General features: G+C 43.8%; 1 pseudogene; it reads right to left on the minus strand.

Moving 5' to 3' along the window:
* Positions 1-20,127: 20,127 nt before the first annotated feature.
* Positions 20,128-24,339, minus strand: LOC141108918 (uncharacterized; annotated as a pseudogene).
* Between the last annotated feature and the right edge of the window lie 47,750 nt (positions 24,340-72,089).

The following is a 72,089-nucleotide window of genomic DNA, read 5'->3' on the forward strand; positions in this document are numbered from 1 at the left end:
ATTTGGTTAAATTAGGGATTAAGAGTTGGTGGAATTGTTTATAATAAAAAGAAGAAAATCCATCAGGGCCAGGTGCAGAACCTCTTTTAAGGGATTTAATGATTTGGAGGATTTCTTCGTCTGTGCATGGAGCATTCAAAAGGTCAGTCTGTGAAGGGGTTAATGAGGGGAAATGAATATTGTCTAGCCATGATAATGCTGAGGGTGGGATTGATGAAGATGGTTTGGATAGGAGCTCTGAGTAAAATTTGGAAAAAATTGATAGAATGCCTTGCGGATGGGTGACTAATTGGTTCGTGTTATTTTTAAGTTTGTAGACATGAGTGGGTTTAATAGATTGATTTAATTTACGAGCAAACATTGTTGAATAGGAATTACTTGAGAGGAAAAATTTGGCTTTTGACCAGCGGAGGGCCTTTTCTGCTTTTAAAGTTAGTATGGAGTCTAGTTCATTGCGTTTTTGAGAGATCATGTTAAAGATATCTGGGTCATGAGAGTTTGTGTGTTCCCTGTATAGTTTTTGGAGATCCATTGTGAGGGAGTGAATCTGCCCATTTTTCTTTATTAGCTTGAGCTGCCATCTTGATAAGTCGACCTCTCAAGACTGCTTTGTGTGCTAGCCACAAAGTAGTAGGGGATATATCTGGTGTATTGTTTAATGTAAAATAATCTTTGATAGCTGAGGCTATTTCTTGTTGGTGAATGGGTTCAGTTAATAAAGACTCCTTGAGTCTCCAAGAGTAAGGTGTTGAGGAAAGACCAATAAAATGTGTGTTGAGCGTAGTTATCTGATGGTCTAACCAAGTGCATGGATGAATTGATGCTTCCCGAGAGTTGGCTAAGATTATGGGAGTACATAAAATATAGTCCAAGCGTGAATAGGAATCATGTGGGTGTGAGTAAAAAGTATATTCAGGTGCCCCTACGTTCATTTATGTGTTTAGACGTTGTTTTAGAGAATGTTTTTGAGTTTATATTGAATCTACTACGATCTAAATTTGGTTGTGCAACTGAATTAATATCTCCACCCAGTGTAATATGTGGTGAATGATAGCGTTGCAGGGTGTTAAAGAATGTGTAAAGAATGTGGTTTGTGTATCATTTGGTGCATAAACATTAGCTATTGTTAGTTCTCTAGCAGACAAGATACCTTTGATTATAATAAATCTGCTGTCTTGATCTTTATACACCAGCTGAACCTCAAGTGGGAGAGATTGGTGAATAAAAGATGGCTACACCTTTAGTTTTGGAGGATGATGAGGTATAGAAGGATTGATTGTAAGCTTTATGAAATAAATTTGGATGATTGTCCTTCAAGTGAGTTTCCTGCAAAAGGATAATTTGTGCGTTTAATTTCTTATACTGTAAAAAGGCTTTTTTTCTTTTATTTGGGGAGTTAAATCCTTGTACATTATGTGAAATAATTTTAATGGTCATGGTGGTAGGTTTTTTTGGGGTTTCTAGCAGGAAGTGATATTATGTACTGAAAAAAGTTGTAAGCTGTATTATAGGTACAACCTTGATTTATTATTTCTGAGGCTGAACAGGTGCACAGGAAGTTGGTGAGAAAAGCATCTCTCTTAATACTGTTGAGGAAAATAAAGATCTCCAGGAGCTGTACCATATCTCTTTTTACATGTAGAAATAACGATATCTCTGCTAAACAATGTGGATTGTACCTTAGAACTATTATAGGAATAGAATATGGGGTTGGAAAAGACATGGGTCTCCAACCAACTGAGAATACATATGAGACCACACTGTCCCAAACTCAGTCTGATCATGTCTTGAATCGAAAAATTAGTAATGACTAAAATAAAAAATAGAATGTAGAAAGCTGGTTGAAAAGATGTAACTCAATACATCTAAATAACTTGTAGTTTCTCCATAATAATGGAGGATGGGAAGCGACTGAGAGGGGGTGATTCATGTCGACATGTGGGCAAACAGCCATCATTAATAGGTGTTATAATAATAATTGTGCAAATAAAAAAACAAAAAGAACTTGTCTTAAAGAACTGTTATAACTTATGCAACTTAACTGGCATAATTTTTAGAAAGATACAACAGTGTGCACCTTGAAAAATAACAATACTTGGTCCTCTAGCTGCTAATATAGAAGTATTAATATCCACTATGTGTACACATTCAGGAAAGATAATGTGGAGTAGATTTTACTGACAGGTTTGTAGCGATAATTGGTTATGTGTCTCATGCGTATTCCGGACTAATGAAAATTTTGAGACCTAGTACATTGCAAAAAACTCAGAATCACATCTCAAATTCGAAGTTATAATATTGAGTTTACGTGAATCACAATTTCAGCTGTGAATTGTTTGAATTAAATAAGGTTTATGGAAGATAGAATATATTTTCTTGTTGATTTGAAGAATATCTGTAATACCATACATGGTCACAAGATGTCAGCGTTGCAGTTTTTATAGGTTCTGTTGTGTAAGTTAGATAGAGGTGAGTGAAGTATACTCACAGTTCCAGTTTAAGGCTGAAGGTGTCAGCGTGGGAATCCTTTTTGGGATAATGACAACATTTTTAGCTACTAAAGGAAGAAGAGGAAATTTAACATATAAGAACAATAAAGTAATCTGTGTTAGATTCCGCCTGCAATAATAAAGTATGTATAACTTGTGGAACAAGAAAACAAGTGTATCAGCTCTTGAAAAAAAAAGAAATAGTAGAAAGAACCAATAGGGACTCATATATCAAGAGTGACTGTCATTACTAAAGGCTCATCATGAAAGTGTAAAGTTAATTAGGACTCCATTGGCCCACTTCATGTCTGGGTCTGCGTCTTTCTCCCCTGTGTGAGGGGTTGTTCCATATCGGGGCTTGTCTAGGAGTAGATGGGGTGCGTGGAAGATTGTTGGGGTTCCATAGACCTAGTTTAACAAGCATATGCTGGCCTTCAGGAATAGAGGAGGGGATGTTTGTTGTGCTATTATGTGGGATAATCAGCTTAAATGGAAAACCCCATCTGTATCTGATTCTGGCTGTGGAAAGAATTGTAGTGATTTCTTTCATCTTCCTGCGTCTGTTCAGAGTGGCTTGAAAGATATCCGGGTATAACTGTAGTTGTACTCCATCTAGAGTAATATTTCTGAGACCCCGTGCTGCCCTCATTATTTCCTCCTTCACTAAAAAAAATTTCATGCAGAGGATTATATCACGAGGGGGTTTGTCTGGAGGGGGTTTAGCTCTTAAAGCATGGTGTATGCGATTGCATGTGAAGGACTGGGGATTTTGTTCTGGTAACAGCATCAGGAATAGTTTAGTGGTATACGCTGGTAAATCCATAGTAGATTCTAATCCTGATATTATTCCTTCTATTCCTATTGTCCAAATCCTCCACGTGCACTTGTAATTGTGTAAAAGCTGATGAGAGAATAATGTTATTGTTTTTAATGTATGTAATGCATAAATGATAAAAATAATCATCCTTTTAAACTCCATGAATTAATTGCTTGTAGTCCCTAAAATGGCCTGATTTTTGCAAATTTTACAGTACAGTGGGGGTTATTTACTAAAGTCAAATACACTTTGCACTACAAGTTGAAAGTGCACTTGTAGTGTAAAGTGGATTTGCCTTTAGTAAATGACACACATTGCCACTGTAACTACACCAGCTTAAAAAATAAACTTGTATTGAGCATTGAAATAAGAAGCCACACATTGCTGAGTAAAAAACATTTTACTCCAAGCACATTCACGTGTGCTTGGAACAAACCAACATCTTGGTGTATAACATGTATGTTTGACATAAATTTGCCTTTTTTGGGGCTAAACAGGCATGTTTAAAAACATAACATACACATCCCCAACTCAGGAACTTACAAAGTTCAACTTTGATAAAGTGAAGGCCATATGAGACATTAGTATGTCAAAACTGTGTTGATCTTGCCTTCACCAGATGGGGTGATCTCACCCCTCTAAAACCCAAATTTTGAAGATGCACATAAATTGGGACTCAAAATTTGGATTTAGCTCATGTTCCCATGCCTAAATTATGTGTCTTTTCCCTACATCTATTTTACTCAAGCCACAAAACACACAGTGTGTCAACATGTGCTATATCCCATCATGAGATATCAATGTACGCGTTTTGTGAGTGCAACCCCTTCCTCCAAACTAAAGTAGGTGAGAGGAAGGGGTTGCACCCCCGAAACACGTCCATCGATCCCCCATGATGGGAGCTAGCACATGTTGACACACTGGGGCTTATTTCATAAAGGCCAATCCACTTTGCCCTACAAGTGCACTTGCATTGCACTTGTAGGGCAAAGTGGTTTTGCCTTTTTGAAGCTAATTCATTGTGGTGGACAGTCATTAAGGTAAAAAAAAAAACTTGTGCCTTTAGAAGCTTTAAGAAAAATGAACTTTAAAATAAATCCCATTTTCCTTTTTGCACTTATTTCAGTTATTTTCTGATAGGAATGTCAGTGTGCATCCAATCGTAGGTCTCGTTTTCCTCCTTACAACAAACAACCAATCAGCTTTCAAATGCCAATTCCTAATACAAATTTAGAAAAGTTCATTGGTGACTATAAACAAGGGAGAGAGCTCTTATTTCTAACACTAATTATGTCACCCCGGTTATACTGAAACATAGATTGGGAAATATCATCTTGCCCCACTATATGTCCCCATTTTAGTTGCTGTCATACATACAGTATATAAGTCATGGCAAAGAATTGGAAAGCAGCTTACAGTGGTTTATAATGAGCAGTCAAATGTAAGTGGATTTTGCAATGGAATTCTACTTAGCATTGTTTCTACACTTTGTTTTTTAAACCTTCAAGGTTATTTCAAAGAGATTGGTGTAAAAAAAGGAACACCCTCCAGTTGAACTTTATTGTTTATCTTTTACACATATTTTAGCAAACTTGAGCACAGCTTCTTGTTTGTTTTTCTGTTCTGTAGAAACTGGTATATCTCTCTGTCCTATTCAAACTGACTGTTGGACAGGTGAAAGGGTTTGTCTTTGTTGTCTAAGCAGCCTCAGTGCATTCCATCCAAGGCTACAACAAATATAAAATCCCTTTTGAATGGGGTGGCGTATGTAATTTATTATCACCTGAGTAGTCTCAGTGCATTCCATCAAGTGTGTACATGTCTTAGTAAATATTTCACCAAACACAATCATCCTGTTCCAGGGAGTGCCCATAATTTGACTTCATACTTTGTGTAGACAAAAAAAAGCAGAGAACCCAGATAGCAAGGATAACTTGCCACAAATTTGTGGAAGTGTTGAATTGTAAGCCTATTAACTTGCTGCACATTTTTACTGACAAGTTGTTCACTTGCAGAGCACTGGAGGCACAAGGCCTAGTTGACACTTTTCTAATTTGTAGCAAATTTGTGTGGCAAGATCAAAATTGCAATAATGAGTCTACAGCAAAAGCTCTACTAGTCTACAGCATGGACATTCAGCCACAGTGACCCCTGTGGTGGCATAACTTCTACACAATGTAGCACCCTGCAGATACTAGCATCTGTAAAAAATGAATTATTTTTTGGTAGGCAGGACAGACCCAGGTGGGCTGGATTTGCTGAGTCCCCCTCAGCAGCCTGGGTAGAAATCTGAAGGGTTTCCTCCAGGGACTGATGGACAGGGAAGAGAGCCAATGCCTGGCAGTATTGTGGGAGCCCTGGCCAATCCTGAGCTTGATGAGGCGGGCACCACATAAATACTGCTGGGGCCTGCCATGTGGGGAGTAATGTGGAGAGATGGAGATGAAGTGATGGAGTTCTGATCCAGGAGTAGGCCCCCAGGTGGAAGGGGGGTGCTGCCTCTACCTGAATGTGTGGCTGAGGTGACCACCGCTGTTTCCTGTGCCACAGTCAGGGCTGGCTGCTGGAATTCCTAAGGCTGGTGAAAAGCAGGCACTCCAGAGAGCTGTACTGTGAATAACCATCCCCTTAGAAACAAGGATCAGAGGAAGTAGGGCATCTGTTCATTTTTAACCCCTATAGCCAGGAAATGGGATAGAAGCAGCCAGGCTTAGGGCCCACCTAGTTTCCAGAGATCCCAGGAGGGATCATACCCCTTACTATAGGAGGACTGTAATATACTGCATTTAGAGATTGTGGGGTAAGAAGAGTAGAAATGCAGTATACAGCCTATGTGAAGATTTGCTGTTAAAGAGACTGCACCACATAAGTGAGGTTTCTCTTGGGCAGTCTGAAGTTTACTTAAAGAGACAGTGTCCTCAATGTATAAAGTTAATAGATATATGGTGTCTTGTACCTTTCCAATATCCCATCCAAGTTAAAATCCCCCAATAAATATAAAAACAAAAATTCCATTGACTATTTTCTGACTGCAAGTGACTGTTACAAATACTGGTTGCTTGGCTGCTGGGCTGAAATGTCTCCCGCCTGGCTGCACACACAACATGAACATTTTTAAATCCAGCAGCCCTCAAGGGGGCATCGCTACAACAACATAACAGCAGCAGACTTGCAGAATGTTTGCAAAGAAAGTTTATCTGGAGTCATGCAATGCGGACTTGCTGTAATTGTGCAACAAACTTGTGAAGCCTGGCAAGTCTAGCAAGAGCTTAGCAAGTAATTTTCAAACTTGCAGGACAATTGTTTGCTATCTGGGAAATGATCACACAAGCAAAAAATTGGATTTATGGGGGCGGTTTGTACAGAGTACCCAAGTTTGACATTTTTATACTATTTTGACAATGTTAGAAATCCATGGATCTACAGAATAAAATGTAAAGTTACAGCGCCTTGCAAAACTATTCACCCCTCTTGGCATTTTTCGTGTTTTGTTGCCTCACAACCTGGAATCAACATGAATTGTTTGAGGATTTGCATCATTTAATTTACAGAACATGCCCACAACTTTGAAGATTTTTTTTTTATTGTGAAGCAAACAACAAATAGGACAAAATATCAGAAAAAGTCAATGTGCATAACTATTCACCCCCCTAAAGTCAATACTTTGTAGAGCCACCTTTTGCAGCTATCACAGCTCCAAGCTTTGTATAAGTCTCTATGAGCTTGCCACATCTTACCACTGGGATTTTTGCCCTTTCCTCCTTGCAAAACTGCTCCGGCTCCTTCAAGTTGGATGGTTTGCGCTTGTGAACAGCAATCTTTAAGTCTGACCACAGATTTTCTATTGGATTGAGGTCTGGGCTTTGACTAGGCCATTCCAACATATTTACATGTTTCCCCTTAAACCACTCAAGTGTTGCTTTAGCAATGTGTTTGTGGTCATTGCCCTGCTGGAAGGTGAACCTCCATTCTAGCCTCAAATCACACACAGAGTGGTACAGGTTTTGCTCAAGAATATCCCTGTATTTATCACCATCCATCTTTCCCTCAACTCTGACCAGTTTCCCAGTCCCAACTGCTGAAAAACATCCCCACAGCATGATGCTGCCACCACCATGTTTCACGATGTTCCTTGCCCGGTCTGTGAGTTTTGGTGTGCGGCTGTCTCTTGGCAGGTTTGCTGTTGTGCCATGTTCTTTCCATTTGGTTATGATAGATTTGATGGTGCTCCTAGGGATCATCAAAGATTTGTATATTTTTTTATAACCTAACCCTGACTTGTACTTCTCAACAACATTGTCCCTTACTTGTTTGGAGAGTTCCTTGGTCTTCATGGCAGTGTTTGGTTAGTGGTGCCTCTTGCTTAGGTGTTGCAGCCTCTGGGGCCTTACAAAAGGTGTGTATATGTAATGAAGAAAAACAACAGCATGGGTCCTTAAGCGCTAAAAACTGCTATCATTGTAAAACCATTGTCTTGTCTTGCTATAGTTCATCATAAGGCTGGATCCCAGTGCAGCTGCCAACTCCTGGAGGGAAGTGAAAAGCAAATGGACAAACGCGTAGCGCTCAATGGGGGCCAGTAATAAGAGATTGTTATAAGGAGTGTAAACAATCATGTTAATTTATTGGGCGCATATAAAAGTAAAAAGTCTGACATTGTAGACAAACATTAAAATTAAAATCATCCTTGGTTGAAAGTCAATGTACACAATGAAAATTAAGAATGAAGTACTCTGAAATGATAGTGACAGCGATCCACCATGACTCCAGTAAGCAAGGGGTTAATGTCAGCAAGTAGCTGTGTGTGCCTCAAACTTCAACGGCAGACTCTGTGGCTATGATGCAAGTGAATGATGGAATAAGAGGGTGACGGTTTGCTGGAATGCAATGGAGGGGGCAGCTAAGACTGCCAGACTCACTGTGACCAGAGGTGTAGTGTGGGCTGCATTGAAAGATGACACTTGTCACTAGGGATGAGCTTCGAGTTCGAGTCGAACTCATGTTCGACGCGAACATCGGCTGTTCGCCAGTTCACAGAACAGCGAACAATTTGGGGTGATCGCGGCAAATTCGAAAGCCGTGGAACACCCTTTAAAAGTCTATGGGAGAAATCAAAAGTGCTAATTTTAAAGGCTTATATGCATGGTATTGTCATAAAAAGTGTTTGGGGACCTGGGTACTGCCCCAGGGGACATGGATCAATGCAAAAAAGTTTTAAAAACAGACTTTTTTTCGGGAGCAGTGATTTTAATAATGCTTAAAGTGAAACAATAAAAGTGTAATATTCCTTTAAATATCGTACCTGGGGGGTGTCTACAGTATGCCTGTAAAGGGGCGCATGTTTCCCGTGTTTAGAACAGTCTGACAGCAAAATGACATTTCAAAGGAAAAAAAGTCATTTAAAACTACTCACGGCTATTAATGAATTGCCGGTCCGACAATACACATAAAAGTTCATTGATAAAAACGGCATGGGAATTCACCACAGGAGAACCCCGAAATAAAATTTTTTTAAAAAAAAAGTGGGGGGTCCCCCTAAATTCCATACCAGGCCCTTCAGGTCTGGTATGGATATTAAGGGGAACCCCGGCCAAAATTTTTTTTAAAAATGGCGTGGGGTCCTCCCAAAAATCCATACCAGACCCTTATGCGAGCACGCAACCTGGCAGGAAAAGAGGGGGAACAAGAGAGCGGCCCCTCCCTCCTGAACCGTACCAGGCCACATGCCCTCAACATTGGGAGGGTGCTTTGGGGTAGCCCCCCAAAGCACCTTGTCCCCATGTTGATGGGGACAAGGGCCTCATCCCCACAACCCTTGCCTGGTGGTTGTGGGGGTCTGCGGGCGGGGGGCTTATCGGAATCTGGAAGCCCCCTTTAACAAGGGGACCCCCAGATCCTGGCCCCCCCGTGTGTGAAATGGTAAGGGGTACAAAAGTACAGGCATACTATAGACACCCCCCAGGTACGAAATTTAAAGGAATATTACACTTTTTTGTTTCACTTTAAGCATTATTAAAATCACTGCTTCTGAAAAAACGGCCGTTTTTAAAACTTTTTTTGCATTGATCCATGTCCCCTGGGGCAGGACCCAGGTCCTCAAACACTTTTTATGACAATAACTTGCATATAAGCCTTTAAAATTAGCACTTTTGATTATTCGTGTTCGTGTCCCATAGACTTTAACGGTGTTCGCGTGTTCGAACAAATTTTTTGCCTGTTCGCATGTTTCGGTGCGAACCGAACAGGGGTTGTTCGGCTCATCCCTACTTGTCACGCTGGCTGGCCGAACACTCTGGGACCTGGCTTTTAAACAGCTCTTGAGCTTATATGCTTGTATCCAAGGACCGGGAGAGCCCGAGTAAAGCCGACCAGAGCCGATGATTGCCAGAAGGGAGGAGAAACCAATGCTGTATGGAGACGAGTACTGGGCGGATCGCAAGCTCCGTTAGGTTGCCATAACGACCGTGACTGACATGTTTTGCGCGCCTGCGCTTTGTCAAAGTATTGGGCGCTGTCGCACAGTGAGATAAATAGGCATGTAGGTGGGAGGGGGAGGAGAGTGTCAGCTGTTGTGACGTTAACCCCTTGTGTGCAAAAATACACAAGTAATGCACAAGTACGATTACTACATAGAACCACAGTAATGGATGTAAGGAATATATTGCAATCAAAAAGAGAAGGATAAAAGGTAAAATATTGATGAAAAAATGGGAAAGGGGAACAATGAAAATAATAGTATAAAATGATTGAAAAAATGGTGAAAATGTTACAATAAATAGTATTGACATCAATATGTAAAATAAACAAAATAAGTACAGGTCTGTATATATTACAGTGATTAAAAAATGAAATTTAAAAAAAAATTAATTAATTGGTGGCTGAGAACTAATACAAGAGAGAAAGCAGGTTTGGGTACAGAGAGACGAACCAGAAGAATTTTTAGAGTTATTCAAAAGAATCAGTAAAATGACAGTAATAATGTCAGTAAAATTGTCAATAAAAATCAGTAAAAATCATCAGTATAAATCGGGGGATGTTGTACTCCTAGCCTGGACTTGATCATTGTTGAATCACGCTGAGGACATCAATTTCTTCATTGAGTCCCTCAGGTGAGAGGGAACCCATTAAATATATCCAAAAAGTCTCCCTTCGGCACAGAAGGGAGAACCCTATCATTTTCTGTTAGGGTACTTCTAGGGATGGCCTCGATGGCGAATACTTCTATTTGTCGAAAATCTTTGTTGTGTACCAGACGGAAATGTTGCGGAACACTATGTTTAATGCATCCCTTCTTGGTTAGTCTGCGATGCTCACCTATTCTAGTTCGCAGAGTCCGTATAGTGAGGTCTACGTATAGAAGACCACATGAGCAATGCAGGACATATATAATGAATTCCGTGGAACAGGTAATGAATTATTTTATTTTGAAGGACTTGCTTCCATTGGTAGTTATTTCAGAGCGACCATGGGGAACTGACTGGCAAGTGAGGCAGCCTCTCTTACAACACTGAAAAATCCCAGTTATATTGTCAAAAAAAGTTCTGATGTCAATAAAGGATCCCTTATTGTTCTGTTTGGGTTTGGTCAGTTTGCTGGGGGCAATGATGTTTTGAATGTCTAAACGTGACCTGTGGCCTGGAAGGAAGTAGGGGTGCTAGAACGGGATCAAGTTTCAGGATGTCATAATGTTTGTTTTTTATTTTAGTGATGGCCCTGTATTTACTATTGAAAGCGGGCACGAATCTTGCCGTATGGGTCATGGTCAACGACCTGTCATTTTTATTTTTGTTTTTTGGCAATTGTGTCTGATTTTGGAGAAATGCGTCCAGTACTAGAGCCTTGGGATAACCTTTCTCTTCAAATTTTCTTTGCATAAGGCATCCTTGCACCATGTAATCTTCTGTTTTGGTACAGTTTCTACGTAATCTGTGGAACTGACTCTTGGGAGAGAGAATAGAGAGAGAGAGAACAATAAAACGACAACTATTTTTTTTTATTTTATATTTTTGTTTGTGTTTTTATTTTTTTTTTTTACACTTTTTTTTGTAACTGTAACTTTTATAACTGTAACCGGTTCCAGGTTCGGGTCTCTCAAAATGCGATGGCATCTTGGGAGACCCTGTGAAAGTGCGCCTAGTCTGTGGAATGCTGTACCCTACGCTAATACTCAACTAGTGTATGGTAGCATTCAAAACATTCACCAATGCAAAGACCAGGATTGTCAGGACTGGAGGGACAATAATAGCGGGTGTCACGCCTATATCCGCGCTTGCTGCAGACACAACATCTTTTTTGGGGGGGTTAGTTGGGTAGAGGTACTCGGGAGGACATAAAGAAAATGCCTCTCATGCAGCCGACTGCATTTGGTTGGGGATGTGAATGGGGGAAGTACGGGTGCTGCAGAAGCGGTGGGTTCCCAATTAGGATTGGCGAATGCAGCAGGAAGGGCATTATGGGCACGACGGGCCTGTGTTTGTCTTTTTGGTGGCAGCGGGACACCTACTTGTGCTTGCCACCTCACCAGCTTGAACTGCACTTATGGGACTCGCCACGTCACCAAGTGTTACTGCAGTGTTGGTTCGACTACGACCGGGGTGTACTAGGGCGCTGGTGCTTGCTAGTTCACCAAATCGCTACCAAAAAAACTGTTAGCGATCGCAGGGATCAGGCCTGACTCTGCGAACGCTGCAGTTATGCGTTTAGTGTTTTGTAAGTGACAGTGATCGATCGATACTGCACTTGGGTGGGCTGGGCCGGGTCAGGCGGAGGGGCAAAACGCAGGTGCTAGCAGGTACCTGGGCTGATCCCGCTAACACTGCGTTTTTGGGAACCCTAAACTGCTGGGGACGCTAGTATAGATCTGATCGGATCAGATATTGACCCATTCAGATACTATACCACTAAGGGAGGTGTACGCTGCGTGCGTGGGTGTTAGCGGTACTGGCGCTAACCTGACGCTGCCTGGGGCAGGTGCTTGCCAGTTTACCAAAACGCTACTAAAAAAACTGTTAGCGATCGCAGGGATCAGGCCTGACTTTGCGAACGCTGCAGTTATGCGTTTAGTGTTCTGTAATTGACAGTGATCGATCAATACTGCACTTGGGTGGGCTGGGCTGGCCGGGCGGAGGGGCAAACGCAGGTGCTAGCAGGTATCTGGGCTGATCCCGCTAACACTGCGTTTTTGGGAACCCTAAACTGCTGGGGACGCCAGTATAGATCTGATCGGATCAGATATTGATCCGTTCAGATACTATACCACTAAGGGAGGTGTACGGTGCGTGCGTGGGTGTTAGCGGTACTGGCGCTAATCTGACGCTGCCTGGGGCGACGCATATCACCGCCGGGCGATCAGGGGGCTAAACCTTTATTCAGTAATAAACGGCGGGTGCCCTGACACTATAAAAAATAAACGAACTAACCAGCGTCACCCGTAACGGTTATACGGTGATCAGTGGTGAAAGGGTTAACTAGGGGGCAATCAAGGGGTTAAAACATTTATTAGGTAGTATATGGGGGTCCCTGACGCTATAAAACGCTGACGGCGAACCTAAATATTTACGTCCTTAACTAGCGTCACCAGCGACACTAATACAGCGATCAGAAAAATGATCGCTTAGTGACACTGGTGACGGGGGTGATCAAGGGGTTAAAACTTTATTAGGGGGGGTTAGGGGGGTATCCTAGACCTACAGGGGGCTAACACTAACTGCCCTACCACTTCTAACTGTCACAAACTGACACCATGCAGTAATCAGAAAAAAAAATAAAAATACTGCTTGGTGTCAGTGTAACGGGGGGGGGGTGATTGGGGGGGGTGATCGGGGGGCGATCAGGGGGGGATCGGGGGTGTAAAGTATGCCTGGCATGTTCTACTGTGTGTGTGTTCCTTGGCGCCGGAATGGAAACCGCCGAGCCGAGGAGAGATGACATCACATCCTCTGCCTCTGTGTACTACACAGAGGCAGGGGATGATTGTCATTGGCTGGGAGCGATCGCGAGGGGGGGCCACGATCGGATGGCCTCCCCCTCATCTCTAAACGCTCCCAGACCAAAGCAGACCGCCGCTGGCACCGGGGGGGGGGATCCGATGGGTACGTATGGGTACGTGATTCTGCCTGCCCGTGCCATTCTGCCGACGTATATCGGCGTGAGGCGGTCGGCAAGTGGTTAAAAATGTACCAGTTCAAAATTACAAACAGATTCTACTTAACAACAAACCTACAGTCCCTGTCTTGTTTGCACCACCTGTATACTGCTGTACAGAGTATATAGGGCCTGGGGGCCCCATGCCTTTCCTTTTTTTAATTTGGGTGCGGGGTTCCCCTTAATATCCATACAAGACCCAAAGGGCCTGGTAATGGACTGGGGGGTGGGGGTTACCCATGCCGTTTGTCTCACTGTTTTTTAATCCATATTGCTGGGACCCGACATTACATTAAAGCCGCAAGCAGTTTTAAATGACTTTTATTCCTTTAAAAATGTAATTTTGTGCAGGGACTGTTCTAAGCATGGGAAATACGTGCCACTTTACAGGCATACTATAGACACACCCCAGGTACGATATTTAAAGGAATATTTCACTTTTTTTTTCACTTTAAGCATCATTAAAATCACTGCTCCCGAAAAAACGGCCATTTTTAAAACTTTTTTTTGCATTGATACATGTCCCCTGGGGTAGGACCTGGGTCCCCAAACCCTTTTTAGGACAATAACTTGTATATTAGCCTTTAAAATTAGCACTTTTGATTTTGAACGTTTCGAGTCCCATAGACTTTAATGGGGTTCTAAAGTTTGCGCGAACTTTCGATCGCAGGTTCTGGTGCGAACCGAACCGGGGGGGTGTTTGGTTCATCCCTATTGCATTGATAATGGGAGTGCCACAGTAATATCTTGGTAATCATGGATCCTACTCTGGTGGACTTTCTACAAGGGTCACATGAGTTACTCTCCCCCCTTTTTTAGCCCGGTTAGTATCACTGCTATGGCTATCAACAGCTATGGCTGTGAATGAATGAATGAATGAATGAATGAATGATTTGTAAAGCGCTGCAAATGCGAACTGAATTGCCTCAAGGCGCTAGATCCGTTCTGTGTTGTCAGCTTCTTAGAAGAGGTAGGTCTTGAGTTTTTTCCTGAAGGCCTGATGGTTTTCTTCCATGCAGATTTAGGTCGGAAGAGCGTTCCATTGACGTGGTTCTCTGACTGCGAATCATCGTTCTCCCTTTGATTTGTAGCGGTATTTGGTAATGAGGAGGAGGTTTTGGTTAGATGATCGCAGTCTGCGATTGGTTGTGCAGTGTTTTATTTTCTCTCAAAGGTATTGAGGAGCCTTTCCTTGTAGGCATTTGTGGGTGAGGCAGAGGGTCTTGAATGTGATCCGATTCTTTACGGTTAGCCAATGTAGGCTCCTCAGGGATGGGGAGATGGATTCCCAGGGTTTTTTTTCTGTTAGCAGTCTTGCCGCCGTGTTTTGGATGAGTTGTAAGTGCGCAAGCTGATATTGGGGTAATCCTATGTAGAGGGAGTTTGCGTAGTCGAGTCGGGAATTGATGATTGTTCCAACTACTGCTGCTTTGTCCTCTTCTGGGATGAAGGGGATGAGTCTATTTAGCAGGTGGAGGAGATGGTGAGGTCCGCTAACTACTGATCCTATTTGTGCATCCATTGACATTTCTGAGTCAAAAATGACTCAGAGACTCTTGGCTTTGGTGCTTGGAGAGATGTTCTGTCCAAAGATGGTGGGAGGTGTCCATGGGGTCTTCGTTTTGGAATTTTGGTTAGCGTGTAGGAGAAGAAGTTCTGTTTTTGGTTAGATGATTGCAGACTGAGATTGGGTGTGTAGTGTTTTATTTTCTCTCGAAGGTATTGAGGAGCCTTTCCTTGTTTGCATTTGTGGGTGAGGCAGAGGGTCTTGAATGTGATCCGATTCTTTACGGTTAGCCAATGTAGGCTCCTCAGGGATGGGGAGATGGATTCCCAGGGTTTTTTTTCTGTTAGCAGTCTTGCCGCCGTGTTTTGGATGCGTTGTAAGCACGCAAGCTGATATTTGGGTAATCCTATGTAGAGGGAGTTTGCGTAGTCGAGTCGGGAATTGATGATTGTTCCAACTACTGCTGCTTTGTCCTCTTCTGGGATGAAGGGGATGAGTCTATGTAGCAGGCGGAGGAGATGGTGAGATCCGCTAACTACTGATCCTATTTGTGCATCCATTGACATTTCTTAATCAAAGATGACTCAGAGACTCTTGGCTTTGGTGCTTGTAGAGATGGTCTGTCCAAAGATGGTGGGAGGTGTCTACGGGGTCTTAGTTTTGGAATTTTGGTTAGCGTGTAGGAGAAGTTCTGTTTTTGAACCGTTGAGTTTGAGGGAACTAGTGGTCATCCAGTCGTCTATCAAAGTGAGGCATTTCTCTAGTTGCTGATGATGGTCTTTTTGTCCGGTGATTCGAAAATAAAGTTGAGTGTCATCAGCGTATGAGTGGAAGCAGAGGTCTGATTTTCTGATGATTTTGAGGAGTGGGCGGATGTAGATGTTGAAGAGCACTGGTGACAAGGGTGATCCTTGAGGGACTCCACAGGAGATTGCGTGAGTTTCAGAGGTGAATGCTCCTAGTTTCACTGTCTGAGAACAATTCTCTAAGAAGAATGCGAACCATTGTAGACCAGAATCTGTGGCTCCTGCTACTTCTGTGAGGCGGATGAGTAGAGTATTGCGGTCCACTGTATCAAATGCTGCACTGAGGTCCAACAGTACCAGGAGACATGATTCTCCGTCATCTGCTGCTTCGAGGGCGTCGTCCCATATTTTGAGAAGTGCCGTTTCTGTGCAATGGCATGGGTGGCAGCCTGATTGCAGAGGGTCCAGGAGTTTGTGTGTGTCCAGGTGGCGTTGTAGCTGTTGTACTACTGTTTTCTCCATAATCTTGGAGATGGAGTTGAGGCTTGTTATCGGTCTGCAGTAGTTAGGGTCCTTAGGGTCGAGGTTGGGTTTCTTTAGCAGGGGTTTGACAATGCCTTGTTTGAGGTTGGTTGGAACAATCCCTTCTTTGAATTACTGATTTATGAGGTGTGTTATAGTAGGAGCCAAGATGTCGGAACATTCTTTTAGGAGTTTTGTGGGAATTATGTAGTTTGGTGATGTGCTGTCTCGAAGGCTTCTGATGATGTTTTTGGTGGTGTCAGTGGTGATTGGGGTCATGTTGTATGACGTTCGTGTCGATAGCCTCTTTTTGCTTTGGTTAAGTGAGGTTGGTTGTTTTTTTCTGTTGAATTGTTTTCCGAATGCTGTCGATTTTGTCGATGAAAACATTTGATAACTCATTGCAGAATTCTTAAGTTTCGTTTTGCTGGGGGCTCTAAGCAGGTTGGGTTCATCGACTGGGCGACTATTTTGAAAAGTTCCCGGTTTAAGGCAGTTGAGATGGTGTTCTAGAAATGTTCTTTTTTGGCTTTGAAGATTGCTTTGTGCTTTGTAGTTTGTATGGTTTTTCTTGGTAGGATTTATTCTCCATGCTCTTTCAGCTCTTCTGCATTCTTGCTTGAGTAGGGTGAGAGTGCCATTAAAGCATCTCAAGTTTTTTTTGCTGATGAGAGTTCTACGTTTTGGCGCCACTGAGTCTGCTGTTTGTAGTAATGCATAGTTTAGGGAGTAGAATGTTTGTTCCGTTGAGAGGTTTAAATTTAGCAATGGTATTTTGTTTGATAATGTGGTTTTGAGTTCAGGGTGTAGTTTCTTCTGAGATCTGTTCCAGTGTGTTGTTGTTGCGTGTTTCCATTTTTGGAGGGTGGTGTTAGTGGTGATTTTAAATTTGATAGCGTGGTGGTCCGTCCATGGTAGCGGTATGTTGTTGAATATGTTGATGTCCATATTTTGTTTGAAGGTGAGGTCCAGAGTGTGTCCTGAACCGTGCGTGGGAGAATTTATTAACTGCTGAAGACCTAATTCTTCCAGTTGGTTAATGCAGGCGATAGCGATAGGGTCTTGGGTAGAGTTTGCCCAGAGGTTAAAGTCCCCAAGTACCAGAAAGTTTTTGGTTTTCAGGGTGTGTACTGAAATGAATTCAGTGAGTGGTGTAAGGAGATTGGTCTTCGGTCCTGGTGGTCTGTAGCATAGTAGTATGTGAATGGTGTCTTGGGGTGTTGTTTGAAGATGAAGGGAGAGTGTCTCCATGAAAGGCACTGAGTTCTGTAAAGTTGGTTTGCTGAACACAAGGTGCGATTTGAAGATCACTGCTAGGCCTCCTTCTTTTTTTCCTATTTTATGCTCAGTTAGGATACTGTAGTTCTCAGGCACCAATTCAGTTAGGATGGTGTTGCAGTCGGGTGTTAGCCAGCTTTCCATGATGAAGAGGCAATCTATGTTGTTTTCGATGATGAAGTAGTGGATTTCCAGTCTGTGCTTGACTGCAGATCTGGTGTTGGTCAGGGCACATGCTAGTTGTTGTGGTTGGATTGGTGTCTCCCTGTATTTGATGGTTGATTGTAGGTTGGTCCTTAGTAATTGTTCTTTTTTTAGTCTTTTTTGAATGGCGGTTGGTAAAGTTGAGGCTGTGTTTCTTAGCCTGTGGAGGGCGTCCGCTGAGTATTTGAAGTTTCATATGGTGAGAAAGACAAAGTTGCTGAAGGAAGGATGATCTGATGATGGTACTGATGTAGCGATGATGAGCTTGCTGGGGGATGGTGGGATCAGATGGCTGCCACTGCTACGGGGGTAGTGTTGTTGACGGTCCGGATGATGGTGCGGAAAGTTCTGGAGGAGGTGATGAAGGAGGCGCCTGCTGACCTACCGCCCTCCTGTTGATCCAGAGGAAGGTGAAAAACCCCTAGCTGAGCTTGCCAATTGCTGCAGCGGAGGAAAAAATTCCTTCCTGACCCCCCGAGGAGTGATCGGACCCGAGGACCCTGGATCAACTACTGGGGTACCCCAGTGGGCTTACCTGATCTGGGACAGTCCAGAAGAAAAGACGGGGAGAGGAGAGATGGGGGGGCTGTGGAGGGGTGAAGGGGACCTGGCCACTACTTACTGGTTCTGGTACTGGTGCTGCTGCCGCGTCTGGGAGGATCTAAGATGGACGCCGGGCAGGGCCAGAGCCGTGAATATCCTGGCCTCCAGTGTCAACCTGTGCCCCTGCAGTGAGGTCCAGTAGTGAGGAGGGGGTGTTCCAGGTGTAGGGGGGCACGGGGGCCCGCTGAAACAGTGTGGGAGGGATATGAGGCGGCCGGCTGGCCAAAGCTAGGCCGTAGCCGCGGTCTGTCCCCCGAGTCTAGTGGCTAGAGACGGGGCGATCGGACAGCGGCTGTGGTGGGTGCCCTGGTGGGAGGTATAGAGGGTGGTTTCGGGACCGTGACAGTGAGGTGGGTCCATTGGATGGTGGGTCCTGCCTGGAGGTGATGGGATGTTCTCCGAGGGCCGGTGGAGTGCTGTGGCCTCAGGAGGGAGGACCAAGATGGCCACTGGCTAGGCCGAGCCGCGGGCTGTCTGGGTGCTATGTCCCCGGTGCTATGTTCCCGGTCCGGCTGACAATGGATGGTGAAAGAGGATGGATCTGGTAGAAGAAGGCGCGCGGGCCAGCCGGTCAGGCTGCCGATCGGCTGTGGGAGGTGAGGCGGCGGTTCGGCGCTGGCCGGAGCTGGGCCGGAGCCACGGAGTGTCCTGCGGGATGGGCCTGTGCAGCTGGCGGGCTGGAACACGGCATCCGGATGGTGTGGACGGCACGATGGATAGGTAGGAGGGTCCCGGTATAGTTCTGCTGGGGGAGTCTGGGATGAGTCCTAGGTGGCTGGGTGGCCAGATGGCCGGATGGCTGAAGCTGCTGCACAGAGGTCTACTCTCGTTATAAAATTTTTAGCAAGCATTACACTGATGAATATCCTCAAGCTTCAGCTTATGCGTAGACCAACCAGCTTCCAGGGTGTGGTTGGAGCAGAGCTTAGTAGATGTCCTTTATCTTCCGCCGTGCGTTGAGTCAGCAGCATCCACGGGTGTGCTGGCCGCAGAGCTGCAGTCTGCCTATTTTCTACCGTGTGTAGATTCAGCAGCTCCCAGTGATGTGCTGAAAACAGGGCTGGAGTTTTTCCTTATGATTTCTCTGGTCAATCTCACTCTCAAAGGGTCTTGGGGATCTACTGTACTGTGCCAGGAGTCTGTGAGATCAGCAGCTCGTTTCACCCTAGAGTGGTGTATCCAGGGTGTCACCTCAGCCACCTTAATGGCTGTTGGGGTAGATAGCAGAACAGTGTAAGAACCTCTCCATCTTGGCCCTAGTGGGGTTAAGTTACACTCTTTTACCCACTCCTGGTTTAAAGGGATGTACTGGGTTTGACAGGCTTATGGGAAGTTTCTCCTGAACCCATTTCCCTATGTCTTGCATACTCTCCCCATGTCTCTGTATCAGTTCACAGCTAACAACCCCTCCTATCTGATGCAAGTCTCCTCTAATACCTCTAATGATGGGTGGAGGCCTACCATACAGTACCTCAAAAGGGGACAGATTTGTCCTCCTTGTTGGGGTACTCGGAATTCTCAGTAAAGCAATGGGCAACATCAAGGTCCATTTCATTTGGGTTTCCTGACAGAGCTTAGCCAGTTGTGACTTGAGCGTGCGGTTCCTTCGTTCAACTTTTCCAGAGCTTTGGGGCCTATATGCGGTGTGTAGTTTACAAGTAATCTTAAGTGCTGTTGCTATTTCCTGGAGGCACTTGTGAACAAAAGCAGGGCCATTGTCTGAGTCGATGGCGGAGGGGATTCCATATCTGGGGATAATCTCCTGAGTCAGGCATTTAATCACTTCTTTCGTAGTCTCAGTCCATGTGGGCCATGCCTCTACCCAGTTTTAATAGGTACTAACAACGATTTGTATCCACCTGCAGGGTGCATAACAGTGAAGTCAACCATCAATTCTTCCATTGGTGAGGCTCCTACAGCTTGTACTCCAGGGGGTGGTATAGGTCCCTGTCTTGGGTTATTGCGGGCACACTCTACACATCTGCTGGATGCAGCTTGTGCCAATGTGGGTAGCCGGGGAATATAAAAATGTCTCTCTAGGGCCTTCTCAATGGCTGTTTTTCCTATGTGTGTCCCTTTGTGAAATTCTGTCACTAGCTCAGTTGCTACAGCAGCTGGGACAACAATTCTTCCGTCCTGCAGTTGATACCACTGGTCTTCCCGATACTCCCCAGGTTCAGACTCTATCCATTTCTGTTCTGCCTTTGTGTAAACTGGATCCCATTCAGAAAGTGGGACAGGGAACAGGGGGGCCATTATCTGTTGTAGGGGTTGTTGAAATGCTGCATCTCTGGCTGCTTGATCTGCTTTCCTATTTCCTCTAGCCACTCGGGAGTCTCCCTTTTGATGGCCCCTGCAGTGTATCACTGCGACTTCAGAGGGGACGCATACTGCCTCTAACAGTTATAGTATTTCTGTCCCATATTTGATGCTCTTCCCTCCAGATGTAATAAGTCCTCTCTCCTTATACAGGACCCCATGTGCATGAAGGGTCAGGAAGGCATATTTGGAGTTTACATAGACATTTAGTTTTAGTCCCACGGCCAGTTGTAAAGCTCTGGACAGTGCAATCAGTTCTGCTTTCTGTGCTGAGGTCCCCTGCGATTAGGCTCCTGTCTCTATCACTGCCTCCAGTTTGACAACTGCATAGCCTGCATAGGGGACTCTATCTTTTACAAAACTGCTACCTCAGTGAAGTACTTAACGTCTGGCTTCTCCAAGGAGCTGTCCTTCAAGTCTGGTTGGCTTGCATATACTTCATCCATTACCTGGAAACAGTCATGTGTTAGGGGCTCTTGTGAGGTGGGGAGCAGAGTGGCTGGGTTTAAGGTGTTAACAGTCTCTAAGTGGATTCGAGGATTTTCACACAACATAGCTTGGTATTTAACCATTCGGCTGTTTGTGAACCAGTGATTTCCTTGGTAATCCATTAATGCTTGTACTTGGTGTAGGACCCGGCCATAAGTTTCCTGACCCAATGACAACTTGTCAGCCTGGGCCACAAGGAGGGCTGTTGCTGCGATGGCCCGCAGGCAGCATGGCCAGCCCTGAGCTACAGTGTCCAGTTGTTTTGAAAGATATGCTACAGGGCGCTGCCACAATCCTAAGTATTGTGTCAGGACTCCTACTGCTATTCCTTGTTTTTCATTGACATACAAGTAGAAAACCTTCTGGCTGTTTGTCAGGCTTAGCGCGGGGGCCTGCATTAGAGAAACCTTAATGTCTCGGAATGTTCTGTTTTGTTGTTCTCCCCATTGAAAGGGTTCCTTTTCTCCCCCCTTTGTGGATTCATAGAGGGGTCTAGCATTTGTGGCAAAGTCCGGTATCCAGATTCAGCAAAATCCTGATGCCCCCAGGAATTCACATACTTGCCATCTGGTAGTCGGGGTGGGGATCTGACAAACAGTCCATAGTGTAGGAATTTGTTTAAGTACTTTTGTATTACTACTAGGGCTTTTCGAGGGACTGGGTGCTGTTTCAGGCTGACTGCAGTGGCTCCTGATTTTAATTCAATAAGGATTAGGGGAATGTGTCTGGCTAATCCTGCTCGGTTTTCTTCCGCCCATAGTCCCGGGATATCTTGCAGTATGCGGGCTTCAGAGGGATGGGGCAATTTTAGGATAGCCTGTCCATCAGATTGGAAGTACATGTGTGCTCTGAGTTTAGCAAGTAAGTCTCTGCCCAGCAAGGGAATAGGGCAATCTGGCATGTACAGGTACTGATGTTGGACATGATGCCCCCCAAACTACAAAGTCTTTCTGTTAGGAAGAGTCTTTTGACTTTATACTTCTGCGCTACTTGGATAATTCTGTGTCTTTCTTCAGTATTAAAAAGGGTCAGTAAAAGTTGCCGACAGTCCGACCAAGTAGGGTTATGGGTCTGAATTATTGACTGGAGCAAATCTGTCATGGCTTGGGGCTTCTCAGAGTAGGCAGGGTTATGAGTCTTTCAGTTCAGTAAATCTGTTGTGGTAAAAAGCGTGTAACCTAGAGTCCGATAACCCCCCACCGTCTTTTCCCTTAGGGGCATTTGCAGAGGTATGTTAAAAGGCGGGGCAAGGGTCCGGCCATTTGCATCGGGATTTCTCGGAGTGGAAGTGGGCACTTGATTGGGGGGCCCATTGGCTACTACTGAGTTCCCTATTTCTGTCCTGCCTATACCCAGAGTGTTATGTTAGTAGTATTAATAGGAGTATGTTTACTGAGATTAGGCGTTGACAAACTTGCTGAATCTGATACAGGTGGACAACAACTTGAGTCCTCTTGTCTACTGGACGGGGCATTTGGACATGGCTCTGACCTGTATATGTCTGAGGCTCGTTCCTCTACATAACTAGATGAATCCGCGCTTAGGACAATGTGAGGGCTGCTGCCTATCCCTAATTAGTACCCCTAGGGGTCTAATTGCATAAGTGGATAAATAGTATGAGAATGAGAACGGCGCTGCCCTCTCCGTTGTTAAATAATGGGTACAGGTGTCATAAAATGCAAGCTAATTTTATATAGCTACAGTATATAAAAAAACTCCACCATCAGCTATCATAATAGGGTCCCAAACAAGAAAAACCCATATATTCGGGCATAACCAAAATACTCAAAACACCAGTGATTTAGAAATTGCTAAATAAAACTGTTAAATAAAAAAAATAGAATAAAATATGTCCCCCCGGTGAAATACAATGTCTGCCAGGGTGAAATATGTAATAAATTAGTGGGAAAATAATGTGGTGAACTATGCAGTAAGTTACGAATAAAAAAGGGGGGGATGGGTACAGCGCTGCTCCAATGGTGTTTAAAAAGATGGTTACACACTAAGCGGCTAACACTTCTCTAAGACATAGCTAGAAGTAAATAAATCAGAAAACATACAGTGTAGCGCTATGCGTATAAATAATACAAAATATAAAACAGGAAATTAAGCTCGAGCCATCTCTCAATGGCCAGCATATAGACAAGAAAAACTCCAGAATTGAATAAAGAGTGGCTCAGTACAGTAAGTGCACTATATATTACAAAATGACATGTAAAATGATAATTACAATACACCAGTGAAGTGTGAAGACAAGACCAAATAATGGATCCATTATTTGGTCTTGTCTTCACACTTCACTGACCAAATAATGGATCCATTATTTGGTCTTGTCTTCACACTTCACTGGTGTATTGTAATTATCATTTTACATGTCATTTTGTAATATATAGTGCACTTACTGTACTGAGCCACTCTTTATTCAATTCTGGAGTTTTTCTTGTCTATATGCTGGCCATTGAGAGATGGCTCGAGCTTAATTTCCTGTTTTATATTTTGTATTATTTATACGCATAACGCTACACTGTATGTTTTCTGAGTAAGTTACGAATAAAAAATAATAAATTGACCCCAGAGTTCAAAAATATTGAGACAAAATGGCGCCAGAAAAATTTTTTTGAAAATAATGAAAATTAAATGTGCATAGTGGTGTCAATGTGATATCCGTGTTAACCCTTCCATATGCGTATACAAAAAATTGAGTGAGGTTGTGATTGATCCCAATGTTCAAAAGTATTGGGACAATGTGGCGCTTATAATCTTAAAAATGTCTTTATGTGTAACAAATTAAAGATAAAGTCAAACACTCCCTATGCATTAAATACAATAAAATAGGAACATATAAATATATAAATATAAGGATGACGTGCATAAAAGGTAGATTCCAATTATTCTTGTTTATACCAGGTGATGATTAACTACTAAAAAGTATTTTATATATATAGTCCATGCAAAAATGGGTGTTTTTAACCAGATAGGAGAACAGAGTTCAAATGTGAAAGTTGATTATTTCACCCTTAAGGGCTCACCACAGTGACTTCTGTGCGTTTTGTTCAGATGGTGACTTGAAGTGCTCACCCCCCAATGCTACCCCACTCACCAGAGATAATCACCCCTACAGGGGTACCGAGCGACAGAGTGGGTGCCTCAGGTCAGATGATAATGACTCCAGTAATGCTGCCGTTCCTCTACTCTATGCGATCCTTACGGCTCTTCTGTCATCTGGCTATCTGTCAGCTTCCAGCCAATGTGCAGCACTCCAAACAGGTGTCTCTCTCTCCCTCCTACATATTGGGGAGGCTGATCTGTCTCTTCGGGTTGAGAATATATGTGTTTTGTTTGTTTTGTCAGTGGTACTACTCTTGTCATAACCATAATTCTGCACTGTTCCTCTTTTGTGGCTTCTATCCACTGCATGTCTTTATCTCCCATTTGTCTAAGGGATGCACGATCATCTGGACGGACATTCCTCCTGACTGACTGACTGACTGACTGAGGATTTGTCCGAGGGATGCACAATCATCCAGACGGACATTCCTCCTGACTGACTGACCAATCTTTCTCACACAATGCTACCAATTTCTCAAGATTAAGTTTTAAATTGCAGTTCTTAGAAAATCCCTTCCTGAAGTTGGAGATCATGGACTGTAGGGGAGATTCAACACTATGTTTCCCACCCATACTTGTAACCTAGAGACACCAAGACAGACACAGAAGGTAGGGTAAACGATGAGAATTCAGTAAGGGGTCTGAATCCTCGACACAGGTAGGGACAACAGAAAGCGCTTCCCTCGGTCAGTGGCCCGGATGCAGTCTCCTGGCCGGTGACTCGGTTAAATTGATGATAGGCAACTGCTATCCTCATATTGATTAGTGGTTCCAAATTAATAATAACTACTGCAGTAGGGAACAGACACAAAAGATACGCTCAGCATCTTTCCAAATTACTGTTCTGCTTTATTATGACGCAATTGAAGGTTTTTATGCACATGATTACGTAGGTATCACATTAATATTACAATTGTATGTTTATGGTAACAAGGGGCGTTACATAGGCAGGCTAATTCTAATCAAGACTTAAAAGAATGTAAACATTTACTGAAAACATTATTAGTGCTGTGTGCACAGTGAGGGCAGTGTGCAATACATACAAAATACAATACAATTATATACAGAAATTTCCATTACAGTCTCCCCTCTTTTGATCAATATTTTGATCACTAACCATACCTGCTATCACCTTTAACCTGGAACCTTCACACGCTTAGGTGGAGGTAGTCCTTGCCAAAGAGGCAAAAAACTCCATTGTGGAGAAAATAATATCTGAGCAACTTTTTCATTACCAAATGACTTTTCATTGTGAAAAACAAATGATTGATAAGACATATTTACAGAGTACTGGCTGTACACTCCTGTGGCCAGAATGGCCTTCTAGCTGAATTGTGGGCATGCTGACTTATCAGCATATGTAAACACAGACAATTCTACATAAAATGGAAAACGTACAAAAGACAAAATATGACTTCAACATGGCTAAACTACTTTTCAAATATATATATCCCTTACAATTAAAGCAATTGAATCAAAAAGTACCCTAGACTGTGATCACAAGAGGGAAACAAATCAAACACAGAGATTTCTTTAATTTAGTCATTTTTGCAGTGTCTGGTGTGGATCCAGGTGACTTTTTCTTCAAGTTTTGCAAAAACTGTACATGAAATAGAGGCTGTATTGAGTCTCCAAACTTTTCCTTATATATAAATGTCTCTTAACAATCCACAAGTCACCTGGCTTTAGTTTTAGATCCTTCCAAACTTTTAGGATCTGGAATTGGGGAGAAAACACATAAATGAGTTTGTCAAAAAACCTTAAAAGATCAGCAACATTCTCTGTGAGATCCGAATGGAGGACTTCAGCTGCTGAGACAAAATATAAGCAAGTGAGTAACACACTCTAAACCAAATACCATAGGGAGAGAGTCCAACATCCCCCTTAGGAGCTTGATAAAATATAAGAAAACATTCAGGCAAAAGTTTTCTAGTTTCTTATTCTACTTTGTCCGCTACATTGTAGACAGTGGGGGTGTAAAAATAAAACCTCAAAACTTCTAGTAAGGACTCTCCTATAAAAAATGATTTCCTCTGTTACTCTCTGTACTCTCTTACTACTTCTGATAACACTTTTTACTGTGGCATTTGCCACTGGACATCCAAAAAACATGTCCATACAGACAAAATACATACTCATAAGATCCTGACTTGGGCATCTGGATATATCTTTTTTGTGATCTCTGGAAGGGATGTTCAGCTTTTGGTAACACTTTTGGTAACAGGTAAAACAAGAAGTGGTATGTTGTAAAAACAACTGTGGAGAACCCTGGCTCTATCCCATGCTCATTTACTAAGGCAGCCATAACTGCTTGTGACTGATGACACGGTCCATGTGTCAAGCTGGAGGGAAAAGAGTGGCTGGCAGACATAAATGATCACCTTTTCCAAAGTCCTGTTTCATAAGAAGTTGCCCCCTGTGGACCACTTGTTCTTCTCGTTCTGGGGTCCTTAAAGTTGAATTATTAATCCCAGCTATACTGGGCCAGAACTAGGGTGGAATCTGTGAGTTGCACAGACCCATCAAGTGTCCGGGGCTGTAAATGCAGCATCCTTAGTCACCTGGTCTGCTTCCATGTGTGAAAGTTAATATGGCTACCTCAGCAAGAAGCTGGAAGGCTGAAAACAGCCAATCAAATTAACTTGGCATGCTTTATTGGTTTACCTGCCGAAGTAAAAACAAACTTCTGGCCCTTTAAATGGAACCAAAAGCTCTCTATATCTTGACTATCTATATAAATATACACTCTTTTTATAGCTCACAGGCTTTGCTAAAACATGGAGCTGGGGAAAAAGGATCCAATGACTTTGAATACAGAGTATCCTTCTGGGTGATAAACTGCATATTCAAATCTACAAAAAATGTAATATCTGGTTCTTCAGGGAGTGTGTCCCGCACTGGGCTCACAGCAGCTGATTCCCACATCAATTTAACACATGTGTCTTCCTTTCTTTTGAATAAATGTACGCATTTTTCATTGTTAGATTTGTACATAAACAAACTCATATTTTAAACCTTTCATTAGACAAACATTTAGTTAGCTGTATATTTGCTGCACAGAATGTCGGACCATTAAAAATTAAATGTTTGACCAAAACAATATCTAACTTTGTCTAATAGCACCTTTGCATAAAAGCTACAGCTCTGATATATCGGGATGAACCCTTCATTACTGGGTCCAGCTTGCATAAATATATTACAATGGCTTGTTTTCTATCACACTGTGTAAGAACTCCAGTTTCATGTTTCAAAAGACAACTTTTTTCCTGGCAATATTATATTAAACGATAACAATACCCTGCGGTCATGGAGAGATGCCCATAAATCCAAAATATTCTTCTGCTTATACCACTGTACTTACAAGGAAAAGGGGCACATCATTTCACAATCCACACATTCTGCTTTGGATTTCAAAAATAAAAATAAATAAAACAAAAGGATCAAGAACCTGTATGATGGACCAGAAAGCATCAAAAACTATAAAACAACTGGCTGCAGGTGGCATCTATCCTAACAGAGTGTGTGGACTTGATGTGATGGGTCGGTTATATTTAAATTTTATTTATTATAACTCTCACATCATGGGACACACATCAAGTTATTATCAAGAACCTTAAAATTTCATTTTTGTAGAAAAACTTCTTATGTATCCCATCCATCTTGGCTTTGTTATATATTATGGCAGCTGTATTCCAAATAACAACCTCATCTTAATCTATTTTTCTCTCAATAAGGGCTTATTGTATAAATGTAAAATTACAAAATTGTTATCTTAATCTAAACTAATCCAATTTTTACAAATTTCCCCAATTAACCTGAATTTCATTTCCAACCAAAGGTTGTCTAAACCAGTTTCAATGTATCTATATTATTAATAAAATTGTTAAACTCATATTAGAAATTAATACTCATTATTACTTAATTTTACTTAATTTCCCTTTTTTAAATGCACTGTTTCCACTATCAAAGGATATTCAATTTGTGTAATACACAGTTAAATGTAACCTTCATTTTACCATGTTTGGAAAACAGATTCAAAATAATTGTGATCACATTGTTTACCATTAGATTCGTTAACCCGGCACATGTTTTGTCTAAAAAACTGGAATTGGCATGGTGTCCTTCCAGCTTATCACTGACCTCTCAGGGACATTCTTTCAGGAGAGCACAAAGGAGGGGGTCACATCTGCGTACATGATACACACAAGCAATAGAACTAAAGGTCCCAGCATTCGCACACACATACACCAATATCTCTCTAAAATCGCTTACACTTTTCCCATTTGTGCACAACACATGCATATTATTCTCTCACTTTCTTTTAACTCTTTAATATTTCCCTGCCTTAAATTCTGCATTCCTTATTTTGTTCAGATATCTTTTATATCTAGCTTCTATGATCAGATGGGCAGCCAGAGTGCTCATCCCATCTTCCCTCTCTGACAACATATAAAGTATTCTGTTTTACCTCTCATTTCTCTGTTTCTGACTCTAATAGTTGTAGTGCCTGACCCCAAATTCATCCCACAACTTAACATGAAAATGTCCCTTTCTGTCTAGTTTTAATGTCACCCTTGATCCATCCTGCTCACATAGATAGCTGTTTCTCTAGCTGTTTACTCTGCATGATTCTTAGTCCCTGTGGACCTTGGTAACCCAGTAGTAATCCATGTCCACTCTAACCATTAATCTAGGGGCTCAGTATAGGTGGAACCGCACCTTTGGTTCATATATAGCGCTCCTCTTGCGCTGGGCATTTTTGAGGGTCTCTCACCCTTCATTCCCTTACTTAATTCAATGCCCATAATGACTGGCCAGTCTTCTCTCTTCTCTACGTGTGCCTGTACCCTCTTGCCTCTAAACTACTTTATCTAGCAGATTTACTACATATACCTGTAAACAGCACTATTCTTCCCTTTCTTATCTATAACACTCCAATGGACAATAGACAGGGACAACATAACATATAACCACCAATCAATACAGTTCGATTAAGGGGAGTAAAATAGCTACCCTTTGTCCCGAAAATGCCTTACCGATCAAGGAAGTCTGATAACTCAAATGTAAGCAAAAGGCTTACCTCAGCCGGCTGATTATCAGAAATTCCCAGATCGTCTCAAGCTCCTCGTTTCGGATACTCAGGGTCACCTGGAATCCCCTCCTAAGGCAAAGCTCGCCATGCTGACTCGGTTAAATTGATGATAGGCAACTGCTATCCTCATATTGATTAGTGGTTCCAAATTAATAATAACTACTGCAGTAGGGAACAGACACAAAAGATACGCTCAGCATCTTTCCAAATTACTGTTCTGCTTTATTATGACGCAATTGAAGGTTTTTATGCACATGATTACGTAGGTATCACATTAATATTACAATTGTATGTTTATGGTAACAAGGGGCGTTACATAGGCAGGCTAATTCTAATCAAGACTTAAAAGAATGTAAACATTTACTGAAAACATTATTAGTGCTGTGTGCACAGTGAGGGCAGTGTGCAATACATACAAAATACAATACAATTATATACAGAAATTTCCATTACACCGGGAACTGCACTTAAAGGAGGTCCACTTTCACTTCACCACAAAGTGATGTCTCATACACACATCAATCCTACCAGACACTCCCACCCAAAAATGACTGACTGAGGATTCGTCCGAAAGATGCACAATCATCTGGACGGATGTTCCTCTCGGAAAGGTGATCAGGCTTCCCTTCTCTCGATCTGTCGAGAGGCTGGCTGGCTGTCTGTTATCCAAAATCAAAAGTAAAAAAGACTCTCACCTGTTCCTGTTGGAGCTCCAACTATCTATTTCTCAGGTTCCCAGGTCCTTTTGACGCTACCAAGGTCGTCCACAGCAACCAAAGCCACCAAATGGGACACAGCGCATTCTCCTAGATAACAGTTCTAGAAGGCGCCTTTTAAGACTACGATATAACCCACAGGGCTGCCCCTCGGACCACTCCTTGTAGGTCCGGTGGAAAAACAGTGCCATCTGCCTCAACAGGTCACACCAATATTCCCCCCCACGGCGAAATGCACCAAATGATGTAGCAGGTGGAATATCGGTAAATTACTTTGTTGGACACAGGACTTGTTTAAGGGAGTTTTTTATTCCACTTTGGCCAAAGTGAACACCTGACCCGACTCTCGTCTGGATGCCAAGTGTGTCCAATTACAACTTAAACAGTGCATATATGTTTTCAGTATATATTGCAAATATTTCCATTATACAAACATTTAACCTTTTAACAGCCAACCTACTTTTCTTGATGCAAAGCAATTTAGCAAAGTTAATCCCTTGTATTCTTGCAAAGTTTGCAGGTATGCTTTTGTGGTTTCCTTATCTATCTTGTTAATCAGCTAACATATCAGTTTTTGAGTGAGTTCTGTGTCTAACCACAGCCTGTCACAAGTAGTCTCAACATGAAATGCTAAGAAAAATGATTCCTAGCTGAAGTTCTAAATCAGTCTTACTACGCACATAACTATGGCATCATAAATTGACCCTCGTTGCCACTTCAGTGCCAGTGTGCAGAAACCAGATGACATCCCTGAAGAGCCAGCCTGCTCTAAGTCCCTTGCTATACTCGTCTGGAAGAAGACCATGCTAGAAGGAGGAGTGCCTCCAGATGAGCTGGATGAGGTAAGCGAGGGCCGGGTCATTGACTGGGGTTCCCCCAGAATACTGGAAAAATATGGGTCATTGGAAAACTTGTTTGCCTGGTCGTCCCCTGAGGAGAGCTCCAGTGAGGAGGAGTGGGAGACAGGAGACTCCTGTTCTGCAGATACCCATTCACAGGCAAAGGAAGAACCTCAGCCCCCAGTATGGACCCCAGTTCCTTGCAGTAGACTTTTCTTAAGCAGACCTTCTACTACCCAGACCAGAGCGCCCACCTACAGGCAGTGGGTGGTAAAGGCCCAGGATGCTTGTGTCTTGCCCAGGAAAGGGAAGCCCAATGAATGTCCAAGGTTCTCTTGGTTTCAGAGGGAAATACAGAGAAGGGTTGCTTTGGAGTGGGGTCTTGATTTTCCGTATGTCCCCTCTCAGATTATGGACATCGTGGAGAACTCCTGGGGGGAGTGGGAAGATGACCTAATCTGGGAGTTCATGCACGTCCCAAAACCTTTAAGGGTGCCAGAGAGTGATGCTTGGGCCAAAGACATTCGGGAGGAATGGAAGCTGGGACATGCCATCTACAGAGACTGAGTCCTGGTTGTAAAGGCGGGTCGGCCTACCAGGAGCCATTCATTCTCAGTCAGAGGAGAAGGGGATCGTAGGAGGAGGTTACCGGATCCCCGCTTCTATGTGTGAGGAGGACTGCTGTGCAGCCACCATAGGAGTATCCATAGGGACTGCAAGGCAGGGCAGGGTCTGTATGGTTTTCTTTTCTGACATTTTCATTTTCAGGGACAGTCTTTGCCTGCCACCCAGGGTGCCTGATGGAAGGACTGTTGATCATGGACACTAGGGTGTACTGTCCCTGCCCACCTGTTTGCTACCTGCTATCTGAGAAGGGGCCCCTTCATTCAGGAGCAAAAGAAGGACTTTACAGGTTTCACACATATGTTTGATTATTGTTCTGTTTGGGGTTAAATATTTCCCTTCTGACAGAAAAATGACAAGCAGGTAATTTGGATCTGATATGTCTCTGCTGGGAGGATTATAACCCCCTTCCAGTAGTGATGTAAAGTGTACAGATAGTGTGTAGGAATAGGATGTTGTGCATTTTTGCCTTCTCTTAGAAACTCCAGAGATGGGACGGCTGCCCATCTCCACCGCTCCGGAGGACAAGAAATGTGGGTTCCAAAGTGTATGTGTCTAGCTGTAGGGACCTGTAGTTAGGGTTGTATGTTGAAGTGTATAATGTATATACGTGACAAAGTTGTAAATATCTGTTTTTGTATTTTTGTACGTAATTTATTTTTACTATAGCTCTGTCCAAGTTATTTCCTTTCCCCCATCCAACTTATAACATGGGATGTCCTTGCTCCTGGGCCCAGGAGTCATTTTCAATTTATTTTCTCACAGCTGGGGACCAGCTGTAATCTGGTGGGGGGTGAGTGTAGCACCCTCTACCTTAGATAGGTTCTAAGTGTAAGGGTTTTTGTGTAAGCTGCCAGTGCAGGTAAATTTAAGCAGGTCTATGCTGCGAGCTTGACCTGTTTGTTTTGATCTGGGGCAGGGGAGTGGTTTAGTGTAGCAGTAGGTGACTGACATGTACTTCAGCTCTTGGGTGCCTTCTCTGTTTCCAGGGAGAATGTTCTGAAAAGGGGGCAGGGCTGAGAGCTGGAATGACATGGGGTGCATGTGAGGAGCTCTGACCAATCCCCAACTAGGATTGGCAGGGGCAGGCCTCCTACATATACCCATGGTCAGGGGCGGACTGACCATTCGGGCACTCGGGCACTGCCCGAGGGCCCCATGCCACTAAGGGGCCCCATCAGGGTTGCCAGCCTCAATAAAACCAGGGACAGTATGTAAAAATTAGTTTTTTTTAAAAATCACAAGATTATAGCTGCCCCGCCTCTCCAGTACCCTTTCAGTGTGTGTATGCGTATTCTGTGTGTGTATACTGTGTGTGTATATTGTGTGTCTGTGTATACTGTATGTGTGTGTATACTGTGTGGCCCTGTAATCTATTGCCTGGGGGCCCCATAATATCCTATTGCCCGGGGGCCCCATGATCTTGTCCTATTGCCCGGGGGCCCCATGATCTTGTCCTATTGCCCGGGGGCCCCATGAGTTGTCAGTCCGCCCCTGCCCATGGTCAGCCTGCTGGGGGAGGAGTTGTTGGCTGGGTGAACTGGATGATGTAGTGTTAGACTGTGGTGCCTGAGGGAACCCCTTTCTGGGGGGTGTACCTCAGGCGGGGAGCTCGGGAGCTGGGAGGGAGCCTCTCCTTACACGGTAATGGAGAGGTGTCCTGGAACAGGAGCTGGAGGAGACAGTTGGTTCGCACATCTGGAGTAAGTCATTCAGGAAGGATCCAGGGCTAGGGATGGGCGAATGGTTCGGCCCGAGCATAAGTTCGGGCCGAACTTTCTTTGTTCGGTTGTTCGGCGAACAGCCGAACAAACAGCCCTGATTGGCTGAAGCAGTGAAAGCTTCAGCCAATCAGGGCACAGAGCACTGTCAGAGTCATGATTAGACACTGTCATCATGACTTTATCCAATCATGGGTAATTCCCACCCCACGGTATAAAAGTATTCTCTCCATGGCAGCCATTTTCCGTGTGATTTCGGTGTGGAGAGAGATAGAACAGGGCTCTGTTCAGTGCTATCAGTTAGTTAGTGTGCTATACTGTGCAATTTTGCTTCAATTGTCAGTGTCAGTGTAGAATGTTAGTTTAGTGTCAGTCTAGGGATAGTGTGAGTGTAGTGAGGAGGACCATCATTCAGCTTTGCATAGTGTGCAGCTAGAGTAGGGACAGCTCATTTAGTTTCATTGTAGTGTAGTGAGACCATGTCATTCATACATACATAAGTGTGGTGTAGGGACAGCTCATATAGTTTCAGTGTAGTGTAGTGAGACCGTGTCAGTAATCTTGACATTAGAGTATAGCTGGAGTAGGGACAGTTCAGATAGCATCAGTGTAGTGACAGTTGAACACCGTCTATTTGATTGCGTTATTGCCAGTTTAACGCCATTTACTTCTGTGTGCGTTACTGCCAGTTTAATGCAATTTACTTCTGTGTACGTTACTGCCAGTTTAACGCCATATCAATTTGCGTGTGTTACTGCCAGTTTAATGCCATATAGTATAGTTAGCTCCACCCGACGTTTCGACATAAGGATTCATCAATCGGGGGCGTGGTTTAGGACGTGTGAGACTGTGATTTATAAGGGACAGACCGAAGCTAGAAATCAGATGCGCTCCACAGGCCGGAAGTACATTGCATTCTTGAAGCAAAGGGCGCAATGATACTCCGGTCACAAGAAATAGAAACCTATAATTATAATTTAACAAAATAGGGATAAAAAACATATCGCTAAAAAATGATAAGTGAGCATAAGGACAATATCAGTATTACACTGAAAAAAGGACGCAGAGCGGACCCGAGAAACTGCAACATCTTGTGGTGAAAATACAACATTACATCCACAATTGGTCAGCATTCTGTATACAGAAATCTCAGACATCTGAGTCATCTCAGACTCTGGGTCTTTTAGTGTCTGAGATGAGGGTGGTGTCAGTAAGGCAGTGGACGGTAACATCCAGAATACCCAGATTTTACAAAAGCAATTTCACAGCACCCACGGTAGACAACACAGCATTACACCAGTTGTGGAGGTCACATCCAGAGGCGGCTCTAGGCTTTGTGAGGCCTTAGGCAAAACTTAAACATGAGGCCCCACGGACTGGGACGTTCCGTGATGAGGCCGCTATTCCTCAGGCTGCGGGCAGTATCTGATTTGTCCGTCAGCTCCTAAGCCACAGAGTCCCAGTGGGGGTAGGTGGAGCCGCCGGCGTTAACTTCAGTGATTGAGAACAGGCAAAGTAGGCGACCGCGAGGCCCCTGTGAGTGCGAGGCCTTAGGCGACCGCCTAATTTGCCTAATTAGAGAGCCGCCTCTGGTCACATCATGCAATTTTCTGGGGTTATAACCAGCCCAAATTTCCCCAGTGATTATCCACCTAATAGTTTCTGCTTATGGGAAATTGAGACATCAAGAGAGTAGTGTATGGAGTTGACGTTTACACGTTTTCAGTGGAGAAATATCTTACACACACGGTTGGATTCTGGATACTCGTTTGAAACCCTGTCCATGTGGTTTAAAAGCGTCTTAGCCTGACACAAGAGTGTAGGCATTGAAATTTGGTGAGTGCGTTTCTTTAGGGGAGTGGGATCACTGGCACACTGGTGTGGTGGATGGAACAGGAAGATTTCACATCGATTATGAATGCACTTGAACACTTTTTGGACTATTTTTTTGTGATAATATAATTTTTTAATTTTTTATTTTAAGTTTCACTTGTCACAGGGTGAAATCAATGTTTACATCTTTATATGTTTTATCATTGATTTTTTAGATATTTGTTATATTAGGTTGAACAAACACCTTTTGCTCATCACGTATTTAGCGCCACTATTTTTGTCCTATTGTCACGTTTGGTGATAAAGGGTTAAAATACAGCTTATATTCTGTATACAGAGAAATATGAAAAAATTTTATTGTTTTTAAACCAAAAAAAATAAAAAAAAGGAAAGAGAAAAAAAATTCTAAAAAAACAATGCTAAATGTCTGTCAAACAATTATATAACTAAAATGCAATAATTATATAAAAAATTATATATTGAAAAAATGATTTATATAAAAAAATTAATTAGAGTGAAACTCAAGTATTATTAACAAAGGAGTTGATATCCCATTCAATATTCATTCCAAAAGGAATGAACGTTTGGGCTTGATAAATCAACCTGGTTTCTAACCTGGAGACCCCCCTAACCATATTACTCCCCCTCCAATGGTCAGAAAATGTATCAATACCCAAAAAATTGGTGCCCTCAGGATTGCAATTATGTTTCAGGGCATAGTGCTTGGAGAGGCTATGCTTGAGAAACCCTATCTTAATATTCGCAACATGTTCACTCAACCTGGCCTGCAACATGCGTTTAGCGCGTCCAATGTATTGAAGGCCACAAGGGAACTGAATAATATAAACAACATATTTAGTAGAACACGTGATAAATGGTTTTATGGAAAAAACTTCCTGAGTCAAGGTGGACTGAAACGACTCAGTTCTCCTATTCTTACTCGCGTTCAGTTTACAAATGGGACACTTTCTACAAGGAAAATACACCCCCCATGTTCTGAAAAAAGACCAGTGGTTTTGGAGGATCCACTACATTAGAGGCCAGCTGCAATTTCAAACGGGGAACCCCTCTATATACCACCCAAGGTACATCAGGTAGATTCGACCCTAGGACCCTATCATTCTTCAAGACATGCCAATGTTTCTGTATAATTTTTTTTAATATCATAATACTGATTGGAATACATGGTAACGAGTGAGTATTTAAAGCTTTCATTCACCCTTTTAGGTTTGGGTACCAAAAGATCTTCCCTATTCTTATCCAGAACCAATCTAAATGCTCCTTCCAGAACGCTGGTATCATATCCTTTTTCCAGAAACCTTTTTCTGAGTATTGAGGATTCTCGCACAAAATCAACCTGATTTGTGCAGTTCCTCCTCAACCTCAGAAATTTGCTCTTAGGGATCAATTTGAGCCAGGATTTATGATGACAACTCTTAGAGTCAATATAGCCGTTCCGATCCGTATCTTTAAAATAAGTGAATATGCTGACTACACCATCCACAACCTGGATCCTAAGGTCAAGAAAATGGATATCGGTTTTACTGGCTTTGTGAGTGAGGAAGATACCCCTATCATTAGTGTTGAGCCCCGTATTAAAAATATTAAGGCATTCAAGGTCACCATCCCACAGGAGGAGGATGATCACAGGAGGTCACCATCACACAGGAGGTTTCAATTTAGTTAATTTTTTTATATAAATATTTTTTTTAATATATAATTTTTAAAATAATTATTACATTTTAGTTAAATAATTGTTTGACAGACATTTGGCATTGTCTGTTTAGAAATTTTTTTCTCTTTCCTTTTTTTTATTATATATTTTTTTTGGTTTAAAAACAATATAAAATTTTCAGCTTATAAAAAGGGGGTTGAAGTGACTGGGTGGTCCTCGGTACAATACGGCACCTCATCCCATACTTTTAAAAAGGGGGTTGAAGTGACTCTGGCCCATATAACAATTCTAAATATAAAATTTTCATATTTCTCTGTATACAGAATGTTGACCAATTGTGAATGTAATGTTGTATTTTCACCACAAGATGTCGCTGTTTCTCGGGTCCGCTCCGCGTTCTTTTTTTCAGTGTAATAATGGTATTGTCCTTATGTTCGCTTATCACTTTTTAGCGATATGTTTTGTATCCCTATTTTGTTAAATTATAATTATAGGTTTCTATTCCTTGTGACCGGAGTATTGTTGCGCTCTTTGCTTCCGGAATGCAATTTACTTCCGGCCTGTGGAGCGCATCTGATTTTCAGCAATTTACCTTCGGTCCGTCCCTTATAAATCACAGTCTCACACGTCCTAAACCACTCCCCTAATGACGCATCCTTATGTCGAAATGTCGGGTGGAGCTAAGGTTGTGTGACGCGGGACACTCACCAGAGTCACGGTGGCCATCTTGTAGGTTGGAAACACTAGTTGTTTCTATATGCTTGGTGGTTGTTTCAATAATGTGAGTGTACCAGCCCTATTTTACTTATTAAATACTTTATATGGATGTCTGCGCAATAAGCTTTTTTATCTTTCATACATTCATGTAGATGCTGGAGTTATCCGGTGAAGTTTTAAAGGATTGAAGCAATTTTTGGGCTCCTTTGACCTGTGTGGAGAGGAACAGGCTGGAGTGTCAGTGGAGTGGATCGATCGGTGCAGAGAGATTGCTGGGGTCATTGATCAATATTTACATTATGTGTACCCTACACACTGACGGTAAGGGTCAGTTGTTTTGGGTGCTGGTGGTGGCTATTCTATCCATTTGGCTCTGGATGAAAATCTATGATTTGATCGTCTTTCCAACTTTTTTTTATCATAGATGGACATTATTATTTATTTACTATTCTAAGTGCTACACCTTCTATTTTTATGTTCTGCTATTGTGCCCAGCAATTTAGTGTCAAGCTTTTATTTGTTTACTGTAATACTTTTAGAGCAACAGATCTTTTTATTTTTTATTGTCAATTTTTGGATATTGTGTTGCAGCTTATAGAGTAATTTTCTAATGGATATTTTTGATTTTAGAGCTTCACATGCTATCAATACGGAGGGTATTTTCTGTGACACCAGTGGCCATGTAGATGATATTAGTGGCCTCTTTATGCGCCTTAAAAATCTTGTTACCACTGAGCTTCATACCCGTTGGGAAATAGCATTTTTTGAGCAATATCTTGCCGATAAAATGGTCCCTAGAAGCTTACGGTGGGAAGTCACCCCTCTTAATAAGGTTCTAGATACCACAGAATGGTTCCAGTTTTTCAATCAAGCTGGTTTGAATCCTATTCAGTTTTTGCTTGTTAGGAAGCAACAAAAACTCCTCAAGATTGATGAGGAGATTTGAGCTCTAAGAGAAAAACTGAATCCTTATAAGGAGAGTGAGGACTATGTTAAAAAAAATCTGAGTTTCTTAGGAAGCATTTGGAAAAAGAGGAGTTAGAACAGAGGAATAAGAAAAAGAAGAAATATCTCTGCCTCCTAGATCTGCCTTTAAGGGTGGGTTTAGGAGTAGAGGAGTTGGGAGAAAGAGGGGAGGGCAGCAGATGCCCTACATCCCATTCCCCACCGCTGTCCATAATCGGTTTGAGCCTTTGGGTAGTAGGGGGAGCCCCCATGGGGATGATAGATACATCACCCAGCACCCTAATGATTGGGCCCCCAGTACCAATCACAGGGTGGGTATTCTCTGAGGACCCCCTCTGGTGGAAATTGTGGCACCAGAATTATCCATCAGATTTTCAACAGGGGGGACGAGGTGGACAAGTTGGTGATAATTATAATAATTTTTTTTCCCGGGTTCAGAACAACAAAAGGGGTATAGAACCAAAAGGGGCACCAGAGGGGGGAGGAGGATCCGCGCTAAAAAGGAGGCGAGTCTAAAGGACTCTGGCCTCTTTAATCTTAGTAAGGTTAATTTGTCAACAGAAGAGAAACACGTTCTGAATCACGGCCTGAAGTTTGCGCCTTCTAGAGCTCTGAATAAATTTGAAACATTTATTGACACTATATTACTATTCTAAGCACTACACCTTCTATTTTTATGTTCTGCTATTGTGTCCAGCAATTTAGTGTCAGCTGCTCTTTTATTTGTTTACTGTATATCTTTTAGCACAACAGATCATTTTATTTTTTATTGCAGTATATTATAGGATTATCTGTGGAGTGTGTCTGTGTAGTGTGAGTACTCAAATTAAAGTGCACAAAACACCTCTTTACATTGATTAAAATGCATCTACGTACAGATTTCAACTTCTTCTTTACATTTGCTTATAAGCACCACCCCCTCCTTCCCAATAATGTCTGAGAGGACAACAAGAAGAGGCAGACGTTCCCTTGGCACTGTAAGGGGGTCAGCAACAAATGTGCCCACAGGCAAAGGTGGACGTGGTGGTCAGTCCTTAGGCAGGGCATAATTTCCTCTGTTTAGTGAGTTTGCCCGTGCTATCCAGCCACAGCATGCAGAGGAGGTGGTGGACTGGCTTACTAAACCTTCCTGATCCTCCTCATCCTCTGTCATGCAAGTCACGCAGTTCCCTGCAGTTGCCAGAGTGAATAAACCTGCCTTCTTGTCCAAACAGACAGCGCTCAAATGGGGCCAGAAAAATAAAAGGACTGAAAATGGGAAGCTAAGATAAGTTTCATAAAATGCACGCCAAAATAGATTAAAAGTCACAACAATCAAATGGAAAAGATCGAATATGAAAACTCAATAGGAAGACATCAATTCCATTGCTGAAATATACTGAAAAATAGTTACAATACAGCCAGCTGCCAAGGGGTTAATATCAGCAATTGTATTCCATATTTTGAGCAGGGGGAGGCTCAATATTTTAGCTGTGTAGGGAGGGATGTGGAATCCAAGGTGACCGCTGGTTGTGCTGCAACCAATGGCTCGACTGTGGATAACATCCACGCTGGAGGGGATGTGGAATGTGGATGCAGCGTTCCCTGCAATGCAGAAGCTGGATACAATGCTGCCGTCACTTGCGCTCTGTGCCAGAGGAAGAGTGGTAACCCGTGTCACAACGGAGCAGACACAGCCAGCATGCCGGACTGACATGCAGGTGCCTGGCGTCCCAGGAAACCCTTCAGAAACCTTTCAGATGGACAGGGGCTGGATCTAGAAGCCGGGGAACGGAGTCACAACTGGAAGCTGGAAATCCCAAGAAGCTGGATGGTACGTAAGCTCGATGTTGCTGTGGCGACCATGACTAACATGTTTCACGTGCCTGCGCTTTGTCAAAGTCACGGGAGCCAGCGGCAACAGATGAATATATGGGCATAGGTGTGTGATGGGGGGAGTGCTTTCACATTTTAAAATATTAACCCCTTGTATACATTGATGAAATAAGCAGGCATACACAGGATATATCAAAAGAAAGAAATTCAAATACAATCATGCTGGTAACGTTATTGGTGCTGAAATAAAAAATAAAAATTAAATAAAGGTAATTAATAAAAATACAAATAAATGAAGATAAAAATTTTAAATCAAATGAAAAATGAAAAATAAAAATAAATAATAAAAAAATAATAATTGAAAAAATAATTACGATATATAGAAAAATCAAAACCTTGAATAAGTAAATGGCATCAAAATGGATGCTCAAGGCGTGACATATATTGTATCAAGACCATATATTGGCATGGTGGTCTATAAAATTGATTGTACCAAGGTCGCCCAATAATCATGAAATTAATAATGCAGTGTCAGGATACTATAAAAACTGTAAAAACTATAAGAAGGACAGGTGTACATTTATGAAATATAACATATATATAATATGTACTATAAATATATATAAAAAAAATTATACTGAGTGTATATAATATATGTAGAGAGAAACCATAGATCACATTTAGTACCAAAAACCAATCCGCACAATCAAAATTTGTCTGGATGGTAGTAGCCTTCTGTACAAAGCTACATATAGTCTCTAGGTTAGCCCATGAATGTAAACAGATGAAGCTGGCCAAAAGGGCAATATTATTGGATGACACTGAGGACATTGATTTCCTCATTGAGGCTCTCAGGCGAAAGCGAACCTAAATGGTAGATCCAGAAAGTCTCCCTTCGGCACAGAAGGGAGAACCATTTGTTGTCCGTTAGGGTGCCCTTGGGAATTGCTTCAATTGCACGTACCTCTATCTGACCAAAATACCTCTATCTGACAGTGGTGAGGGAAGCTATGTTTGATACATCCTTTCTTAGTTAATCTGCGATGTTCCCCAATTCTCGTACGCAGAGTGCGTATCGTACGCCCTACATATAAAAGACCACATGAACACCGCAGAACATAAATCACAAACTCTGTGGAACAGGTAATGAATTGTTCAATTTGGAAGGACCCACCTCTATTGGTTTCTATCTTTGAGCAACCATGAGAAATGGATTGGCAAGTGAGGCAACCTCTCTTGTGGCACTGAAAAATACCAGTCCTATTATCAAGGTAAGTTCTAATGTTGAACAAGAGTCCACTCTTGGGTTTTGTCAACTTGCTAGGAGCAATGATATTTTTGACCGTACGGGAGCGTCTAAAGGTCACTTGTGGCTTGGGAGGGAGTATCAGAGCCAAGATATGATCTAGTTTTAAGATATCATAATGTTTATATATTATCTTGGCTCTATGTTTGATGTTAAAAGTGGCTACGAATCTAGCTGTGTTGACCATTTCTGCAGGTTTATCCTTGTTGTTTTTAGAGAGGTGTGTCTTGTTAGAGCAGAAGGCATCCATTGTCAATTCTTTTGGGTATCCTTTCTCCTTGAATTTCCTTTGCATATAACTTCCTTGTGCCATATAACCATCTGTTTTCGTACAATTCCTACGTAATCTAACGAATTGACCATTGGGGATATTGTCTTTCCAGGAGGGATGATGGCAATTCTTGTAGTGAAGGTAGGAATTGCCAGATGTAGGTTTACTGTGATTACTGGCGATCACAGTGTCATTCTCATGAGACAGGAACAGATCTTGGAAGACTAGTTCCTTCTGGCTTATCTCATGAGTGAAAGACAATACAAATGGATTATCATTGCAGTATGTTACAAAGGAGGAAAAGAGATCTATTCCACCACTCCAAATTAATAAGACATCATCAATATATCGTCCATAAAAGACGATATATTGAGAAAAAGGGTTGTCAAGCATATGCTAAGGTCCTCCCAGTACCCCATGGTCAGATTTGCATATACGGGAGCAAAATTTGCGCCCATTGCAGTACCTTTGCGCTGGATGTAAAAAAGATCCAGAAACGTAAAATAATTATGCCGTAGGCAGAAATCAATGCCAGACAACAGGAATTCCAATTGTTTTGAATTCATCTCCCCATATTTACTCAAGAAATATTGTACAGCGGCAATACCTACCTCATAAGGTATTGATGTGTACAATGAAGTTACATCCAATGAAGCCCACATAAATTCCTCTTGCCAGATATATTCTTTAAGAATGTCAATAACATGGTCTGAATCTTTGATGAATGATGGTAATTGACTAACCATCGGTTGTAACAGGTGGTCTATATATATATAGACCACTACTAAAACTATTCGTACTAGCAGCGATGGGTCTCCCTGGGGGTCAACGAGACATTTATGCACCTTGGGAACGTGATAAAAGTAGGGAGTACTGCACACCTTAGGGGGCAAAAAGCATTTTTCTTTAATGTTCAATACACTGTCTCTATACGCTGCCTCCACGAGATTAACTAGAAAAAAGAGAGACTCCCACCATGTAACATTTAGAGTATGGCGGTCCCATCCCTAATGTTTAGAGCAAAGAAGGATAACCCCCTAGATGGGACTTTAACAGACCACCAACTCAATGATAAAATATAATCTTTTAATGATATAGGATAAAAAACATGTATCGTCTACACATGACAAGAATACATAATATACATCACATGGAAAACAAAACAAGACATGTACAATTATTAATCATCCTGCATACTCTCCCAGGGATGGTGTGCCCTAATGTCCGACGCGTTTCTGGTATATATTGTTCAGATACCTTCATCAGGGGCTGAGAGTTGGATAAATTTACATAAATATTGATTCTAAAAATACAAAGAGACATATCAGAAACAACATCACATTTGGAGCGTAAATAGTGTTAAAGAACTTTGGCCCAACAGAAGAAATATAAACAAATATGAATAAATATACAAACAAAATTAAAAATGAAAAAAGTAGATAGATGGATAACTGATAAACAGAAAGATGTACTGCTTCATGAAATAATAAATGAAAGTTTAATGACACCACATACCCAATGGAATGATTTCATGTTAGAGAGGCACCAAAGGCAATTAGATCCGATCACATGTTGCATGGATGCCAGACTGTGATATTGGACAAATTTTGCACTGCATCTGCAATATCTGTATAGCAGAAAAAATATATATACTCAGTGGAGGGAGAGCCACACCGAGACCATAACCAGGATAAAGGAAATGACAAATAAAAAGAAACAAACGAAAATGAGTGCACTAATGGTGAAAATAGATAACAGGCAAAATACGTTCACCCCTAGATGTATGTCCTCTGCTAATATGCAGACTTCCCAGAAGGGAAACAGGAGGACATGATGGAAAAACCAATATGAGCCCACCAGGGGCAAAAAGAAGAAGGGGGGGAAAGGGAAAGAGGAAAAGGGGGGAGCGCCTACAGCTCCCCACTTAGATGTACCAGGATAGGCAGCATAAAGATGGATGTAGCTATAAAGACCCAATAGGAGAGGGACATGAGAAAATAGTTTATAGTTTATCTAATATAGTTACCATAAAGTGTAGGTATGAGGTATATAGGACAAACAGTCGCTGGAGCCTGGAATATAAGCTGGATGACCGGATGATAAATATCCAAGTGTCCCTGGGTAGATGTATCCTACATATACCAATAAAGAAGGTAAGTATTTACCATAACCTGGGGGGTCCAAGAGGCCTCCATTACAGATATATTGGTATCCCAAGAATATATTAAACCTACTTGGGGGTGTCCCGGTCCAACGTGTGGCGTGCTGCCTCTCAATCAGTGTGCCTGTACGAGGTAAGAGGTGGATGACAGCTTGTGCAGAAGCCACTCCCACTGACGTTGTTGTCAGTGGAGTGCAGCGTAGGTGAATTAGTCAAAGCCAGCTGGGAATGGATAGAGATAGGGAGGGCCGCACTAGCCAGTCTCCTCAGAGAGGGCTAAGATCGCTCGTCACTAGAACCACATCCACAGGTTAAATGAAGGGGGCGGGTTCGCCGCCGCAAAGAACGAGCTGCCACTAGAAAATAAAAATGACGAAAAAACATAGAATAAAACATGAAATAAAAACATGAGTTCATTGGGACGCATGTCCCAATGAACGCATGTGTATTAGGATTGATTCCATGTGAGATACCAGAGGTTGTCCTATTGATTTATTCCCACTAGATGGCACCAGACTATTGGGCTATTTCTTTCTCTGCATCTCTTTCTCTGCATCCTTTTTTCCTGTTTTTATTTCATGTTTTACTTTATGTTTTTTCTTCATTTTTATTTCCTGGTGGCAGCTCGTTCTTTGCGGCGGCGAACCCTCCCCCTTCATTTAACCTGTGGATGTGGTTCTAGTGACAAGCGATCTTAGCCCTCTCTGAGGAGACTGGCTAATGCGGCCCTCCCTATCTCTATCCATTCCCAGCTGGCTTTGAGAGGGTGAGAGTACATATAAATTTATTCAGATCTTTAAACAGACCGAATTTGTTGGGGCCTGTCGAGGGAGAGAAACTTAGACCTTTCTTTAGGAGGGTGGATTCTGCTGTTGTTAAAATGTGTGTCGATAGATTAAATATTTTGATGGTACTATCGCCTACATGTTGTCTGTCCTCTCTTTTTTGGTCGATCTTGGACTGCCTTCCCCCTCTTCGACCTCGTCTAGTTTTCGTTTTTCTTTCTGTTGTGTCACTCCCTTTGGAGATTTGAATAAAAAAAGTCTCGTCGACTGGTGGTGCATGATTTGCCGATGAAATAGTTGGGGCCATTCGAGGACCATTATGTCAAGATCTTTCGATAGAGGACTATATCTATTGTAGTAGTAATAGTAATAAAGTGGAGTCAGTGGGTGAAGGGTCTATATCTGTAGACCTTATATCAGAATTTGTGGAGGATGGTATTATAGAGGGAGATGGCTGCAGAATGCCATCTGTACCAAAGGCATTCTGACTAATGGAAACACATGCTTGTGTGGAGGACTGGACCAAATCACAATGATACCCATGCGTCTGTTTGTTAATATATTGCTTTCTCTGTTTGTTGACCTTCTTTTTGTCTCTATTGTTTTTCTTATTGGTATTCTTATTACCTCCTTTTTTGTCATAATTTTTGTGCAGAGTGTCAGGGAGAAATGGGGGGATAAGAGAACAGTCCGGGCTGGCCTATTGCAACCCTAATTGAGATACTACTGCTGCTGCATCCAGGCCTGCTGTTGCTGCATCCAGGGTCACTGTTGCTGCATTCAGGACTGTTGCCACTGCATCCAGAGACTGTGGGAGCTATCCTACAGTTGCATTCAGAGACGCTGTTTTGGACTCCAAGGAAGGAAAGAGACCACCATATAAGACAGCCAGAATGGTGAGAGGCCTCTTGGTCACTGACTTTGTCTTCTACCAATTTAAAGGGATAGCACTGTCCTTCTACTGGAATAATTGGAACTCATTTCTTTAAAGAGCTCTTTCCCCTATTTCTGTGGTTGCAAAATCTATTTCAAGCCCTCCACCAAGGACTTTAGGCTCCAACATCTGCCAATTATAGATAAGTGACCATTGGCAAATGGGGGTAGGAACGGACTGTGCCTTGAACAGGCCTCTGCGTATTTACCATTTTTTTAGGGTGTTTCCTTGGGCCAGAGACATAGAGACCAGAGCTGCTCAATGAGGAAGAGATGCAAGAAGTTGCTGTTTAAAGGGGTTGTAAACCCTCATGTTTTTTCACTGAGCAGCCCCCCCAGCCCCCCTGTTTTACTCATCTAAGCCTGTTTGTTCCTGAGTCTGGCATTCTGTGTCTATGGACGCAAATGCTGGACTTGGGAGTGCAACCGCAAGGTAACACCCAGGGAGATCGCTTCTCCTAGGAGGTTTACCGATGCCGGGAGGAGCTGATAGCGCCGCCGGGGGACCCCAGAAGATGATGATCGGGGCCACTCTGTGCAAAACGAACTGCACAGTGGAGGTAAGTATGATATGTTTGTTATTAAAAAAAAAAAAAACAAAACAAGGGTTTACAACCCATTTAAGGACTGTTTACTGCTCTTATAGGGTCTCAGATTGACTGGCTGTCCCCTCTTTCTTCAGGATCTGTGTCCAGTTCTGGAGACCTCGCCTACAAAAAGATATTAATGAGAGTGATTCCGGAGACAGGTTTAACAAATGGTGAAAGGCCTGAAGGATAAAAAATATCAGGAGAGACTTCACATACTTATTATGTACAGTCTGGAGGAAAGAAAGGAAAGGGGACACATGATTAAAACTTTTAAATACATCAAGGGTTCAAAAAGGATCAGGAGGGCATTATTTTCAATATGAAGCCAAGATCAAGAACACAGGGGACATGACTTCAAATTATCAGGAGGAAAGTAATCTTAGAAAGTATTATTTTACTAAAAGAATAGTTGACACTTGGAATAGATTTCCATAGATTCAAAACAAAACAAAAAAGTAACGGACAAAAAAAAAAAAAAGTAACAAAAAATGGGGCAGATTGATGGACCAGTTGGTTTTTTTAACTGCTGGAAAAATGGTTTGTAAAGGAAGCTGTCCTCCAAGATGTTGTGCCTTGAGTATCATGCCCGAAACCCTAAATCCTCCTCCCTGCATTTGTTCAAAATCTGTAGTAAATCTTCAATGACACCTCTAGACTGAGCCTGAATTTGTTGGTGTGCTTCTGGGACTGAACACAGGGTGGGTAAAGTATAACTAAAGGCAAAACTTTTTTTTCAGTTTTGGATAGAGTGCAGAGAGATTAGAATGCTTGTCAGTTTTTATTGCTATAGGGGAATCTTCCAATAGGGACACTAGTTATGGTGACCCCGGGGTCCCCTAGAAATTCCCTTAATTTGCAGGGATTTCATCTGACTTTTTGTTTGGTTATGCTACAGGAAGTGAAGTTAAATCTCCCAAAGTGGACACAGATGGCGGAAAAACAAAATCTGACAGGGGTTATAACCCTCCCTTTGCTCTGGCCAAAATGAAAAAAAAAAAAGTTTTGCCTATAGTTCTTCTTTAACAGGTAAGGAAGTTAGCACTACATAAAAATGTGGCTCCTTTAGGTGGTTTGTGGGGAGACCAGTCACCTAGCATATAGGAAGTACAGAACAGGAAACAGGGCCTTCATGGTTGGAAAAGGGCAAAACAAGGTAAGCATAAAGCTAATACACTGTGGGGAAAATTGTGTGGACAGAGATGAGCATTAAAAACTGTTGGGATAAGATATCAGTGACATTGAAAGTGCATTGTTTTCAATGGGTTACTGACTCACATACGTATATTTTGAAGGGCCGTTCAGAAGGGGTAGAGAGTTGGCAGCAAAACTGAATAGGATGGAAGGGGCAACAAGACCATACAGTGTAGGAGAGGAATAGAGGCAGTGAAACTGGTCTGAAAAAGCAAGGGTCTCCACTCAGGGCCACTAGTCCAACCTATCTTTTTTGTATAGACTGGGCTGTACACTCAGCTCCCCACTCAGTTCTCTGCAGGCATGTGGTACTGGTAACTCAGAATTTACCAAAGACAATGGAGAAACCAGTAAAAGGCTGGGGCATTTTACAAGATAACAGAGATTCCAGAAGGCCATGATGGACTTTGTGCAATGCAGTAAAGTTTTCAGTGAGATATACTGTGACTTGGAATCCTAAAAAGACAAAAGATTTGACATGGTGACATGCATGAACTTGTAGCTTTACAGAAAAAAAAGATGTACTGCATCTCTGCAATATATTTACATTTCCACATACTTCCTATAATGAGCAATTCCATGCGTTGCCAACCCTGGATAATTACAGAACACCTCCTGCCTCCTCTTCTCCATAATGTAAGTGATGGGTGTTTTGAAGTACAACAGGGGAGAATTGGGCAGGGCTGACAACACTCTTTGGGAGGGGGTAGAGAGCAACAAAATTGTCAGCTCATTACAGAAAGCTATGGGCTCACTGGATTTTCATCAGGTAAATGAGCATTTTTCTATACTTGAATCTTTTTTAGAGAGACAAAGCAAGGGCAAATGTGCATTTATTGCAGAGATGCATTAAATGTGTGTTTTTTTTTTTTAATTTAGCACAGGCATATGTAGCGCTGGTAGATTTGCGATCTACCATATGTTAGGTAAATTTAGTAACTTGTTCGTTAAGAAGGTTAGTTTTGCCTCTGTTCCAGCTTGGCTGACGTTGTGTGTGTGTTTCCAGACTGACCGGTGGGTGTCGCTGTTATTACTGGTCAGTGTTGGAAGGGCAACGTGATGAAGCGTATGGATGCTCTTCTGTCCCGGAGACAACTCGGTGGAGGTGGTCCTCCGAGTTGCATTCTGGGCCAGGTTTTACAGCCACCTGCTGGCCCTCCTGGCCGACAGGTATGCGTTAGAGAGCAATCTTGTGGTCCTCCGTCCTGGAGGCCCACATTTCTGCGGCGCAGGGGTGGGCCCAGAAGCTTGTCTGGGGCCTACCACAGCAGCCGAGGAATGGTCCTGAGCTGTCTTTCCAGAGTGAAGAAGCTGGACAACTGAGGAGATCCCAGGGGAGGACCCGTCATGGAAGGATCACGCAGCGTGCTGGTCTGGAGAGGGGCCTGGTGACTCGGTTGGAGGACGTATCCTAAAGTAACTATACAGCATAGTGTTGCCGGGTTGGCTTAAAGGTTCAAGCACTGTGACTGACATTCATTGCAGAAATACCAATACATCCTGTGGCAGAGGATAGTACAGGTTTATCCCAAACAAGTCTGTGGCAGAGACTTTTGTTTGTGCTACATACTGGCTGCTAGGCAAGTGAGAGAGGCCTATCCAGCCGAGCAGAGTGTGTCCCACGAGGGGAGCGCATTCTATTTTAATATCCAAATTCTACCAGGACATTTGTCAAGAATCGTACAAGAAGATATTTGAGATTCTTCTGCCTCTTTCCTGCTACTTCCTTAGTAAATTGTTTAATAAAGCATTGAAAACGTACTCAAGTGTTGGTGCGTGTATCGTCCAGAGGTAAACTCAACGGAACCCTAGACCTGGTGCCGGTAAAACAGAGGGAAGGAGAGTGAAAGTAACAAGCCCGCTTAAACCAGCAGCTCCATCGAGAGTTGTTGCTATACATACACTATAGGACAGCAACTTTAAACCATATGAGAGACAATAGACATTTAATGTAAACATAAAAATACAAAATGCTCATTTAAATGAAACCTCTACTTTCAATGTAACATATTATTTCTATGTAAGCCATTTTAGGATTTAATTCTATGTAAATTACCTTCATGGTTTGTCTGAATATTTGACTTTTTTTGACTGCGAGTATGAAGTCCAGGGACCCCCAGTTTGATTGACCAGCCATAGGATTGCATGACTTCCACCTGTTCGCAGGAGTTATATCATCCCGTCACCAATTATTGTGCAATAATAGCCTTCCTGCTAGCAAACTTTTTTTTTTTTCTAAGCTAAATTTCTATCACAACTCCTTCTTAGCTACTGAAAGCTGCTTTCCAATTGATTGTACAAGACAGCAACTGCAATTTCTAATTATCCTATAAGAGTATATGATGATATAGTGACATCTAGTGGTGCAAGGTGATATTTCCCACACCATGTAGCTGCAGTGGCACTTTGCCGACGCTTTTAACCCTTTTTTGTCCGCTAGCAGGGGTTAAACGCGGCCTGCTAGCAGCCAAAAAGCGCTGCAAAAATGATGCCCGGGCGCTACATGGTGTGTTGATTTCAATGGGCAGGGCGGTTTAGGAGTGGTGTATACACCTGTGAGCCCCGTTGCGGGAGCCAGCGCCGAGCTGGCTCGCGTAATCACGAAAGGAAAACTGTTTTTTCCTTTCGCGATGAGCGACAGGCAGTGCTGACAGCTGTCTGGTATGAATCATGAGGGGGAACGCCGCGCCAAATTTTAAATAAAAAAACGGCATGGGTTCCCCCCCAGGGGCATACCAGGCCCTTATATAGGCATGGGGCGGGGTCACCGGGTGATGTCACCCGGTGACCCCGCGCCCTCATGATGTCACAGTCCCATTATGCCCCGGGACTGTGACATCATAAGGGGACGGGTCACTGGTTGACATCACCCGGTGACCACGCCCCATGCCTATATAAGTCATCGAGCACTGCTCACACAGCATTACAGCTGGAGAGAGCGTCATGTCAACATCGGAAGAAGAGAAGAAGGAACAAGACGGCGGAGAAGACTGGGCCACCACTAGCAAAAGAGCGGCAAAAGAGCAGAAGATCGCGGAGGAGCCGGCAGAAGATCCGGAGAGCGGGAGAAGAACCGGACACCAGGAGAAGAGGCCGGAGAGCAGGATAAGAGGCCGGAGAGAGCGGAGAAGCATAGTTGCCAACATTGTAAAAAAAATTTTTAGGGACACTTTTTTGGCTGTAGACGGAGTCTTGTAATAATTAGAGGGCGGGGCATGCGTTTATGGGCATGGCACATGGGAAAAGAAAAAATGCGGCGCACTAAGCGCGCCTCGGCAAAAAAATGGGCGTGGTTTACGTGAAATAGTGGGCGTGTCTTAAATGGGCATGGCTCAAAGGGGGTGTGGTTAGAGTCTGAGATGAATGAGGGATGGAGAGGGAAAGGTGGGGAGGGATGGAGGGACAGCAGCCCCAGATCCTACACAACAATAGAAATATGTGTATTCTAGAAAGTTTAACAATCAGCAGATAAAGATACTCCAAACACCTGGAGTTAGCACTTCAATCATCCCGGCACCTTGGTTGTTATGGTGTCAGGATGATTGAAGTGCATTATTTCTATTATTACATTGTAATATAAAATGAAATCATTCAACTCACCATAATGCTGAATCAGTGGGATCCCTGAGCGTGTCACCTGCCACCAGACATCTGTCCTTGCATCAGGTGCCCCCAGCAGAGTCCGTCCTTGCATCAGCTGTCCCAGCAGAGTCCATCCTTGCATCAGGTGCCCCCAGTAGAGTCCGTCCTTGCATCAGGTGCCCCCCCCAGCGGAGCCCCCCTTACATCAGATGTCCCCAGCGGAGCCCCCCTTCACATCAGATGTCCCCAGCGGAGCCCCCCTCACATGAGGAGTCCCCAGTGGAGCCCCCCCTCACACCAGGAGTCCCCAGAGGATCCCCCCTTCACATCAGGAGTCCCCAGCGGAGCCCCCCTCACATCAGGAGTCCTCAGCGGAGCCCCCCTCACATCAGGAGTCCTCAGCGGAGCCCCCTCACATCAGGAGTCCCCAGTGGAGCCCCTTCTCACATCAGGAGTCCCCAGCGGAGCCCCCCTCACATCAGGAGTCCCCAGGGGAGCCCCCCTCACATCAGGAGTCCCCAGGGGAGCCCCCCTCACATCAGGAGTCCTCAGCGGAGCCCCCTCTCACATCAGGAGTCCTCAACGGAGCCCCCTCTCACATCAGGAGTCCTCAGCGGAGCCCCCTCTCACATCAGGAGTCCTCAGCGGAGCCCCCCTCACATCAGGAGTCCCCAGCGGAGCCCCCTCCCACATCAGGAGTCCCCAGGGGAGCCCCCCTCACATCAGGAGTCCTCAGCAGAGCCCCCCTCACATCAGGAGTCCTCAGCGGAGCCCCCTCACATCAGGAGCCCCCAGGGGAGACCCCTCACATCAGGAGCCCCCAGGGGAGACCCCTCAGATCAGGAGTCCCCAGGGGAGCTCCCCTCACATCATGAGTTCCAGGGGAGCCCCCTCTCACATCAGGAGTCCCCAGCGGTGAATCCGCCGCCATTACAAAAGGCCAAGGGAGCCAGCCGCGTGGTTACAATAGAACCACCACCCACCCCCGCCCCTTTCCATAACAGACTGGCAGCGAGGAGGAGTGGGGCGGAGCGGGGATTGGCGTAGCGGGGATTGGCGGAGCGGGGATTGGCGGAGCGGGGCGGAGGGTGGGCTGAGCGGGGCGGAGCACGGGGGGGTGGGCGGCGCCGCAGGAGCTCGGCTTCTATTGAAGCCACCCTGCTCCACTCCACTTCTGGTCTTCTCAAAATGGCGGCCGGCGGAGACATTGTCTCCGCCGGCCGCGGACCTCTAGCGGCGGCGAAAAAAATCTGGAAAAAGTGAATTTCTCTGGACATTCCCCGGGAATTAATAAAGTCGGGAAAAGAGTCTAAATCCGGGGAATGTCCCGGGAAATTCAGGACTGTTGGTAAGTATGGAGAAGTCGGAAGAAGACCCCCGAAGTCGGAAGAAGACCCCCGAAGTCGGAAGAAGACCCCTGGAGCTGCCTAATAAATTACTTTTAAAACCTGTGTTTTTTTATTGACACTTTTCCCCCCCAGGTGAATGGGTAGGGGTACAATGTACCCCATACTCATTCACATAGGGTGGGGGGCCGGGATCTGGGGGCCCCCTTATTAAAGGGGGCTCCCAGATTCCGATAAGCCCTCTGCCCGCAGACCCCGGCAACCAACAGCCAGGGTTGTCGGGAAGAGGCCCTTGTCCTCATCAACATGGGGACAAGGTGCTTTGGGGTGGGGGGCCCCCCTGCCCCAAAGCACCCACCCCCCCATGTTGAGGGCATGCGGCCTGGTACGGTTCAGAGGGGGGGTGCTCGCTCGTCCCCACCCCCTTTCCTGACCGGCTGGGCTGCGTGCTCAGATAAGGGTCTGGTATGGATTCTGGGGGGACCCCCACGCCGTTTTTTCGGCCTAGGGGCTTCCCCTTAGAATCCATACCAGACCTAGGGGCCTGATATGCCCCTGGGGGGAACCCATGCCAGTTTGTTATATAAAATTTGGCGCGGCGTTCCCCCTCATGATTCATTCCAGACAGGTGTCAGCACTGTCCATCGCTCACGGGAAAGGAAAAAACAGTTTTCCTTTGCCGATGAGCGAGCCAGCGCGAGATGCACAGTACCCTGTCGCGGAGAACCAGCGCGATGGGATTGCGCTGGAAACACATTCCGCGCTTCTATATGTAAATAAACATGTGTAATTTGGATTATATTATATTCTAAATATTCTAAATGCAATGATAAAGTCCATAAACCACCACCAGATGTCTCCAGTCAAGTGAAAGTGAAATATTTCTTGTTTAACGTGAAGATGAAGAACTGAAGTGCCTTCTTCCACCGATTAATAGGCAAACATCCTACTCACCAAAAAGACATGACACCCATTGCAGGTAGTCAAATAAAGCATGGGTAACAAACAGATGTATCCTCCAATAGAAAAAAATGGCCCCAGACAATATATCTGCTAACAAAGATTAGGTTCATAAATATCAAAGATAGAAAAGAAAGCTACTCATGGTGTAGCTTGTAACTTTTTATTACTCATAAAAATCGCATTCCACCTGCATTTCAAAGGGATGGCGTCACTTCTGCAATCGGCGTGTCTGCTTGGTGTTTATGGGCATTTTAAGTTTTACTGAACTGTAAGTGCATAATAAAAAGTTACAAGCTACTGTACACCATGATGAGTTCTCTCTTCTTTCTTTGCTATTTATGAACCTAATCTTCGTTGGCGGATATATTGTTTGGGGCGATTTTATGGCATTTTTATTATGAATTTTTTTATTAGTAATGGCGGCGATCTGCGATTTTTACCGTGACTGCGAAATTTCGGCGGACAGATTGGACACTTTTGACACTATTTTGGGACTATTGGCATTTATACAGCGATCGGTGCTATAAAAATACACTGATTACTGTGTAAATGTCACTGGCAGGGAAGGGGTTAAACACTAGGGGGCGATCAAGGGGTTAACTGTGTTCCCTCAGCATGTTCTAACTATAGGGGGGATGGGCTCACTAGAACATGACAGAGATCACTGCTCCCAATCACTGGGAGCAGTAGATCCCTGTCATGTTACTAGGCAGAACAGGGAAATGCCTTGTCTACATAGGAATCTCTCCCTTCTGCCTCTCTGTGCGACGATCGTGGGCCACCGGTGGACATCGAGTCTGCGGAACCCGCGGGCACGTGCCCGCTAGCCGCTAATGACGCAGCGACGTACAGGTAGTGCACCACTTGTAATTAATAGGTTAAAGTAAAAGCCCAATCTAAATAACATTAGTTTGCTAAAGCATTACAGTGCCTTGAAAAAGTATTCATACCCCTTGAAATTTTACATATTTTGTCATGTTACAACCAAGAACTTAAATGTATTTTATTGGGATTTTATGTGATAGACCAACACAAAGTGGAGCATAATTATAAAGTGGAAGGAAAAGGATAAATGGTTTTCAAATTTTTTTACAAATAAATATGTGAAAAGTGTGGTGAGCATTTGTATTCAGCCCCCCTAAGTGAATACTTTGTAGAACCACCTTTCACTGCAATTACAGCTTCAAGTCTTTTTGGGTATATGTCTACCAAGCTTTGCACATCTAGAGAGTGACATTTTTGCCCATTCTTCTTTGCAAAATAGCTCAAGATCTGTCAGGTTGGATGGAGAGCATCTGTGAACAGCAATTTTCAAGTCTTGTCACAGATTCTCAAATTGATTTAGGTCTGGACTTTGACTGGGCCATTCTAACACATGAATATGCTTTGATCTAAACCATTCCATTGTAGCTCTGGCTGTATGTTTAGGGTTGTTATCCTGATGGAAGGTGAACCTCCGCTCCAGTCTCAAGTCTTTTGCAGACTCTAACCTGTTTTCTTTTAAGATTGCCCTGTATTTGGCTCCATCACAACATGATGCTGTCACCACGTTTCACAGTGGGGATGGTGTGTTCAGGGTTATGTGCAGTGTTAGTTTTCTGCCACACATAGCGTTTTCCCTTTAGGCCAAAAAGTTCAATTTTGGTCTCCTCTGACCAGAGCACCTTCTTTCACATGTTTGCTGTGTCCACCACACGGCTTCTCACAAATGGCAAACAGGACTTCTTATGGCTTTCCCTCAACAATGGCTTTCTTCTTGCCACTCTCCCATAAAGGCCAGATTTGTGGAGTGCACGACTAATAGATATACTGTGGACAGATTCTCCCACCTGAGCTGTAAATCTCTGCTCCTCCAGTGTTACCATGGGCCTCTTGGCTGTTTCTCTGATTAATGCTCTTCTTGCCCGGCCTGTCAGTTTAGGTTGACAGCCATGTCTTGGTAGGTTTGCAGTTGTGCCATACTCTTTCCATTTTCGGATATTGGATTGAACAGTGAGATGTTCAAAGCTTGGGATATTTTTTTATAACCTAACCCTGCTTTAAACTTCTCCACAACTTTATCCCTGACCTGTCTGGTGTGTTCCTTGGCCTTCATGAGGCTGTTTGTTCACTAAGGTTCTCTAACAAACCTCTGAAGGCTTCACAGAATGGCTATATTTATACTGAGAATAAATTACCCACAGATGGACTCTATTTACTAATTAGGTGACTTCTGAAGGCAATTGGTTCCACTAGATTTTAGTTAAGGGTATCAGAGTAAAGGGGCTGAATACAGATGCACATGTCCACTTTAAAAAAAAAAATCTTGCTTTTGGCTCTTTTCTTTATCTTCTGTTGCTGCAAGACATTTTTTAGGTCAGGTTTCCTGATGGGGAGAACAATGGACCAAGCCTGCATAATGTGTAATAAAATTACCACTTTTCATCGGAAACCCAGAAGATCAGTTGTTAGGGTGTTGTCACCCTACACCAGGAAGTACCTGAACAAGGACCTTCACGGCAGGATCACTTGTTTTTTTTTTTTTTAAATAAAGCTGCAGATAAAAAAAAAAGATTGAAAGTATATTTGGAGGTTTTAGTTATTAGAGGTATTTAAATGATAACAATATATACAGCACTTTACATTGACATCAGTCCCTGCTCTACACACATACATGAGACAATTAAAGCGGAATTCCAGGCAAAAATTGAACTCCGTTTGAAATAAAAGCACAACCCCACCCCGCCTCGTTTTTGGACATATATATTTATATATTTTTTCTTTTTCATAATTTTTTGTTATGTTTTCTTCGGGATGTCTGTCCCATGTCGCCGCAGGGAGGTATGTCACTTCCTGGGTTTTATACCTCCTCCTTCGCCTCCGTTGCCTTCTGGGAAAATTCAGAAAGCGCCACGCGACTCACGCAAGGCTTCACTTCCTGATTCCCTTAGTAAGGATGCCGGCGCCTGCACCTGGAGCCGATGGACGGAACTCTGCTTTAACCTACCAGCATGTCTTTGGATTGTGGGAGAAAACCCAGGGAGAACATACAAGCGCCATGTAGATGTAGTGTTTTGACAAGGATTTGAAGTACCCTAGTCTGGTTTACATATATATATTAACCATGTAACTGTGGTTAAAACTCCCTGACCCAATCTACCAGGTTTTCACTTGCCAATCTGCCAGTTAATAATGCCACTGCTTTTATTTTCACAAAGTTTGCAGAAGGTATATTCTGTTCCTTTTGGAGTGCACTATCCAAGAGTCACTACACCTTCACCACATCACCGCGTGACCAGCCCCCTTTGGATGTAAGTTTACCAGAGGTAAGAGATAGACAAGCCTATCTTCTCCCTTACATTGGCTCCTCCACCACCAGAATACCTTAGTCTTCTCAGTCTTTTTCCTGAAGATGTTTCTCTTTGTTACAACATGCCTTTTCTCAAAGTTTGTAGTGACCCTTGGATAGTGCACTCCAGAAGGAATCCCTCTCCTCTTCACTGATGTCCCCTGCTAGCAATGAACTGTTCATAGAAAGACTCTGAGGCTTTGCAGTGGTTACAACTGATTTCATGTGTCAGATTTAAAATACCACTGCTGGTATTTGTAGAACTACTTATTTGGAACTTTTGATTTCATGTCAATGCATTGAATGCTGTTTTTTATATATTCTTGTTTGAGTTAACACTCAAGATATAAATGTTATTACATGCTTTGATCTTGATAGACTATTGTAGCAGTATATGAGCTATCTTATTTATCCATTCTATAATCCCACTAAGCGCTGTTAATACTATCTTCTTTTAAGAGAGTATATTTTGTTTTCACTTTTGTTTATCCTTATAACAGCAGCTAGCATTATTTAAAATACAGATTCATTTCTTTTTTCTCTTCTCCATTTTGAGCGCTAGGATCAGTGTTGTTTACCAACCCTGGTATTTTTCTTTGTTTTCATCACTGACAATAATAAAACATTTGATCACAAATAACATAGTCTAAGATTGAACATTACAGTATTAACGACTTCAGCTCCGGAAGATTTTACCCCCTTCCTGACCAGAGCACTTTTTACAATTTGGCACTGCGTCGTTTTAACTGACAATCGCATGGTCGTTCGATGCTGTGCCCAAACTAAATTTGCATCCTTTTTTTTGCCCACAAATAGAGCTTTCTTTTGGTGGTATTTGATCACCTCTGCGGTTTTTATTTTTTGTGCTATAAATAAAAAAATGCGACAATTTTGAAAAAAAAAAAAACAAATATATTTTTTTACTTTTTGCTATAATAAATATTCCCCAAATTAAAAAAAAAAAAAAAAAAATCTTTATCAGTTTAGGCCAATATATATTCTTCTACATATTTTTGGTAAAAAAATCGCAATAAGCGTATATTGACAGTTTTGCAAAAAAGTTAGTCGGCCACGCGCATCAGGTCCCCCCACCGTGCAGCGGCGTGCATGCGCCCTCTCGTGGTCGGAAAAAGGGAAGGACGTACCCGTACGGGATTTCGCCCGGGGGAGCCATTCTGCTGCAGTATATCTGCGTGAGTCAGTTGGGAACCGGTTAAAATGATTATAATTTTTTTTCTTTAAAAATAACAAACATCTCTATACTCTACTACGACTTTACCCTGGGTCTCTACTGCGCATGCACAAGGCACCACTGCACTCTCCTCCTGACCCGGCGGCAGGGGAAGGAGGAGGGAGCTGAGCTGCTGACCTAATGCGCCATGGCCCAGTCTTCCAGAAGTGGGAACAGGATACCAGGTATCTGCTCCCCCCCTAAAGGTGCCAAATGTGGGGGGGGGGGGGGAGATAAATGACCGGAAGTTCCACTATTGGGTGGAACTCTACTTTTACAACACCATAAAATTTACAAAAAATGTAATTAAAGAAAATTTCCACTTTCACTAGAACATTGAAACATAATGTTATTTAAAATTATATATAACTAAAGGCAAAACTTTTTTTGTTTTGGATAGAGGGGAGAAGGATTAGAATGCCTGACAGTTTTTATTGTTGTCTGTGTCCCTGTTAGGGAAATTCACCCTCTCTACTTGCTTACCATTATCATTGAAAGTGAAAGTAAAAGAAAATCCCAAATTTTGGGTTGTCCCCAGAAAAGTTATAGATGGGGAAATCTTCCAATGAGAACACTAGCTCTGGTGACCTGGGGGTCCCCAAGAGATTCCTTTAATTTGCAGCAATTTCTTTCCACTTTCTGTTTTGGCTATGGGAAAGGAAGTGAAGGTAAATCTCCCCATTGGGACAAACAGGGCAAAAATAATCCTTACAGGGGTTATAATTCTCACCTATTTAACCACTTGACCACTGGGCACTTAAACCCCCTTAATAACCAGACAAATTTTCAACTTTCGGTGCTCTCACATTTTGAATGACAATTACTCAGTCATGCAACACTGTACCTATATGAAATTTTTGTCATTTTTTCACACAAATAGAGCTTTCTTTTGGTGATATTTAATCAATGCTGGGTTTTTTATTTTTTGCGCTATAAAAGAAAAGAGACTGAAAATTCGGTAAAAAAAATTAATTTTTCTTTGTTTCGGTTATAAAATTTAGCAAATTAGTAATTTTTCTTCATAAATTTTGGCCAAAATTTATACCGCTACATATCTTTGGTAAAAATAAGTACAATTCGGTGTATATTATTTGGTCTTTGTGAAAGTTATAGAGTCCAAAAACTATGGTGCCAATATCTGAAAATTGATCACACCTGACGTACTGATGGCTTATCTAATTTCTTGAGACCCTAACATGACAGAAAACTACAAATACCCCCCAAATGACCCCTTTTTCGAAAGAAGACATTCCAAGGCATTTAGAAAGATGCATGGTAAGTTTTTTGAAGTTGTCATTTTTTCCCACAATTCTTTGCAAAATCAAGATTTTTTTTTCTCTCTCTTTTTTTTTCACAAAATTGTCATATTAGCAGGTTATTTCTCACACACAGCATATGCATACCACAAATTACACCCCAAAATATATTCTGCTATTACTCCCAAGTATGGCGATACCACATGTGTGAGACTTTTACACATCGTGGCCACATACAGAGGCCCAACATGCAGGGGAGCACCTTCAGGCGTTCTGGAGCACCCAGGCCAATTCTGACATTTCTCTCCTACATGTAAAAATCATCATTTATTTGCTAGAAAATTACATAGAACCCCAAAACATTATATATGTTTTTTTTTAGCAAAGACCCTAGAGAATACAATGGTGGCCATTGCAATTTTTTTATCTCACTCGGTATTTGCGCAGCAATTTTTCTAACACTTTTTTTGGAAAAAAAACAGTTTTGTGCTTTAAAAAAAAAAAAAAAAACAGTAAAGTTAGCCCAATGTTTTTGCATAATGGGAAAGAAGTTACACCAAGTAAATAGATACCTAACATGTCACCCTTCAAAATTGCACACGCTTGTGGAATGGCGCGAAACTTCGCTACTTAAAAATCCCCATAGGCGACGCTTTAAAATTTTTTTGAGTTTTGAGTTACAGAGGAGGTCTAGGGCCAAAATTATTGCTCTCGCTCTACCGATTGCAGCAATACCTCACATGTGTGGTTTGAACACCGTTTTCATATGTGGGCGGGACTTACGTATGCGTTCGTTTCTGCATGCGAGCACACGGGGACAGGGGCACTTAAATTTTTTTTTTTTTTTATTGTTCATTTTACTTTATTTATTTTAGTTTGACACTTTTTTCCCAAAAAATTATTTTTTGATCACTTTTATTCCTATTACAAGGAATGTAAACATCCCTTGTAATAGGAATATGGCATGACAGGTCCTCTTTACAGTGAGATATGGGGTCAATAAGACCTCACATCTCACCTCTAGGCTGGGAAGCCTGAAATAATAAAAAACAAAAAAACGATCCTGGCTTCGATCGTAGCGGTGAGTCGGTAGAAGCACTGGAGGGTGGCGGGAGGGGGGAGACGTCCCATCTCGCCTCCCGTAGGAACGATCAAGCAGTGGAACAGCTGCTATGATCATTCTTATGGTATAGGAAATCGCCGGCTGAAAAAGCTGATAGCGGACGTTTACCGTTTACCATGATGCGCCGGGTCCTCTGTATCCGACGATCACTGATGTTGTGGGGTGCACGCCCCAGGGGGCGCGCGAGAGCAGAATTCTGGGAGGACATCATTGTACGCCCTCCCAGAGTTAAGCAACCGCCCTGTAGCCGTCATTCGGCTATGGGCCGGTTGTTAAGTGGTTAAGCTGTTTAGTTATTTACATTTTTTTTGCTAGAAAATTACTTGGAACACCCAAACATTATGTTTTTTTTTTTCTAACACCCTAGAGAATAAAATGGCGGTCGTTGCAATACTTTCTGTCACATCGTATTTGCGCAGCGGTCTTACAAGTGCACTTCTTTTGGAATTAAATAATAAGACAACAGTAAAGTTAGCCCAATCTTTTTTTATAATGTGAAAGATAACACAGAGTAAATTGATACCCAACATGTCACACTTCAAAATTGTGCCTGCTCGTGGAATAGCGACAAACTTTTACCCTTAAAAAACTCCATATGCAATGTTTAAAAAATTCTACAGGTTGCATGTTTTGAGTTAGAGGAGGTCTAGGGCTAGAATTATTGCTCTCGCTCTAATGATCGCGGCAATACCTCACGTGGTTTGAACATCGTTTTCATATGCGGGCATTGCTCAGGTATGCGTTCGCTTCTGCACGCGAGCTCAAGAAAACATTTTAAAGAAAACATTTTTTCTTATATATTTTATTTTTTATTTTTACACTGTTCTTTAAAAAAAAAATTGTGTCACTTTTACTCCTATTACAAGGGATGTAAACATCCCTTGTAATAGAAAAAAACATGACAGGACCTCTTAAATATGAGATCTGGGGTCAAAAAGACCTTAGATCTCATATTTACACTAAAATGCAATAATTCTAAAAAAATGTCGTTTGAAAAAAAAAAAAAAGTCTCTTTAAGAGCTATGGGCAGAAGTGGCGTTTTGACGTTGCGTCTGCCCTGCAATGGTATGGAGACGGGTGGGGGCCATCTTCCCCTCACTCAGCTCCATAACACAGAGGAGAGCGGACGCGATCGCCTCTGCCACCACTGGCGGCATGCGGTAACCTGCGGAGGGCACTGGAGCGCGGCGAGAGGGGGGCTCTCTCCCGCCACAGATGAATGTGCTCTTGCGGCAAATCTGCTGCAGAGACCACTTTTATCTGAAAGCGGACCGCCCGCTGAAGAAGAGGATACCGGGGTTATGGTAGCTAGCTGCTGCCATAACAACGATACTCCTCTTCAAAGTACCGACGTATAACGACGGCAGGCGGTCTGTAAGTGGTTAAAGTGGTTCTAAAGTATTAAGCTTTTTCACCCGATCCAGCGATGTGCACAAGCACAGCGGCTCCCACCAATGTCTCTCTCCTCATTGGACAGTTTGATAGCAGCGGGAGTGTTTGGCTCCCACTGCTGTCAATCAAATCTGGTGACATGGGTGCGGGGGGGGGGCAGGGCCGAGTCCCGCTGTCTGTGTCAACGGACGCAGCAGCGGAATTCGGGAGCAAGCACACATGGGGCTTGGAGCACCGGTGGGGGACCCCAGAAGAGGAGGATACGGGCTGCTCAGCAGGTAAGTATAGGCATGTTTGCTATTTTTTTTTTTTTAAACAAAGCTTTACAACTATTTTAAGGCCTTTAACGCGTTGGCACTTCTTGCCTATTTTTCAGCTGTATTCAATAAAGCTATATGCATTTTTAGCCGATTCAGTGGTGCTTGCCTTTTCCTTTTTTGATTGCATATGGAGGTTGTGGAGACCTTTTCAGGCTGAGTGCCCTGCCCTTGAAGTAGATGATTTATATGAGAAGTAGAGTTACCACCTTTTCTTCAACACTACACTTTTCTTCAACTTTCTTCTACACTTTAGCGGCTTGGGACACCTTTGGGTGCCCCAAGGAGAGTAGTAATGCGGTGCGTATAGTGTGCAGCAGCAAACAGTGGGTGTGGTCAAATTGCTGTCGCTGACATTATTGCCCCCCGTGATGCAGAATCACTCCCCAGACAGCTGCCTGCAGCTCCCGGGCAGTAGCAGATTTGTGTGTCACTATCTTGGTTACTTGGGGGGCTACAGCCTGGCCTCAATCATCTGTCCAGGTTTCAGTCTGCCTGAAACCCGGACACATGATTCAAAACCTGGACTGTCTGGGTGAATCCCGGACAGGTGGCAACCCTAATCAGGAGGTAGTAGCTCAGTCACACCTGTTATAAAACTCCCTTACTCTATCCACAAAAAAAAAAAAGTTTTGCATAGGGTTCTACTTTAATTTAACATTTCTGTAGATCCATGGATTTCTAACATTGTCAAAATATTATAAAAATGTCAAACTTGGGCGCTCTGTACAAACCGCCCCCATAAATTCAATTTTCTGCTTGTGTGATCATTTCTCAGGAAGCAAACAATTGTCCTGCAAGTTTGAAAATGACTTGCTAAGCTCTTGCTAGACTTGCCAGGCTTCACAAGTTTGTTGCACAATTACAGTAAGTCCGCATTGCATGACTCCAGATCAACTTTCTTTGCAAACATTCTGCAAATCTGCTGCTGTTATGTTGCTGTGGGCTGCTGGATTTAAAAAAGTTCACTTGTGTGTGCAGCCAGGCGGGAGACATTTCAGCCCTGCAGCCAAGCAACCAGCATTTGTAACAGTCACAACAGTCAAAAAAGTCAATGGAATTTTTGTTTTTATATTTATTGGGGGGATTTTAACTTGGATGGGATATTGGAAAGGTCCAAGACGCCATATATCTATTAACGTTATACATTGAGGACACTGTCTCTTTAAGTAAACTTCAGGCTGCCCAAGAGAAACCTTATGTAGTGCAGTCTCTTTAACAGCAAATCTTCACAGAATGTATACTGTATTTCCACTCTTCTTACTCCACAATCTTTTTTTTTAATTGGAAAACCAACTTTATTGAGAAAATATATGCTTGGTACATAAAATAACATAAGCCAACATGGCCAAAACAGTAATATATACATGAGCACATTAAGTCATCTACATGATATAGGATAACATATCCACCGGACATGATGCCGGTACATAATAGAGAAGAAGTGGGAAGAAAGGGGGGAGAGGAGAGAAGAAAATAAGAGATGAACATGACAACATTTCAAGTACATGTTTCACCATCCTCCAACCATCTGTTCCAGACCTGCTCGTATTTAAGCGGGCATCCTCTATGTACATAAATCAGCTTCTTATATGGGAGAGTGTCATTGATTTCTTTTTTCCAACACTGGATTGTAGGGGTTAGGGCCTGCATCCAATTACGGGCAATCGCTTTTCTCGCCAAGAATAGCGTTTGTCGGCGGAGGGGTTTGTCAGCATCTAAGTCAGGTAGCAGACCGAGTAGACACATCTTAGGATCTAGGGTAGCCGGAGAGCCCATTTGGTCGTGCGGGAAGCGTATCACTTGTATCCAATATGCTTGTATAGTTGGGCAGGACCATATAAGGTGATAGAAGGAGCCTGGGGTGTAGTCACATAGTCGGCATCCTGGATTATACATGGGTTTGAAACGCACTAACCTCTGAGGAGTCTAATATGTCCTATGTATAATATATAACTGTGTTAGGCGGTCCGACAGTATAGGGGAAACTTTTTTCACGTCTTCCAAGATCTCATCCCAATCCTCATCCTCAATCAGTCCAACGTCCACCTCCCATCTAGTCTTAGCACTATAGGCCAAAGCTACGGAGTTGGGAGGACGGATGGCGGAGTAGAGAGTGGAGATTAGTTTGGCTGGCTCGGCACCTGTAATCGTGTCAACTATGGAGGGGACTATAAGGGATGGATTAGAACTAGCAAAGTTTGTATAGCATGGCGGAGTTGTAAGTACTTGAAAAGGAGGTGATTGGGAAGTGAGAATTCGTCTTTTAATGTTTGGAATGTTTTAAGTCCCGTGGTGGTCATGATCTGGTGTATATACAAGATCTCGTTGCGTATCCAAACCTCGGGGTCAGAGATAGACAACACACCTGCCTGATAGACAACAGGCAGGTGTGTGTTGAACCAAAGGGGGGTGTGGGAATGAATCAGCGGAGTCCCAAGTTTTTGTAGAGCCAACCGCTACACCCTCCGATGATTTGTGTCAACATGCCTGCTTTGTATTGGGGGGTATGTCCTGTCGATGGGGCCCTTAGGACTGACTGAAGTGGGGTATGAGCTGGGTTATTAGGGTGTTCACAGATTAGTAGCTGGTATCTTGGTAGCTCATTCTTGTCAAAATGATAGAAGTGGAATAGTTGGGAGGCAAGATAATAGTCCTGAAAATCTGGAAGAGCAACTCCTCCCAATGTCACTGGGTTATTAAGTATTTTCCAATATAATTTATGTCTGCTGTGTCCCCATATAAACGAATTAAGAATAGATTCAATTGTCTTGAAAAATTTTTGTGGTATATACAGGGGAGCATGCCACACCAGATAGAGTATTTTTGGGAGAAGTATCATTTTGACTAGACTGATGCGTCCCATGACACCCAGGGGTAGTCGAGCCCAATTTTGTGTCTTAGTCTTGATCAGAGTGTACAGGGGTTCAATATTCAGGAGTGTGTAGTCTGTAAGCGATCTAGTAATTTCCACTCCGAGGTATTTGATTACAGAGACCCTGGGGAGCATCAGAGGGGGGGGGATGTGAGTGCGGGGGGGAAATGGTCAATCGGAAGGATCTGGGATTTAGACCAATTTATGCTTAGGCCAGAGTGACTACCAATATGCTCTATGGTGTGGAGGGCTGCTACGAGGGAGGGACCCGAGTCGGCCAAGTAGAGGAGCGTATCATCTGCATACATCCCAATCTTTTCTTCCAGATTCCCTATCCTGAGGCCTCGAATATTGGTGTCCGCACGAACCATAATGGCCAACGGCTCCACAGCCAATGCATACAGCATGGGGGAAAGGGGGCAGCCTTCTCGGGTCCCTCTCTCCAGCGGGAATTGATCGGAGAGCCAGCCATTTACAAACACCTTAGCCTTCGGGGATTGATACAGGAGCTGGACCCAGCGGACAAAGTTGGGGCCAAGTCCAAATCTTGAGAGGCACTCCCATAGGTAGTTCCACTCCACGGAATCGAAGGCCTTGGCGGCATCCAGAGCCACCACGACCCTCAAGCCGACTTCATCGTGGGACCCCTGAATATTCATAAATAGACGGCGAATATTCATAGCAGTGTTCTTCCCCGGCATAAAGCCTGTCCGATCAGGGTGGATCAGGGAAAGAATGACCTGGTTAAGGCGGGAGGCTAGAATCTTGGCAAGTATTTTAATGTCTACCTGTGGTAAGGAGATGGGTCTATACGATTCCGGGTATTTGGGGTCCTTACCAGGCTTAGGGATTACCACAATTTGAGTTTCTCTCTTAGAGCTGGGTAGGATTCCCGTATCAAATATGGATTTGTATAGATCATGAAGTTTAGGGATTAAAATTTAAGAGTAGGTGGCATAAAATTCAAGTGGTAGGCCGTCTGAACCTGGAGCCTTAGATGTAGCCAGACAGGAGATGGCCTCAGAGATATCTTCCTTAGTAATGGGAGCTTCTAAGAGTTCACGTCAATCTAGGGAATTTAATTCTCGCTAAATAGTCTTTGGTATCTTGGGGAGTGTGAGTGACCCGGGAGGTGTAAAGTGCGCAATAGAATCTCGCGAATTCCTCCGCTACTTGTTGCGGATCAGTGACGTAATTCCCCTGGGGGTCAGTCAACGACACCGCCACCGGGGGACGTGAATCTAAGTGAGCAAGATATGCAAGGAGTTTGCCCGATCTTTCTCCATACTCAAATACCCTTTGCCTACAGAAAAAGATGCGTTGCTTGGCCTTCTCAATATGAGGTTGGGAGACCTGTCGCGTCTGGATCTTAAGATTGTTGGCAGTGCTAGGCGAGGGGTCCTGGTGGAACGCCTCCTCCAGCACCTGTAGGTGTTCTGTAGCCTGTTGGACAATAAGTTTAGATGATCGCTTAAGTCTGTTAATTCGTGTGGAGAGCAGGGAGTGGGCGTGGAGCTTAAACGTCTCCCACACTATATCATGTGTGGTTGACTCCCTGTTGGCTGTAAAATAGTATTGCAATTCCGTGGGGATGTCATCCTGGTCCTGCAGGGCAGTCAGCCAAAACGGGTTTAACCGCCAAAGAGGAGCAGGGGAGGCCTTGAGGAGCTGAATCGTAATCCAATAAGGGGCGTGATCTGAGAGTATTTGTGGAGCAAAGCCCGCGTCTCCCAGTTTAGGCGTCAGGGTCTTTGAAATTATAATAAAATCGATTTGTGACATTGTGTTATGACTGGCTGAGAAACATGAAAAGACTTTAGAGTGTGGGTGCTTGTGGTGCCAAGTGGCAACAAGAGCAAAGTCAGTCAGTATTCGGTGTAGTCTGGTATGGGCCGGCGGGTCTAGGGGGAGGTCCGGTGCGCCCATTCGGTCTACAGTGGGAATGAGGGTCATATTAAAGTCCCCCATCCACACCGCCGGTACAGAGGTGTATTGTGCCATAAAGGCAAGGCCCTCCTTAATCACAAGTGAGTTGTATGGGGGGGGATATAGCAGGCTAGTATCAGTATAGGGGATCCATTAATAGCGGCGTGTATAAATACATATCTGCCCTGCCGGTCCATCTGGAGCAGTATTAGCTCAAACTGAACCCTTTTAGCAATCAGGACCGATACACCTCTGGAATAAGAAGTGTGAGTGGCGTGATATGCCCAACCAATCCAGGGTTTTTTAGGAGAGGATTGCAAGTGGCCCGTGATGTGGGTCTCAACTAGGGTGATAATATTGGCATGTTGGGACTTAAGGAATGTCAGGGCAGCTGTGCGTTTAATCTTATTGCGCAAGCCTCTAACATTCCATGTGAGGAACTTCAGAGAACTCATGGCGGGAAAAGGGTATAGATAATGAACCGCGGCTGGACCAGGACCGGCAGAGCAGATATAGCCACATCAGATAACATAAAACACAATGATAACTAGTAACGACAGTGCATGTATAATAATAACATAGTACCTTTAGCATAAATAAGCAGTTGCAAACATGGTGGTGTGAAAAAAATAACAATCACAACATTTTCCCTCCCTCCCAGTCCAGTGCCAAAGTGGAAAAAAAACAGTCAAACGGGGAATGAAAAAATTCACAAAAACACTAGGGGGCGACTTCTTTTCTGAAAAGTGCATGGGGTGTAGGGGCCACAAAAATGTAGCGCCATTACAGCTGTGCAGGGGAGGGACTCCGCTTGCCATCAGGGTGGTAGATAAAGTAAAGTAACAGAGTCATGAATGACGATTGATCTGTTGTTCTCTACAGGCATCTCACAGGTAAGGGGAAATCGGGGAACATGAGTCAATGAGGTCACTTGGAGACAGTAGGTACACTGTGAGATCCAGTATAGGACTGAAGAGGATTTGCAAGTCCATCCTCCAGTTCCAGCAAAGGATATGTACGTGCAAGGTGCCTACTGAGAGGCTCAGTAGTACAGCAGTAGATGATATTGCTGGCACTGGGGGAGTAGGGGGAGAAAAAAGGGTACTCACAGCTTAAAGGCTAAGTGATACATTCAGTCTCGGCGATCCCTCTGGTCAATCCAAGCGGATGCTAATTCAGGGTCTTCAAAAAAGTGGGTTCGGCCGTCGCACTCGACACGAAGCTTTGCAGGGTACAGCATAGAGTATTTGAGGTGTAGTACTCGGAGGCGTCCTTTAACATCCTGAAACTTGGATCTTTGTCGTTGTACCTCATTGGAAAAGTCCGGAAATACAGCCACACTAGTGTTGGTATGGGGGACATTCCCCTTCTCTCTGGTCAGGCGGAGGATCTTGTCGCGGTCCCTGAAGTTGAGGAACTTTGCTATCAGGGTACGCGGTGGAGCCCCTGAAGGAGGAGGACGGGCAGGGATTCGATGAGCCCTTTCCACCGCAAACATTACCAAGAATGCATCTCTGCCGAAGGTGGATGTCAGGAGGTTTTCAAGAAAGCTTGCAGTGTCGTTGCCCTCAGCAGTCTCAGGAAGGCCGATAAATCGGAGATTACATCCCCGGAGGCGATTCTCCATGTCATCCTGTTTTGCACTGATCTGTTGACGCTGACGGCGCACCTCGTCAGTAGTATGTTGCAGGGGGTTCAAGATATCTTCCGCTCTACTAATACGGGTCTCTGTCTCTGCCACACAGTCCCGCAGGGCAGAGAGGTCTTGTCGGATAAGTGACACATCGATTTTGACTTCCTCGATATTGGTGGTGAGCGTGCTCTGGCATGAGGCAATAACATCTAGTACTTTGTAGCCACCGTAGAATGTTCCGTGGCCGGAGAGGGACCGGCACCATCCCTAGCCTGTTGGTCTTCTTCAAGGCAACGGTACTTGGCAAGCTTGTCAGTAGTCTCGGAAGCCTTTTTCGGTGGAGACATAGTGCAGAGGTGGTCGGGGGAATCTCGGGGTGTACTAATATGGCCACTGCTTTCAGGGCCGAGTCCTCAGTGATCCCCTCTCTTCGCAGTTTTAGAGCGGCACAATAGGGACCATAAATTGCGGCCAAAGGAGTGTGAGAGCAGGTGGTTATAGCAATGAGAAATCGGAATCAGGGGAATCAGGTAGTCCAGTAGTGCTTGCACAGGCCTACTATGGGTGAAGTAAGATGGCCGCCGGCCCGGGGACCAGGCCCGAAGCTGCTTACTGTCTCGCTGGCTATCACTGATGGAGAAGATACTGCACCATCTGTAGACTAAGCTCCGGTGGTCGAAGGAGGCAAAAATCAGTCTCCGGGGAGCCGGGCAGGCCAGGGAATCCTGCAAGGCCGTCTCTGGGTGTAGCAAGATGGCCACTCCAGGGACCAGGCCGGAGCCTCAGACCTTCCCACCAGCTGCTATGGGGTGTAGAGATACTGTGGCAGTGCCCACAGGCAATCCAGTGGCCAAGGCAGGTAACAAGGAGTCTCTGGGAAGCAAGATGTGGCAAGGAAATGTGTAGGAGCCGCCGCCGGCTGCAGCAAGATGGCCGCCGCTCCAAGGACTAGGCCAAAGCCGCGGTCTGTCCTACAGGCGGGGAGATCTGGCGAAGGCTGGATAACTCCAATGGCCAGGCAGGCTTGCTGGGTACTGGATATAAGGTAGGATCGTCGGGATTTCAGCAGGATGGTGTTGCAGGAGTATGGGGAAGCGGAGCACTCACTGCACACGTCCTACCCGATGGCTCTCCAGGCCACGCCCCCTTACCCCACAATCTTGAAATGCAGTATATCACAGTCCTCCTTTAGCAATGGGGTATGATCCCTCCTGGGATCTCTGGAAACTAGGTGGGCCCTAGGGTGACCACATTTACAAACTGCCATTCAGGGACCCCCCCCCGCACCCGCCCCAAAAAGATGGTTTTTGATACTTTTTTTGCCAATTTTTGGGGAAAAAAAGCAAACAGTGGTAACCAGTTTAGACAGGTGGTATGGACAGCAGAACAGAGAGGGACATGGAGGAAGAACAGAGGGGGACAGCAGCAGAACGGAGGGGGACAGCAGATTGGAGGGGGACACAGAGGAAGAAAGGAGGGGGACAGCAGAACGGAGCGGGACACGGAGGAAGAACAGAGGGGGACAGCAGCAGAATGGAGGGGGACAGCAGCAGAATGGAGAGGGACAGCAGCAGAATGGAGGGGGACAGCAGCAGAATGGAGGGGGACAGCAGCAGAATGGAGGGGGACAGCAGCAGAATGGAGGGGGGCAGACAGCAGCAGAACGGAGGGGGAGCATGCTCACTGTAACAAAGTGTGTGCGAGTGTAACAGTACACTAACCTCCTGTCCTGGTCCTGGAAGTTTGTCAATGTCTGGCACTGCAGGCAGCTAACTTGCGGACCTTGTGGACGGGAGCCTGTAGGAGGACTCAGAATAGGCTCAGGCTGCTCAGGAGAGAAGTTGAATTGTTACTTCTCTGATCTCTGTGCGCTGCTGGCAAATGGCAATGTGCTGCTGCAGAGCAGCGGAGAGCGGCTGCGGGCAGCGGGAGTAGTCGGGACTGGCACTGAGTCTGACTGGGCACAGGCTGGAGGATGATCCTTACCAGCAGTAAATGACTGTGGCTCAGGCTCTGTCTGGTCACTGGCGTGGTGTCACTCTGTGGCTGTGATGGCTGCTCTCTCTTTCTCTGAGGCACGCGCGATGCTCTCAGCCATAGGGTGCGGATGCACTGTCCACACTGACTGCCCACGTGTCAGCCCTCAGCCGACGTCACTGGTTGCTAGATGCGGGGTGGCCCTAGCCTTGCAACCAGCCTATGATGACTCATGTGTGAGACTGTGTAGTAGTGTGTAATGTTTATAAGGGTGGTGGCGGAGTTGGCAAAGCGGACTGGTCTGGCGGTGTGGTTTTTTTTCATTCCAGGACACTGAATTGTCCCGGAATGAAGGTGCCCGGGACACGGGACAAAAATAAGAAATCAGGGACAATCCCGGGCAATCCGGGACACGTGGGCACCCTAGTGGGCCCTGTGCCTGGCTGCTTCTATCCCCTCTCCTGGCTATAGGGGTTAAAAAAATGAACAGATGCCCCACTTCCTCTGATCCTTGTTTCTAAGGGGATGATTATCGACAGAACAGCTCACTGGGGTGCCTGCTTATCACCAGCCTTAGGAATGCCAGCAGCCAGTCCTGACTGTGGTGCAGGAAACAGCGGTGGTCACCTCAGCCACACATCCAGGTAGAGGCAGCACTCTGCTTCCACCTGGGGGCCTACTCCTGGATCAGATCTCCATCACTTCATCTCCATCTCTCCACATTACTCCCCACATGGCAGACCCCAGCGGCATTTTATTTGGTGCCCGACTCATCAAGCTCTCAGCTTGGGATTGGCCAGGGCACCCACAATACTGCCAGGCATTGGCTCTCTTCCCTGTCCATCAGTCCCTGGGGGAAACCTTTCAGATTTCTACCCAGGCTGCTGAGGGGGACTCAGCAAATCCAGCCCACCTGGGTCTGTCCTGCCTACCAAAAAAGAATGAATTATTTACAGACGCTAGTACCTGCAGGGTGCTACATTGTGTAATCGTCATCCCACCACAGGGGTCACTGTGGCTGAATGTCCATGCTGTAGACTTGCAGAGATCTTGCTGTAGACTCACTACTGCAACTTTAATCTTGCCGGAGACTTGCCACACAAATTTGCTACAAATTAGAAAAGTGTCAACTAGGCCTTGTGCCTCCAGTGCTCTGCAAGTGAACAACTTGCCAGTAAAAATGTGCAGCAAGTTAACAGGCTTACAATTCAACACTGCCACAAATTTGTGGCAAGTTATCCTTGCTATCTGGGTTCTCTGCTTTTTTTGTCTACACAAAGTATGAAGTCAAATTATGGGCACTCCCTGCAACAGGAAAATTGTGTTTGGTGAAGTACTTACTAAAAAATGTACACACTTGATGGAATGCACTGAGACTACTCAGGTGATAATAAGTTACAAACGGCACCCCATTCAAAAGGGATTTTATATTTGTTGTAGCCTTAGATGGAATGCCCTGAGGCTGCTTAGACAAATCCTTTCACCTGTCCAACAGTCAGTTTGAATAGGACAGAGATATATACCAGTTTCTACAGAACAGAAAAACAAACAAGATAAAGTTCACCTGGAGGGTGTTCCTTTTTTACGCCAATCTCTTTGAAATAACTTTGAAGGTTTAAAAAACAAAGTGTAGAAACAGTGCTAAGTAGAAGTCCATCGCAAAATCCACTTACATTTAAC

This window comes from Aquarana catesbeiana, linkage group LG09 (assembly GCF_042186555.1).
Source record: "Aquarana catesbeiana isolate 2022-GZ linkage group LG09, ASM4218655v1, whole genome shotgun sequence".
NCBI lineage: Eukaryota > Metazoa > Chordata > Amphibia > Anura > Ranidae > Aquarana > Aquarana catesbeiana.